This window comes from Aquarana catesbeiana, linkage group LG09 (assembly GCF_042186555.1).
Source record: "Aquarana catesbeiana isolate 2022-GZ linkage group LG09, ASM4218655v1, whole genome shotgun sequence".
NCBI classification, from domain to species: domain Eukaryota; kingdom Metazoa; phylum Chordata; class Amphibia; order Anura; family Ranidae; genus Aquarana; species Aquarana catesbeiana.
Window position 1 is genome coordinate 97774663 of NC_133332.1, and position 60948 is coordinate 97835610.

General features: G+C 46.2%; 1 protein-coding gene and 1 pseudogene across 1 annotated transcript; one reads left to right on the forward strand and one right to left on the reverse strand.

The window, feature by feature from the left end:
• Positions 1–5822: 5822 nt before the first annotated feature.
• On the reverse strand, positions 5823–19921 carry LOC141107221 (3-galactosyl-N-acetylglucosaminide 4-alpha-L-fucosyltransferase FUT3-like; annotated as a pseudogene).
• A 6964-nt stretch (positions 19922–26885) lies between these two features.
• Positions 26886–59405, forward strand: RSPH6A (radial spoke head 6 homolog A). Its single transcript, XM_073599032.1, has 7 exons — positions 26886–27081; positions 44134–44368; positions 47208–47663; positions 51379–51666; positions 51754–51898; positions 54252–54369; positions 59107–59405. The coding sequence occupies exons 1-7, from the start codon at positions 26981–26983 to the stop codon at positions 59339–59341; spliced, it is 1578 nt and encodes a 525-aa protein (XP_073455133.1). The 5' UTR covers positions 26886–26980; the 3' UTR covers positions 59342–59405.
• The last annotated feature ends 1543 nt before the right edge of the window (positions 59406–60948 follow it).

A 60948-nucleotide genomic window follows, 5' to 3' on the forward strand; every position in this document is an offset into this window, starting at 1 on the left:
GCTTATTGAGAAGGAGCGGGTGGTCAACAGTATCAAAGGCTGCAGAGAGGTTAAGTAGTAGGAGTATGGAGTACTGGCTGTTGGTTTTAGCAGTTAGTAAATCGTTAGTGAGTTTTAGTAAGGCAGTTTCTGTGGAGTGCTGCGAGCGAAAGCCAGACTGTAAAGGGTCAAGAAGGTTATTTTCACTGAGGTAGGAGCTAAGACGGTTGTAGACTAAGCGTTCTAGAAGTTTAGAGGTGAATGGGAGCAATGAGATGGGTCTTAAGTTGTTCAGGTTGGTAGGGTCCAGTGAGGGCTTTTTAAGTATGGGAGTGATCTGCACATGTTTTAGAGGGGAGGGGAAGGTGCCACTAGAGAGGGAGAGATTGAAGATGTGAGTGAGGGAGCATAGGATAGAAGAAGAGGGTGACCGTAGTAGTTGTGAGTTGTGAGTAGTTGTATTTTTTATAATACTCATATATGTACTCATTCTCTATTGTTGAATATTAATCATGAAACTATTAGTATACGAGAGGTATATGGTTCTAATACTGTATATGAGTTGGTATGTTTAGGAGTTCTATTAATGAGAATATACATGAATAGCTGTTATGTTTCTAGTCAGAATCATGACTTCACTTTCGAGGTATATAGAACACGAGTTAACTGTGTGGGGTATATTTTCTCAAACACATATCTTTCAAGAGGAGCCAGAATGTCTAGGAAAGTTGACACATAAGTGTCAGTTTTAGATATTTTATAGTTTTCTCTTAAAGTGGATGTAAACCCAATGTCATCCTTTCTAAACTACTGCTATAGGGGTTATCTATAAGGATGCATGTATCTTTACCTGTCAAATGTCTCCCCTCTGTTATGAGAGCCGAAAAACTGCATATTCTGTGGGTGGGTCTGTTGTCTGGAACTCGGTGGGTGGAGTCGTGATGTCAGTAGACTCCCCGCCCACCTCTACACTTCCGTTGTCAATATGCATTTTCTCCTGTGTATTTCTTACACTGAACTTCTGCTATGATCTCTAACATCCAGTGAAAAGACAGGAAAGTAACCACATGACTTCAGCATGCCAAATCATGCTGAGGTGTGGAACAGCCAATCCTTGCAGAGCTGCTGAAGAAAGGAGTGGGGGTGGGAATTAAAAAATAATGCATGCGTCTTAGGCTGGTGCACAAGATATGTAAATCACCTGTCACTCACAGCAAGGGGGAGGATTTGACAAAGTTTTTCTCAGTTTGTCAAGATATATCTCACTGAACAATAAAAGAGGATTGCTCAGAGATGGGTTAACTCTGTGTGGCAAGACTGGGCTCAAATGATAGGAAATCTTATACTCTACAGTATGATAAAAAAAAATAAAAAATTCGGTTTACATCCACTTTAAGTCTAAAGTTAAAGGTTACATGAAGATTTATTTCTGACAAGATAATATCAATAACTTATCCTATACTGCCCCTACTGCAAACTATGTGTAGGGAACTACAATTGCAAGAACGTTCATACATTTTTCTAATCATTTTCAAATCTGCGTTTGTTTTTGACCGCAGTGATGAGAAAATTCGAATGAGCAGGATGAAAGTTTTCTATTTCTACCAGTGTGGTGTGTGTTTTTTCATTCAGTAAAGTCCATTCCTTCCAAAATAGAATTTTAAAAAGAAACAAAATCTTTTGAACGGCATTCGAATGTTCTGAGAATTTTCATTCAAATTTTTTCTAGTGTATGTCCAGTTTTAGTGTAACACTTTTTACCGGTCAGAAAGGCCATAGTACTTATGCAGATATTGATTACATCTTACTTTCTTCCAGAAGGCTAACTATGCTCAGGTGTCATTGGGGTTAGTATTTACTTCCTTGGCTACAATTCTGGATCATATATAATGGGGTGTTACAAATCATGGTGCTTCTCAGGCATGTACTGGCCAACGGGCCGGTTTCAGTGACAGACAGCCTGTCAAAGTAATGGCTGTGGGGCTCATTAATTTGAGCACCGCTGTACTTCCCAGGGCCAGCCCTACTATGGAACCCAGACGGCAATTCAGGGGTGGACTGGGCCAGGATGGGAGATTCAGTGTTTCAGTGCTTCTTATCGTTGCCGGCCCGCCCACCACCTGTAGCACAGAGCCGACAGGCTTTTGGAGCACTTCTTCTGGCTCTGCCACTGTGATAGGTGTCTGAAAGGTCACGCTGGTGGACGGGGACAGAAGTCCTCAGACGGCCGCAGCCGCTCCAGATCATCCTTGGTGTCAGTGTGTGGGCAGCTGGTGAGAGCCGGCTCGGTGCAGCTGCCCTAGAAGAGGGAATCCACACACTGCTCTGTCGAGCATGCCTGAGCCAGCTTGTGACACACACTGCTTCTCCCTCCCCTCTCTCCCTGCCCGTGTGCTGCATCTATGAAGAGGAAAAGGGGGCGGGAAGATTAAACAAGCAGCCGACAGCCACATTAAAGCCACTGACTGTGAGCCCCCCTGGACCATTCAAGTGAGTGAGCTAAGCACTGTCACTGACCAGACCCTGACCCCCCTCTTTCTGCCCCCCCCTCTCTCTCTGTTCCCGCTCTCTCTGCCCCCCTCCCCATCCCCCTTTCTCTGCCCCTGCCCCCCCTCCTCCCTCTCTCTCTTTCTTTCCCCCACTCTCTGCCCCCCTTCCCCCTCTCTCTCTCCCTAGCCCCTCTCTCTCTGCCCTCTCTCTGGCAGCAGACAATGGTGACAAGTGACACGCTGCATCTGAGTAGCAGGTGACGGTGTTAAGTGACATGCAGCATCTGGTCGCAAGTGACGTTGGAAAGTGATACACTGCATCTGGTGGCAGGCAACGGTGGAAAGTGACACGCTGCATCTGGTTTGCAGGCAGCGGTGGCAAATGACATGCTGCATCTGGTGGCAAGTGACAAGCTGCATCTGGTGGCAGGAGACAGTGGCAAATGACACGCTGCATCTGGTGGCAGGTGGTGGGGGCAAGTGACATGCTGCATCTGGTGGCAGGCGGTGGTGGCAAGTGACATGCTGCATCTGGTGACAGGCGACAGTGGCAAATGACATGCTGCATCTAGGTCACAGGTGATGGTGGCATGCTGCATCTGGTGGCAGGAAACATTGGCAAGTGACATGCTGCATCTGATAACAGGCGACAGTGGAAAATGACAGGCTGCATCTGGTCGCAGGCAATGGTGACATGCTGTATCTGGTGGCAAGTGACAAGCTGCATCTGGTGGCAAGTGACAAGCTCAGGGTTCCCACTGATTCTGCATTATGGTGAGTTGAACTATTTCATTATATATTACAATGAAGTAATAGAAATAAAGTGATTCGATCATCCTGACACCATATTAAGCATGGTGTGGAGATTATTTCAGTGCTAACACCAGCCATTCACCCGACAAATCACCGCCACCGTTGAATTCCCCGTCAACCCTGAGTCTACATCCCCCCCCCCGGTCCTTGGCAAAATTGTCCCTGAATGACAGTTTGGGAATGTGGTCACCCTACTGGGGGGGGGGTTGCAATTTTCTGCCCGGCCACTCTAATGCCCCATACAAAGGCCGCACCACTTCCCTCAGATCCATCCAAATGCAATCCGTATCCATATTCATTTCCATATTGTGCAATTGTGTATAGTTTATATACTGTTCTTGTGCGTATTTGCTAAATTAAAGTAGGCCAGTCTGGGTGAAGTCCAGGGCCAAATTTTTGTCCCAGTCCAGCCCTGGTACTTCTGCAATAGTTGTTGGTCCTTTTCACAACCTCTCTAGAGTGTAAATTCATGATTTAATATGCATTGTGGTAAGGCAGCCCTTTTTATTTTGCCAACATGGCACACAACACACAAAAATCACATTGAGGCGCACTGGCAAGGTGTGTTGGAGTTCCATTCCATAAAAATGGCATCACAACGTGGATCATGAGTTACCGCAGGGTATCGCACATATAAGTGTGTTTCCAGTCTTTATGTTCTGGCTGTGTGCTTGTCGAACATAGATCACCCCCCTGCTGCCATTCACCAACTTTTTAAAAAGTTACAAGTATAGCCTGAATAGGTGATGTAAGTATATTCTGAATAAGCAGAGACACGGTGGTGACATTACTGGGGCTAAAATACGTTATGTAATGAAAACAGAAGGGTTTTAGTTAAAAGTTTAATTAGCATTTTAATTAGGGGGGACCAGAGAAGATAAAATATACGCAGACTACACCTCAGCTTCAAACATTATCTCAAATATTTTTTTTAAACTCTTTAAGTTTCAACATACTTCAAAAAGAACAGGAAAAACTGTTATGATCTAAATGCAACAGATATCCAAAGAAATAAATGTCAGATGTTGACAAGCATTTAATAAATGCCAGACTCTCCTGTAAGTTTGATCAGCGATATATGATTTGACATATAATGTGGCATACTGTATTATGACATTATCTTTAGCATGTTGCCAATGACAACCTCTTAAGAGGATGGTTTAACTTTGATTTATTTAATTTAAAAGTAAACCAATTTCAAGCCTTCAGAATTGCTTTTTATTTTAAATGAAATGAAGAAAGTTTAGATCCTCTGTTGGGTTTTATTGTCGTGTTTTTGGGCTAAGCTCACTTTTGGAGTATGTTACACATTACACCTGTATTTAGGGTGTAAAATGTATCATGCTCTAGCACCCACACCCCTTGATCCCCCCACCCTGTGACAGTGTTTCCTCACCCCGCATCCATTATCACATTCAAAACTGGCGCGGCTGTGCGGGGCTTTGCCTGAATAGCTATGTTATTCATTCACATGAAGAAACTACAAGTCCCGTCTTCCACCACAGTAGACATATCATAATTCCCAATGAACTGCAAGGGTGCTGATGAGCCTCCTCTTTGTCCACTCACACTTCCGCCAGCTTTCAAACAGAAAGACTATATGGAGCTATGGGCAAGAAAGCTAGAGGATGTATCTGCAGGAGCCTGGGATTGCACCCACGATCCGTTCATTTTTAATTTTTTTTTTGCAAAAATAATTGTAATTTTTTAATTTTTCCCCAAGCTGAATTTATACTTTAAAAATATTCCTTTGATTTCCTGTACTTTATGACACCCACCACCTGAACAGGAATTTAGGAGATTCCCTCAACTAGGAAAACAAAAGCAATCAAAAGTTCTAGACCCTTCCTGACATCTATGTTATTATAGTTTTCTGTGTACCCATTGGGAATATTTATCACCACTTCCTGCTCTATTTGATATCTGTGTAATAGACAAAAAATGTATAGGAAATCTTTACAATGGAGACAGGCAAGAACACCAAATGTGATATATCTGGGTAACTAATGGATTTCATTAAATGATTTGTAACAGCGCAGAACATGAAAGGTGCAGTTGTTAGTTATAGCAAAACTTTAGTGTTTGCTATAATGCAACATCTTAATTTTCCAAACTAGGTTAAGTTACACAGAAACAAAGGTAACAAACTTAAATAGACTCTGTCATCTGGGAATTAAAAACCTGCAGTAGGTAGAAAACATAGACACATAGGGTGCCTACAAATACCCTTCAGCAGTCTCCCAAACCCTTTTATGATGGCTGAATGCCAGGAAGTTCTGACAAGAAAACCTTCACTGTTTTTTTAAGTGCGAATCTTGTCCAAGCTTTCCTTCCTCTCACACAATCCTATTGACCAGCAAAGTGCCCATGATAGTGGTGTGCCAATAGAAATGTGGGTGTCAAGACTTAGTAGCAAGTTCTGACAGTACCCAGCTGTGTTAGAACTTTGCCTATCCAAATGGTCCACCATTTGGTTGGGCCTGCAGTTTTCCCCCATGACAGAGTCTGTTTAAATACCTTATATATCTTAATTTTCTCTGGTTATTTTTCATACACATTAGTGCCCTCTAAGAACCACTTTTCCAAACTAGGAATGATTTGGTAATCTGGAGCTTGCCTTAATGCCCTACATGCTTTGCAATAGTGATTGTCCCACCCAGTTTCCCTTCTTACTCGATAAAATGACCTCCAGTTGAAATAATTCTTGTATCTTTCATCATCGTTGTCCAACTGAAAAAGGTAATCTGCTAGATCCTTTGCACTTGGAAAATCATCAACATGAATAAAAGCTTCCCCAGGAAGGAATCTCTCATAGTTTTTCCTAGTTGTCCCTAACACAACAGGTACAGCCCAGGAGTCGAAAGCATTTGACCACAGCTTCTCAGTTATATAATCCTTATAAATGGAGTTTTCAAAGGCCAGGTAAAACTTGTACTGAGAGATGGTTGTATAAAAATCATCCCAAGATAACTCCATGTGGTTCTTTCCATAAACGTCAATTGGAATGTACATTTTCAGCTCATCATAATACTCATTACGCCGTACGCCTGGATACCATTTACTGACCACCCAAGCGACCAATTTAGACTTTGCTGGGATAGTAAAACTTTGAGGCTCTCTCAAAGCTTCAATACGGCCATAAGGTCTATAGACATCAGAGTCCTGGCGGAATGTCATGGTCATATTGAACTTATTGTCTAAGAAGTGGAGATTTTTAATGATCAAAGGGGGTTCCATGTTGAACCAAACCCAGCGCTGGTGATGAGGCCTTGGATCCCAAGGCAAATTTTTTTCATACATGATATCTACATGGTGCATGACCACAGCATCGGCTGTGTTGTAGAGGCTTCGGTCCGCGGTTAGTTTGCAGCCAGAGATGCCATAAACACTTAAACAAGTATTTAACGGAAATGTTTCCCCAAAAGGCCAAACCCAAACAAGAATAAGGAGATCTTTCTCTTTATTGTGCACTGAGATTGGGGAGTCATTTGGAAGTTTATCTGCTGTTGTGCGCATAATGTCTTTTTGTTTACATTCAAAGACCATGGAGAATCCTGCTCTTTGCCATGACCAGGTAAAGAAGATCACAAAGAAAAGTACTGGGACTATGATGATCAAGTTCTGATTACAAAATGGTTTCATTGCTGAGTTTATTCTGAAAAGAAATAAGCAAAGGAGATGTTAGATTCAGTAGTGTTGTTTCTGAAAAGCATTCTACTACTATACTGACTTTTTTTGGAAATGTATTTATATATAAAATTGTTGAATATTACATTTGTAATTATATTTTAGCACTTGTCTGTTAAAACATAAATCATGTGGGTTATTTTGCATATATTGTTAGGTGGCCACTAGAGTGTGAGCTTAGTAATATGTGTAAGAAAATCAGAGGATAGTCTATTGTCTTTCTGACTGTGTGCATACTGAGTTGGAAAGGCTATGCTATAACAGCAATTCTACCTACAACATAACTGCTGTACCTTCCTCATTTTTTCAATTATATAACCATTTTTTCCTATGGAATCCCTTAGTTGACAGACCAAATAACTGCTGGAATTACTCCAACCAGAATATAATCCTATAGTCTACCAGAATGTGGTTCACAAAAAGTTCATGAATGAGTGCCGTGGGGTTGCTGGAAAAATAGTTTTCCTTTTTTATTTCTTTATTGATTTATTTTTTATTCATCCCCACTTACACTGAATAAAGAAACCTAATGATATATAAATATAAATAAGAGTAAAACATAAATTAGCAATTAAATCTAGGAAAGCATATACTGCTTTGGACAATTTTAATTGAATATTTTATTTTGAAAGTGTGTTACTTCATAAACCATTATATATATATATTCTTTATTTGTTAATTTATTATTTAATATGTTTAATCCAATGTGGATAAAAAAAAAATAAGCACTTGCTGACCTCTGTAGCTGAAGACACTCTGAAGTAATAAATTCACAATTTTCATAGCAAAATCACTCAAGTCAAGGTACAAGAGGGAGTGGGGTGAGCTAAGCTGTCAAGAAACCAACTAAAACTCAACATCAGAGCTTCTCTTGTGAAGTGTATCAGTGTAACATTGGCAGTAAATTTAACTCTATAGGTAGCTTCTATCGCTTTTAAAAAGATGGTAATGTGGAGATAACGGACAGGCTGGGGGACTAGATTCAGACACGGTGCATTAACATATAATGAGGGGTAATTTAGTAAGACTAAAGCAGACAGAAACTGCAACAGTTGTGCATGGCAGCCACTTAGCTACTAGCTTTAATTTTTAAACCTAACTGAGCAATTCAGAAGCTTGGAAGCTGATCAGTTAATATACACAGCTGCCCCAGATTCTGTTTGCTCCAGTTTTAGTAAATTCACCCAATCTTTAAAGTGTCACTACAGGTAGAACTTTTTTTTTTTCATTTTTGATAGAGTAAGGGAAAGTTGCAATCCCTGTTAGCTTTTTTTTTTTTTTTTCTTTTGCCATCTGTGTCCCATTGCAGAAATTCTTATCCCATAGCCAAAACAGGAAGTGATAGAAAATCCCTCCAAAGCGAGGGAATCCCAGTGTGTCACTAAAGTCACCAGAGCTAGTGTTCCCATTGAAAAATGTCCCCTTTATTCCTGTTCTGATGTCAACCCACAGTTTTGGATTTTCTTTTACTTTCACTTTCAATAATAACAGTAAACTGGAACGGTAGAAAGGGTGAATCTCTCTAATGCGGGCACAGACAGCAATAAAACTTTGCAGGTGTACTAATCTCTCTCCACTCTATCCAAAACTAAAAACTCATTTAACTCCTTGTTAAGACAGACAGTCCTGCACACCTAGTTGACAAATGATAATTAAATCTGTCAGCACAGTAAAGACAGTTTTAATTAGAGCAAACATAACTCTCCTGATCCCTCTTAAACATTAGATAGCTAGGTAGAACTGAATAGGATTTACATAATGTTTAATCTCACAGTTTTCAGAAAAGAGCATTTTAACCACTTTCCACTCAGCCTATTGTCAAAAGATGGCTGGGCGGGACCTTTGTTGTGCTGGGTGGACACAGCCAATGACTGATCAGTGTACTGGCCTGTGACCAGTCAAAGAAGATAACATCACAATTGTAAACAATCAATGGCTTTGATTCATAACATTCATTGTGTACAATTGTGTTGCCAACTGTGATTGGTCACAGTGATCACATGGTACAGACAGGGTCAATCACAGCCCATCTGTACCATTTGATTAGCTGTGGCCAATCACAGCTAACCACAATAGTAAAAATATAATGAATCTATTTCATTCAGTAAAAATGCTTGCTTATGCCAGTGAAATTCATTGGTAAGAAGCAATCATAATGTGTAAAACAAATCCTGATCACTTCCCCAGAGTAGCACAGTGTTACAATGGCAATATTGTATTGTATTGCTCTGGTCAAAGTGTTTAAAAAAAAATCATAAAAAAAGAAAAGAAAATCTAAAAAACTGAAAAAAATATAAACTTTTTATATGATGATGCTGCACTGCACTGATGACAGTATGTGAAAAAACAAATGTATTTCATAATTTTCCAAAAAATTGTGGCAAAAAAAAAATACAACTTCCAAACACTTGCCTTGCCTTTTACTAAATACCTTGGACTGTCTACTTTCCAAAAAAGGGGTCATTTGGGGGTATTTGTACTGTCTTGGCGTTTTTGGGCCAAGAAATGAGATAGGCCGTCAGTACATCAGGATTGATCCATTTTCATATATACAGTCTATACTATAGTTTGTGGATTCTATAACTTTCCTACTGATTAAATAATAAACAGTGATTTGTGATTTGGGTTATTTTCACCAAAGGAATGTAGCAGAATACAGTTTGGCCTAAATTTATGAAGAAAGATTATTTGCAAACTTTTATAACAGAAACAAAGAAAAGCGCATTTTTTTAAATTTCGTTACATTTTTTTTTCAAAAAGTTTGGTCTTTTTTCGCTTTTTTAGCAAAAAATAAAAAACCTACTGGTGATTAAATACCACAAAAAGAAAGATCTGTTTGTGTGAAAAAATTATAAAAATTTCATATGGGTACAGTGTTGCATGACCACGCAAATGGCATTCAAATTGCAACAGCGAGGGGGGCGCATGCGCGGCAGCTCGTCGGATGGACGCTTAATCCGAGAGCTCCGCACCGCTCCAGCCACAAGACACCCTCCGGCGCCGCACACAGCGCAGAACCCCGGCTCATATCTACCCCTATGGCAAGAGCATACACCAGGGAGCCCCAGGATGGTGGGGATTTCGGCCAGGAGAGACTTGTCCATGGCTTTATCCTCCGGCCCGGGACCCGCGGCCTCAGCCAAGATGGCGCCGGCCGCGATTGCATGAGGTGGAGATCAGGAGACAGGGCAGGAAAGGAGGGACTCCTGTTCAGCCATGGAAGACAGCTCTGCAGGGTCGGCGGGCCCCACAGTAAGTGCACACTGTCATGGATATCTTTCTCCCACCTCCACTGAGTCCCTGAAAGGCAGGACCCTGGATGATATGGCCCTCTCCCTCTTGGAAGATTTCATGGCCACCCCAGAGGCAGGCACAGCATTCACACAGGGCCTTCCATCCTCACCACAGGACTTTTCTGCGATGATGACCATGTTTGCTACGATGCTATCCAGAGGTCTAATACAAACTGCCAACCAAATCACTAAAGCCATCCATGCTGACTTACAGCAATTGGGGGCACGAATCAAAACAATAGAAGCCAAAGCAGACCAAACTCTGACTAGGGTGAACCAGAACATGGCCAGAATTCAAGATTTACAAGACCAACTCGAGATTGCAATCTCTAAAATTGACGATCTCGAAAATCGTTCGAGAAGATATAATTTCCGCATTAGAGGAGTCCCTGAATCCCTTAAAGACACTGACCACATTGTGCGATCATTTATCAAGGAACTGATCCCCAACATCCCAGACCACTGCCTTGAAATGGATCGCGCTCACAGAGCTCTACAACCCCCTCACCAAGATGGCCTCCTGAGAGACATCATAGTAAAACCTCATTTTTACAAAGTGAAGGAGGAGGTGATGCAACGTTCACGTGCTGAAGGGGCACTAATGTTCCAAGGCCATCCCATACAAGTCTTTGCGGACCTATCCCCACTTACCATACAAAAAAGAAGATCGCTCAAATCTCTCCTGTTGGTGCTTAACCAGAAAGCGATCACCTACAGATGGTCCTTTCCCTTTCGCCTATCTTTCGCTTTCAACAATAAATCATACGGCTTCTCATCATTCCTGGTGGGGGAAAAGCTTTTGTTCCAGCTGGGTCTCATCTCGCAAGAACCAGAATCTGCGCCTTCAGGCAGAGGGCCCAACTCTTCTTCCAAGAGACCACCACCATCCAGCCCCATCGCCCCTATGTGGCAGAAACACCTGTCTAAGAAATCCAAGGAATCCAGGCCTCCCTAACTGCAGCTTAAGGACAGGGTTCCTTTCGGACTTGTTTTCCATCTTACTTGATCCATCCGGATCCTCTGAGGAACTCATTTTCTCCATGACCTGATGGCTGCGCTAGACGTAGCACCTCTTTGCCCGACTACATAGTCGGGAGGTTTTTCTTTTGGAACGTTTGCTCCTGATTATAAACATTTTGTATTTTTTTTTATTTCTTCTCTTTTTGACTCCTTAAGTTTTAACCATGAAACTGTTCTTGTTCTGGTTGCATTCTGGAAAATTCTTAGTTTAATAGTTTTTTTTTCTTCTGTTGCAACATATATAGACACCTACATAAATGTACGACACAATATTGTGCTCGGCATTCCTTATATAATCAGCTTAAACATATAATAGTAGTCCATAATCTAGGACAGTATTTTCTCCCCCACACAGTATGCTTAAATTATTCTTGATCCCTTCCAGAATGTGGTGGGCCCCCCTCCAACTCCTGGGTCTTCCCAAAATGGCCCCTGTTTTAAGGGTCATGGACGGCTCAGCAGCTCGGGTGGTTTGCTCACTACGAGTACATTGTTAGGGGCCCTGCCCACATACACTAAAATGTTTACGTGCTGGGAGGCGGCCGGAGCGGATGTCATGCGCCTCCACTTGTCTCTGACTGGGAAGAGTATTTATCTCTCTTCTCAGGCGGTGACTGTTTACCCCCCTAGTTTTTAGGGGGGGTTGTTTTTCTTTATTTGTTTTTGTTTAAGACGAAAGAATGTTGGTGTGTGAGAATGGGTTCTCACATGCTACTTGGGTTTGGGTAATTTTATCCCATTGGTTATGTATTGTTAACATGTTTTCTACTTCTTGCTTCTGCTTAGATGGTTCTCATCTTCTTCTTTATCCTTCGCTCTTTCTCCTCTCTTCCCTCGAAGGTCACCTAGAAGTCCATTCACTACCAGATCGAAGATGTTCGGGTGCCTACCACAAGGTAAGTCCCACTCGGTTATGGTACATGCCTCCTCTCTGATCCATGCACGTAAATGATACAAAACCTCCTCTAATACGCATAGTATCACATAATGTTCAAGGCATTAATTCCCCTATAAAAAGAAGAAAACGCTTTGAACTATATCAATCCCAAAAATCCGATATTCTTTTGCTCCAGGAGACCCACTTCCCTAGACCCTATAACCCTTCTTTTCTCCACCAACACTTCCCCCAATTTTTCCTCTCCAATGCGGAGAACAAAACAAAAGGGGTAGCCATTTGTTTTCCCAAACACTTAAATTTCGCTATGTCACATGTATTTAGGGACCCATCAGGCAGATACATTCTGGTTAAGGGCACCATCGATGGAACACTATATTCTTTTGTCTCATACTACTCATAAGATGCAAGACAAATTCTTTGCCTCAATCATGCAGTCCCTTTCTTCTCAACTAGAGGGAATCATCATTCTGGGAGGAAACTCGAATATAGCGTTCGATCTGGCGCTAGAGAAATCAGGAAACGGCCGACCCCGTTCTAGACACCCCCCCAAACATAGTCTAAAAATTGCCAAACTCCTCTTTGACTCAGGACTAGTTGATATTTGGAGGAAACTCAACCCACGCACCAAAGACTATACGCACTTCTCTGCCCCGCACCAGACCTATGCCAGGATAGATCATGTTTTCCTTCAAGCGACACACATTCCCCTAGCGGTAAAATCCTTGATCAAAGAATCACCTATCTCGGACCACTCCATGGTCATTCTCACAATACGCCAAGCCAATAACACCCAAAAGGAATTCAAATGGCGGCTTAATGAATCGTTATTAAGTAATCCAGTGCAATGCACCATGCTAGCAAAGGAACTCAATGATTACTTTCACACAAATGACACAGATGATTTCCCCGGCTACTCTTTGGGCTGCCCACAAAGCAGTAATTCGGGGCAAACTCATTCAACTTTCTTCCCACATTAAAAAAGAACACAGAGCCGAGATTGAGAATCTTACGACAGAATATCAGGAGTCTTATAAGCGTAACAAACGTGAACACACTCAGTCATCTCAACAAAAACAAGAAGCAGATAGGTTGAGGCTCAACCTGGCCCTCACTACGGAGGCTGAGAAGCACCTCCCTTGGACAGGGGCTAGGTTTTATCTTCAAAAAGATAAGATCGGTTCCAAATTAGCCGCCAAGCTCTCTCCCAAACCTCGTCAGTTGGCTTTTCCCAAAATTCGATTACAGTCAGGCACACTCACACAAAATCCTCAAAGCATTATAGAATGTTTCCATGACTTCTATGCTTCCCTTTATAGGAAAAACGAATTAAGTCCAAACTCCTCCCCTGAAGAATTTCTTGACTCCATCTCACTCCCCAAACTTTCAAGGGACCACATTGATTTATTAGAACAACCCATTACCTCCAAGGAAATCTGTGATACCATCAAATATCTTAAACAGGGATCCGCCCCAGGTCCGGATGGATTCTCGGTGGGCTATTACAAGAAATTCTCTAACATCCTGTCCCCTTACCTGGCCAGGTTCTTTAATTTCCTTCAAAAAGGTTCTCCCCTGGATAAATCCCTGAACTTAGCATATGTTTCAGTTATACCCAAACCGGGAAAAGACCCCTCTCTTCCTAGCAACTATCGCCCGATCTCTCTGATCAATAATGATCTCAAATTACTAACAAAAATTTTAGCAAACCATTTGTCCTCATTCGTAGCTCAGTATGTTCACCAAGACCAAGCAGGATTTATCCTGGGGAGACAGGGCCCTGACCAGGTGAGAAGGGCGATTGATGTAGAGTCCCTCTTAAGATCACAGTGGGACAAGGGTTCCCCTCAGGAGGGACTTTTGCTTTCCATTGATCTACAAAAAGCATCTGACACAGTCACATGGCCATATATTTTTGGGGTTCTGAAGAGATGGGGTTTCGGCCCTATCTTCCTAGGTACTCTACAATCCCTCTACTCTACTCCAAGCTCCCAGGGGAAATTGCAGAGCAGATATTCGGACACATTCCCAATAGAAAAAGGCACAAGGCAAGGATGCCCTTTATCGCCCCTGATTTTCGCAATTGTCATACGTACCATCCAGATATCAGAGGAGTCACTTGCGGTCCGCAAGAACATAAATGTGCTTTATTCGCAGATGATCTACTTCTCTTCATCACATCACTCCTTATTTCCACCCCTAATATTATTAAGCTCCTAGAGCAGTTTGGGAATGCCTCGGGTCTCCGTGTCAATGTCTCCAAATCTGCTGCCCTAAACATCTCAGTACCCCCAGACCTCCTTAAATGCCTACAGATACATTTTCCTTTCACTTGGTGTTCCTCACATATTCCTTACCTAGGCATCAACCTAACTTCTTCATACGAAACATTATTCGTTGCCAGCTATTCCCTGATGTTCAAAAAACTGGCAGACATTTCCATGTGGTCAAAACATGATCTATCCTGGCTGAGTGAACTCCATAAAAAATGACCCTGCTTCCTCGTCTCCTGTACCTCTTCCGTTTGCTTCCTATCCCACTGAAAAAAGCGCAACTCATGCGATTCCAATCCTCCATCCTGAAATTCGTCTGGGGTTCCAAAGGTAGAAGGTGCTCCAAGGAAACACTTTATAGACTAAAAACCCAAGGTGGACTTGCTCTTCCTAACGTTTGGTGGTATTACCAGGCAGCGCAAATCGCCCAAATCTCCATAGCATACTCCAGGGGCCCAAAACCAGATTGGATACGGATGGAAAGGCAAGCAACCTCACGACACACAATAGATTTCTTGCTCTGGGCTCCTCCCCGCCTTAGACCGGCAATATTAGCCCCAACACTCTCTCACTCGATGTCCTTGTGGGACGCTTCCCTAACATCACACATTCGCCCTCTCACCCACCTATTTAACAACCCAGAATTTCCCCCAGGCCAAAACATACTTGCTTTCAAATGGTGGCTTGCTAAAGGCCTATACCGAATTGGATACTTTGTAAATGCCAATGGGCCCCTCACTATCGGAATTTGCAAAAATAAATTAGAAATGCCTGACTCGGAAAGATATAAATTGTTACAAATTATCCTCTTCCTTCGTACCAAATGGCCTGATACCTCTCAACCCCTTACTCTAACTGCCTATGAGATATGGTGTTCCGACATAAAGGATATGGGCGGTATCTCCATTATCTACACCTTGCTTGCCAGTAGTATCAACAAACCTCCCTACGCCCTAAGGTGGGAACAAGACCTGGCAATTGAGTGGGACTTGAATGACTGGTATCGAGGCTTTCACAGATCATTCAAGGGCATCCTGAACATCTCTCTTATGGAAGCTAGTATTAAAATTATCACGCGTTGGTACAGAGTGCCTACCACCCTGGCCAAAATATTTCCAGATTCATCCCCATTATGTTTCAGAGGATGTGGTCATGAGGGATCATTGTTCCATGTTTGGTGGACGTGCCCACGACTCCGGAGCTTCTGGAACAGTTTTTTTCACATAGCACGGACAATCACGGGAATGGATATCCCACAGACTCCAGAAATAGCACTTCTCAACGCCCAAGTAGATAACATTCCCAGACACAAACAATCCTTGATCTTTTATATGCTCTTGGGTGCCAAAATTACTATTGCCAGGCATTGGAAAAGACACTCTGTGCCAATAATTGCGATGAAACGTAAGATATCCTGGATCATGGCCCAGGAGAAGATTGTTAGCAAATTGCTTGACAAAACCCACAAATTTGATTTTATTTGGGAGACCTGGGCTACATACGTAGGGGTTCCAATACTTCCAGTTTAGCGGATATCCCTGAATAATCCAACATACTCTAGGTGACCTTCCTTCCCTTTCCTGCTACTGTCACTATTTCTCTTTTTGTTGCTCACTTTTCTTTTTCTTCTAATTCCTTTCCCTCTCACTTCTCTTCCCTCTTCTTCATAACTTGGCGATGGAGTACCACCACTGTTACGCTAGATACAGGGGCAAGTTGGCCGAGTTTAGGTATTGTCTCTCTTTCTTCCATCAAATTTAACTGCACTTTTGAATGCATAGGCTGAGGCTCGAATGTGTGGACCCTGGAGTCTTCCATCCAATCACATTCCGAACTAAGTAATTAATTCATGACTTCGTTTTGCGCCATGACTGTCATTATGAAACTGAAAAGGGCAGACCAGGGTAGACAAGATTTACCAATTCCTGTGACCAATATATAATCCAGAGGCTTCATCCGGGTAGGTCATCTCCACAGAGAGTTCCCCATGGGGTGGAGAAACGTCCTGTCCTGGATACTTAACAGTCTATTAAAACTCTAATTCCTCCTTGGCTCAATTACACAGGTATGTTTGCCCGCTGATATCAGTCAGTGAGTTCTGATGGTCTTGTCTCTCTGGTCTCCCTTGGACCCTGAATTTTACATTCATGGGGCTGCTTCATCTAATACCTCTACTATACTATGTTTAGTTCAAACACCTCTATATGTATTTACTGAATACCTGTATCAACTCGAATTTTCATCCGACAGAGTATATCAAACATTTTATGTAACCTGAAATATTGTTATATATAATTAAACCAATAAAAATATTAAATAATAAAAAAATTGTGAGCGGGTTAAAAATGTGAAAATCAATAAATAACTATGAAAAAAAAACAAAAAAAAAAACAAATTGCAACAGCGCTGAAAGCTGAAAATTAGCCTGAGCAGGAAGGGGGTGAAAGTACCCGGTATTAAAGTGGTTAAAAGGTAATTTTAAAATATTTTTCATATTATAATATGAAAATGGGCACATGTAACAAATGGGGTTACAGTGGAGTTTTCTCAAATTGGCTACAAAAGTGGAACTTCACCTAAAAAAAAAAAAAAAAAAAAAAAAAGGTAATTAAATACTTGTTTTAAAGCATATTTACAGCTTGTTAAGAATAAGTAAATACTTGAATGTTCATAGCCTGGCCATAGGTTCACTTAAAGGGGAACTGCAGTCTGCTCAAATAATTTGTAATAAAAACATATTTGCCATTCTGAAGCTTCCCTCCAACCACTTTGCATATTATTTTATATATACTGTGATTCTGTACTTGCCAAATATGCTACAGAAATCTCCCTCCACTGGGTTTGGCTGCAATCATTTTAATTGTGGGCAGCTGAAGCTGCTGCCTGTTCACTTCCTGGATTTACACAGACACACAGAGGCACACCTCCAGCTCTGCAGCTCTGATTGGCCCTCTTATGACTCATCCCCCTCCCTTCCAGGCAAACTCTCACGAAAGTGAGAGAGAGAGCTGTGCATGATCTCAAACGCCTAGGCATTTTTCCAGACAAGAAACAGGAAGTGGGCTGTATAAGGTATCAACTGGCAGAAAGAAAATGTTTTACTATACAAAGTTAAAACAACAAGGGCAGAAGATTTAATAGATGGAAAGTTGAAAAAATAACTGAAGTTCCGCTTTAAACCTTCTACACACCATTCGTTTTTTCCGTTCAACTCGCTGGCAAGAAACTGGCAGCTCCGGTTGGAGCCCCTGAACTAAAAATCCGATGTTAGTACAGCAATCCCCCCTACTGAGTTGTGTTCTGACAGAGAGACGGCTACCCCCCCCCCCCCCCCCCCCTTTAGAACACTCTAGTCAGCGCTCTCAGTCATTGGCTGAGAGCGCTGATCAGGAGTCGGTTGGCTGCTGGTTTCCAGCATGCACGTCCAACAGCAACCATTCAGCCGGCTTCTGTCAGCTGGACTGAATTTCAGACAGTATTTATTGAACTGGCCTATCTCGCCAGACATTCGGACCGTGTGTACTAGGCTCACATTAACAGACCAATAGAGAGGTGGAGGGTTGGAGGGCTCATCTTATTAGTTGTAGTCAGTATTTGTATAATAGGGCATCCTAACATTTGAGGTTCCTAAGTAGTAGAAGATACTAAAGGTATGTGATGGCACCTTTGGCTGAGCATAACTAAATAATTTTCAGCAACATCTGATACAATATTTTTAATTCTTGTTGCTGAAACCTAGTCATGAATTATAACATAGACGTCTTTGAAGCATACAGTATGTTCCTTCATATTTGGATTAAAAACCACACAGCTTTAGGAAGCAGATATAAAAAAAAACACTTTTTGCTACATTTTAAGGGCTTTTAAAGGGTAACTCCACTTTCGTGGGGAAAAAAAAAATAATATAGCATATATAATTGCGACACAAGTCATATTGTAACTGAATGTTATTAAAATTTACCTTTCCTTTTCAATCTGCAGCCGCTGTAATTTTCTGAAAATGCAATGTAATATGGCTACCTAGAGGTGTTCTGTACACAGAATGTATACTGAACAGACCCAGATACATAATTTCCTGCTTGTGTGATTGGCTCAGTGAGTTTCCCAGAAGTCTGCACTAAGATACAAGTCTTTGTTCTCCAGGAACAAAAATGTCATTTTTGGTGAGATAGTCCCAATAGGAAATTATGGCTAAAGGGATGCAGACCCAGCAGCTTTGCTCATTAAAGCTCTGCAGGTGCCACAGATGATTGATAATGATGAAACCACTGCCATTAGATTCATTTTTCCACATGGGCACAGAGAAACGCACAGGGATTTCTTCAGGATAACAAAAGGTAGGAATCTGCAACAAAGGTGGTTAAAATCCTTGCAATGTACATACCTGTAGATCACCCAGAGGGGAATGTTTTTTTTCACAAAAAAAAGTGGAGTTATGCTTTAATATTTTTTGTAGCCAGGTTTTCTTCTTCAGTAAGTAAACTGATAAATTGTCAAACAGAGAAATCAAATTGTGCTCAAAACAAAAAGTCTACAGATAATATAAAACTTTGAAAACTTGAGCACATTTTATAAATCAGAGAAATCCTATGAGAAAATAAATGTCACTGTAACAACGTACTAATAAAAGTAGATAAGTACTAGGCAAAGCTTATGTCATCAGCATTTTTTAACAAGTGCAAGGTTGAAAAAGAAAACAGAATAAAATAGAAAATATGATATAATACAATTATAATATATGTGTGTGTGTGTGTGTGTGTGTGTGTATGTGTGTATATTATTAATAAATGAATAAAATGTAAAAAAAACCCTGTGAAACTTCCACCTTAAAGGATAGCAATTGGGGCAAAGCTTATGTTGTTGAAATTTTACAAATAGGTGCAAGGGTGAAAATTAAAACAGAATAAAATAGAAAATATACCATAATATATTATATCAATAACCATATTAATAGTATAATTTAATAATAAATGGGTCCCTGTGAAACTTCCATCATAAAGGATAGTAAATGGGTAAAGGACAGTAGCTGTATTTGTGTGCTTGTTGAAAAAAATGTTCATAATACTTGTTAATTTGCATTTTTTGTTATTTTAAAATATATTAAGTTTAATACAAATTAAAAAGAAAATTTAAAAAAAAATCCTGGTAAATATAATAAGACTGCAACCCTGGGAGATTTTTTTTTAAATGCAGGGTTGTGGGATAAAGTGAGATTTGCTACAAATGTTGAATCATGCAGAAAAAAATGAAAGACCAGAAACCCCTACTGCAACACATTGGATGTTTGAGCAAACGTCATGTTACCTGATGTCACTAGGCTTTAGAATATCATATTATTGCTTACTTCTTTTGGAAGAACCTTCTCATGACAGCGGTAGAGGAAGAAGACATGCAACGACCATCAAAAAGCTTTGTGTAGGAAGCATCCTCTAAACATGATTATGTACCGTACCTTCTCCCTGTCAACTTCATTATATACAAATGTCCTTCTACAGTTTTGATGACTTGCGGATGACTTGGGAGAAGCTTCTGTTTGTGTAGTATTGGCATTGTAAAGCCTTAATATCCCTGTCATCAAAGACTTCAAAGTGACACAAACATTCATCAGGAATCCACAGCCAAACAAAGCCACAAGCTTCCCTCCCATGCCTAAGGTCAATTAATGGTATATAATATAGCTCTTTATGTGTTCTGAAGATTTAAGTGTTTTTTTTTTTCTTATTCTAAAAGTACTACATGAAATTCCACCATTAACGAGGTTGTAAACCTCTGAAAATATCCCCCCCCCCAAAAAAAAAAACTTGCAAGACAAAGGTATAATGAGCTAGTATGCATCGCATACTAGCTCGTTATGAAATACTTACCTTAAAACAAATCTGTTGCAGTGGTCCCCACACACACCACTGTCACGGCCGACACCTTTCCCGGAGCTTCTTCCAGGTTCACAGGCTCTGGCGCTGTGATTGGCCAAAGCCGCAATGACATCACTCCCGCGCATGCGTGCGGGAGCCGCCGTTTACGACACGGGCTCAGAATGAGATGGCACACGTGAGCCGTTCCTTCAGAGCGCATGCGCCAGTGATGTCTCTGGTTGCATGCACTGGAAATATCTCCTAAACTGTACAGGTTTAAGAGATATTTTCAATACCTATAGGTAAGTTTACTTCCTCTTTAACCACTTAAGGACCAAGCCTCTTTCTGAGATTTGTTGGTTACAAGTTAAAAACTGTTTTTTTTTTGCTAGAAAACTACTTAGAAACCCCAAACATTATACATTTTTTTTCCAACACCCTAGAGAATAAAATGGCGGTCGTTGCAATACTTTCTGTCACACCGTATTTGCGCAGCGGTCTTACAAGTGCACTTTTTTTGGAAAAAATACACTTTTTTGAATTAAAAAATAAGACAACAGTAAAGTTATCCCAATTTTGTTTTATATTGTGAAAGATAAATTGATACCCAACATGTCATGCTTCAAAATTGCGCCCGCTCGTGGAATGGTGACAAACTTTTACCCTTAAAAATCTCCATAGGTGACGTTTAAAAAATTCTACAGGTTGCATGTTTTGAGTTACAGAGGGGGTCTGGGGCTAGAATTATTGCTCCCGCTCTGCCGATCGCGGTGATACCTCACATGTGTGCTCGTCGGGACAGGGCATGTTTAAAAAAAATTTTTTTTTTTTATTTATTTTACCTTTTATTTTTTATTTTTACACAGTTTAAAAAAAAAATTGTCACTTTTATTCCTATTACAAGGGATGTAAACATCCCTTGTAATAGAAAAAAGCATGACAGGACCTCTTCAATATAAGATCTGGGGTCAAAAAAGACCTCAAATCTTATATTTACACTAAAATGCAATAAAAAAAAAAAAATTGTCATTTAAAAAAAATTTTTTTAAAAAATGACCCTTTAAGAGCTGTGGGCAGAAGTGAAGTTATGACGTCGCTTCTGCCCTGCAGTGTCATGGAGACGGGTGGGGGCTATCTTCCCCTCACTCGTCTCCATGCACAGCAAGTGACAAGACGCCATCGCCTCCGCCGCTGCCGACCACTCCATTGAGTGGTGGAGTGCACCGGATCGCGGCAGGGGGGGGCCTCTCCCGCCACCGATAAAAGTGATCTAGCAGCAAATCTGCCACAGAGACCACTTTTATCTTGTAGCGGACCGCCCGCTGAAAGGGAGGATACCGGAGTTATGGCAGCTAGCTGCTGCCATATCAACGATATCCTCCTTCAAACAGCTGACATAAACCTGCGGCGGGCGGTCCGTAAGTGGTTAAAGCATATGTCAAGGAAAAAAAAAAACGCTTCGTACATCTCTAGAATACATGCACATCTCCCGATGTTTTATGCCCTGAAACACAATGCAAGTACAAAAAAATGCCAGAAACATAGTATGTTCCTGCCTTCTTCTTTGGCATGAAACACATAGGGGTTGATTTACTTAAACTGGTGCAGATCTGCAAAGAAACCAAATATTTTTCCTCTTTCTTTCTCTCTCCCCATCCTTCTTTCTCTTCTTCTCCCTCTCATCTCATGTTTTGCTTATTTCTTCTATATTTCCTGTATTTGCTTCCTTAGCGGTCCCAGATGTGGTTTTACGCTTCTTCTTGGTTATCTAAATGAGAAAAAAGCTCAGGTGTGAAAATAAGGATCTGACTGGTTGTTACTGTTAAGTTTTTATTTACAGTGGTGCATATACTAAGTGTTGTATTGTCTTGAACTGTGGTTTTAAGTTGGCCATCCATTACGGACTGCCCCAAGTCTTATTCTTTGCAACCCTGTAATTTGTTGTGTAAGTTCTTTAAAGAAAGAATTTAAAAAAGTGACTGACTACCATGCACAGCTGCACCAGATTTTGCACTCTCCAGTTTTAGTAAATTAACCCCAGTGTATTTTCAGTTCCAAATTTCTATGCACACATTTTCAGCCCTGCCTACTACACTGATGGATCACAAATAGCACAGACCATTTCTTATCTCTTCTACCCCTCTTCTCTATAACCCCTCCTTTTGCAGAGGCAGCGAGCACAGAATGTTATCAACTCACAAGATTTCTGGCAAAATCAACAGATATTTTTTGCACTTACTGAACGGATATAACAAAATACATTCAATGGTATATTTAACAGACCACGTGGAAGCTAATAAATTAAGTCTATTGTCAGGGTTTACATACCAAGTAAAAAATATATAATACAGTGCTGCCAGGATTGTAGTACACTGAAGTTCTTCAAAATTCCAAACAAAAAAAGCTTCCAATTTGTCATGAGGAAATTATTTTAACATGATGAGCGCTATATAAATTTTATTTAACCACTTGCTGCCCGCCCATCATCAAATGACGAAGGGACAGTGCTGCTCTCGTTCTGGGTGGACGTCATATGATGGTGCCCCGGAATGGCCGCCGTCGCATGCCCGCGGAGGGCTAGCAGCGATCGTGGCCGCGCTGCGGGCGGTCCAATCGCAGCTGGTCACATGTGAATACGGAAGTGCTGTGAATCGGCTCTCCTCGCCTCACACTGACAGAGTGTGTGGCGAGGAGTGCCGATCAGTGGCATATCCTCGCAGGGGAGACCTGGGCAGGTAATCAGAGCACTGATCATCAGTGCCCTGCTTACAGGAAAGCTTCATCAGTGCCACAAATCAGTGCCCATAAGTGCCACCAATCAGTGCCCATCAGTGCCTGCTCATCAGTGCTGCCCATCAATGCCCATCAGTGCTGCCTATCCATGACACCTATCAGTGCCTACCAGTGCTGCCCATCAGTGCCAATCATTGCCGCCTATCAGTGCCCACCGGTGCCACCTATCAGTGCCCACCAGTGCTTATCAGTGCTGCATATCAGTGCCACCTATCAGTGCCCATCAGTGCAGCAAATTAGTGCCTCTTAATCAGTGCCCATAAGTGCCGCCTCATCAGTGCCGCCTCATCAGTGCCACCTCATCAGTGCCCATCAGTGCAGCCTTATCAGCGCACATCAGTGAAGGAGAAAAAAATGACTTATTTACAAAAATTTATTTAATTTTCAGTCTTTTTTCTTTTTTTTTTTTTATAAAAAAAAAATCCCAGCAGTGATCAAATACCACCAAAAGAAAGCTCTATTTGTGTGAAGAAAAAGATCAAAAATAATCATTTGGGTACAGTGTTGCATGACCGCGCAATTGTCATTCAAAGAGCGACAGCTCCTGGCAGTGTTTTATTTTTCTGACTATAAACACCCCTGCCTCTAAACTCCTCTAAGGCCCCTTTCACATGGATGGATCGATCAGGTCTGTCTGAAAAACTGACATCCAAAAACTGATCGGCCTGGATTGGACCATCCATTGCTTTCTATGGTGCGGCGGATGTCAACAGACATGTGTCCATTGGCATCTGGCGACATCTGATGTGATCCTGTGCACTAAAAACAGGTGAATGGGGATCCGTTCCCCATCCGCCTGGAAGATGGAATGACAGTCAGATGGAAACAGACAGTCCGTTTCCATCCAACAGCCCATTGAGGAAAGTAGAGCGGACACGGACCTGTTATCCGCCTGCTCAGCGGGGATCAGCGGAAAGATCCCCTGCCGACACCAGTGTGAAAGGGGCCTAAAAGCCACAAAGGCTAACATGCAGGCTTGGAGGCTTATCCTTTTTATTCCTTATAATATTCTTTTTCTGTAACTCTTATGATTCACTCACAAGTTGAGGTGAGCTGTGTTAAGGCAGTCAATTCATTTTGAATAGGGGTGCCAATGCATTGGTAAACATACCTGCACCATTTTCTTCAATGCAGTGCGGCACATTGTACAAGTGGATGTTGGTGTGCTAAAATGCCATAAAAGTGCATTTTTGTGGTGAGCTAGTACCTGCATTTCAGCTCCGTTTACATAGTTACATAGTAGGTGAAGTTGAAAAAAGACAGAAGTCCATCAAGATCAACCTATGTGTGTGATTTTATGTCATTATCACATTGTATATCCCTGTATGTTGTGGTCGTTCAGGTGCTTATCTAATAGTTTTTTTAAACTATCGATGCTCCCCGCTGAGACCACCGCCTGTGGAAGGGAATTCCACATCCTTGCCACTCTTATGCCCTGTACACACGATTGCACATTCTGACAACAAACTCCATCAGATTTTTTCCGACGGATGTTGGCTCAAACTTGTCTTGCATACACATGGTCACACAAAGTTGGTCGGAAATTCTGAACGCCAAGAACGCGGTGACATACAACACGTACGACAAGCCGAGAAAAATGAAGTTCAATAGCCAGTGCGGCTCTTCTGCTTGATTCTGAGCATGCGTGGTACTTTGTGCGTTGGAATTGTGTACACACGATCGGAATTTTGTTGCCGGAAAATTTTAGATCCAGCTCTCAAACTTTGTGTTTCGGAAATTCCGATGAAAAAAAGTCCGATGGAGCCCACACACAGTCGGAATTTCCGACAACAAGCTCAGATCGCACATTTTCCGTCGGAAAGTCCGACCGTGTGTACACGGCATTACAGTAAAGAACCCTCTACGCAGTTTAAGGTTAAACCTCTTTTCTTCTAATTTTAGTGTCTTATTAAATTCCCTTACGCTGAAAAGTTTTATCCCTATTGTGGGGTCACCAGTACGGTATTTGTATATTGAAATCATATCCCCTCTCAATCGTCTCTTCTATAGAGAGAATAAGTTCAGTGCTTGCAACCTTTCCTCGTAACTAATATCCTCCAGACCCTTTATTAGCTTTGTTGCCCTTCTCTGGACTCTCCCCAGTTCCAGCACTTCCTTCCTGAGGACTGGTGCCCAGAACTGGAGGGCATACTCCAGGTGCGGCCGGACCAGAGTCTTCTAGAGCGGGAGAATTATCGTTTTAGCTCTGGAGTTGATCCCCTTTTTAATGCAAGCCAATATTCTGTTTGCTTTGCTTGCAGCAGCTTGGCATTGCAAATTCAGTGTCTTTGTATTCCCCTTATGTTTCCTGTTAGTGTGATTTATACTGAAACTAATTGACCTGTGATCGCTGTTTCCTAAATTGCCCCGTATTTCCACATCCGTGATCAGGTTTGTATTGTTGGTAATCAGTAGATCTAGTAATGCTTTGTTTCTAGTTGGTGCATTTACAAGACATTTTGAAACTGGCGCGCCTTAGCTGAATGTGCGGTTCCTTCATCCCAGTCTATGTCTGGATAATTAAAGTTCCCCATTATGATGACACTTCCCATCCTTGCCATTAATCCAAATTGTGATAGGAGGTCCGTCTCTCCCTCCTCCCTCTGGTTAGGGAGCCTATAGCATACTCCCAGTATTACTTTCCCCTTAGTTTCCTCCCTTTGTATCTCTTCCCATAAGGATTCCACCTCCTCCCTTGCTCCCTTAGAGCACTTTCACACTGGGGCATTGGGGGCCTTGGCGGTAAAGCGGTGCTATTTTTAGTGGCGATTTACCTTTGTTTTAGCACTGCTTTTCGGCCGCTAACAGGGCGCTTTTAACCACGCTAGCGGCCGAATAAAGGGTTAAAAGCACCCACACCCGCGGCGCTTTGGCAGCGCTGCCCATTGATTTCAATGGATAGGGGTGTTTTAGGAGCAGTGTATACACCGCTCCTAAAGCACTGCAAAGGTGCTGCTTGCAGGACTTTTTATAAGCTACTTTCACACTTTACAGGCGCTATAGTGCTAAAAATAGCGCCTGTAAAGAGCCTCTCCTCTCACTCCAGTGTGAATGCCTGAGGGCTTTCAAACAGGAGCGGTGTTCTGGCAGGACAGTAAAAAAAGTCCTGCAAGCTGTAACTTTGAGGCGTGTAGGAGCGGTGTTTACACTGCTCCTACTGCGCCCCTGCCCATTGATATCAATGGGCAGCGCCGCCGAAGAACCGGCAAAGTGCCGCTGCAGCAGTGCTTTGCGGGCGCATTTAACCCTTTTTGGCCATTAGCGGGGGTTAAAAGCGCCCTGTTAGCAGCCGAAAAGTGCCGCCAAAGCCTATGTCAGAGATAGGCTTGGACATGAAGGGGTTAACTGCTTATCAGGGCACATTATATTATATTATTTGCAGTGGAGTGACTGGGCACTTAAAAAAAAGTGCTGAAGCCATTAGATTGGCATGACAGCCAGGGAACTGGTACTTTGAAAAGGAAAGATCAGCAATCTGCCCTCAGCTTCCTCACTACAGGTTGCAGATACTCGAAGACACCAGCGCCACCTGCTGTCAGCTTATAATACTGCAGGTGATACTGAGAAACAAGTTGATGAAGCAGCGCCACCTGACGACAGCAGTGGATACTGCCGCTGTTACGTTAGATTCGTTGTAATGTAACGATAATCTGGCACCCCCCGTGTGGATATAATCGATACACCGGAAGGCTCCGCCTGTTTATCTTATCAACCTAGTTTACGCTAAACGGGGTGAAAAAATGTAGAACTCCCAGCATGCACCGTGTGTGGGGATGTAGACACGTGACGTAGAGCGTCGCTCGGTCTCCTAGCAATGGGGGAACGGCGTGGTTGCCTAGCAGCGGGGGACGCAGAGGGGAAGTGTGCTCAGACAGTGCGGTGAGAAATGTCGGAGAGTGTGGCTGAGATGACTCCGGATCCCCGGGAGCTGCAGATCCACAACGCCAAAGCTTACCTACAGCAAGCCGGCCCGAATGGGGTCAGCCTGTGAGTATGGAGGGGGGATAAAGAATCAGTCACAGCATTGCACTGTGTGTGTGATCATTATTAGAATCATAAACACCCGATCCAAAGACAATCCCGGTGTAATACAGGCTGAATCTGAAGATTATATAATATTTAGGCCCCATTCTCAACTGGGCATTCCAGGAACAAACACGGACATGCGTGTGTGGAAAACACGGGAAAAACGCATGTTGGTCATTAATTGTTAATGGCAGCCCAGATGTAGCGAGCAAATACAAAGCTCAACACCGGAAAGGGTCCCGGAGCTTGCTTCAGCATGTTCACAGCATGTAGGGCACCCCATTCATAGGAGTGCGCTGCCATATGCTGTCACGCAAAACACAGCAAGAAAAGCGTGAAAAATGCGACACGGCGATGTGTATGGGGAATTACAGGGAATATACACTATATTACCAAAAGTATTGGGACGTTTGCCTTTAGACCCCTTTCACACTGAGCCACAGCTGAGTTAGCGCCAGGGGCATTGATAGGTGGCAAAAAGACCAGGGGCTTCAGCCGAAGTCCAAGGCCGGCACGGGGGCTTCCTCTAGTGGCGCTGGGTTTTTTTGGTTGGGCGGAGGGGTTGTGTGGTTGTGTGGCGGGGGGTACGCTGACTTGCTGGTTGCTGCCTGGCTTACCAGTGTCCATCAATGCTGACCACTAAACTGACCTACCTACCTGACATACACTGACCTACCTGACACACACACTGACCTACCTGACATACACACACTGACCTACATACACTGACCTACCTGACATACACACACTGACCTACCTACCTGACATACACTGACCTACATACACTGACCTACCTCACATTCACTGACCTACATTCACTGACCTACCTGACATACACTGACCTACCTGACCCACATACACTGGCCTACCTGACATGCACTGACATACACTGACCTACATGCACTGACCTACCTGACATACACTGACCTACATACACTGACCTACCTGACATTATTATTATTATTATTATTATTATACAATATTTATATAGCGCCAACAGTTTACATAGCGCTTTACAACTTGAGGGTAGACAGTACAAATACAATACAATTTGATACAGTAGGAATCAGAGGGCCCTGCTCACTTAGAGCTTACAATCTAAGAGGGAAGGTTAAGAGATACAAGAGGTAATAGCTGTGGGTGATGTGCTGATTGAGAAGATAAATGTACAGTTGTTAGGTGGGGGCCAGATAGGCTTCTCTGAAGAGATGAGTTTTCAGGGATCGTCTGAAAGTGGATAAGGTAGGAGAAAATCGGACGGATTGGGGAAGAGCATTCCAGAGGATGGGGGAGGCTCTGGAGAAGTCCTGAAGGCGAGCATGGGATGAGGTGACAAGGGAGTTTGAGAGCAGGAGGTCTTGGGAGGAGCGAAGAGAACGATTAGGTTGGTATTTTGTGACTAGGTTAGAGATGTAGCTAGGGGCCAGGTTGTGGATGGCTTTGTAAGTTATAGTTAGTATCTTGAATTTAATTCGGTGACTGAGTGGCAGCCAATGGAGGGATTGGCAGAGGGGTGTGGCAGACGCTGAGCGGTTTGTGTGGTGGATGAGCCTGGCCGCAGCGTTCATGATGGACTGAAGTGGGGATAGCCTATTTAGAGGTAAACCAATGAGGAGGGAGTTGCAGTAGTCAAGGCGGGAGATGACCAGGGAGTGGATTAGAAGCTTTGTGGTGTCATTGGTTAGGAAGGGGCGTATCTTGGAGATGTTGCGAAGACAGAGGCGGCAAGCTTTGGATAGTGATAGAATGTGGGGTCGAAAGGTTAGTTCAGAGTCCAGGATTACACCTAGGACCTTGGCGTGGGGAGATGGGTTGATAGTTGAGCCGTTGATCTTGACAGGGAGATCAGGGGAAGTGGCACCTGAGGGAGGAAATATCATGAGCTCGGTTTTGGATAGGTTGAGTTTGAGAAAGTGATGTGACATCCAGGCTGATATGTCTGCTAATAAGTTGGTAATGCGTGAGGAGACAGATGGAGAGAGCTGGGGGGTGGAGAGATAGATTTGGGTGTCATCAGCGTAGAGATGATATTTAAAGCCGTGGGAGGCAATCAATTGACCCAGGGAGGTGGTGTAGATTGAGAAAAGGAGAGGTCCGAGAACAGAACCTTGGGGGACCCCGACGGAAAAAGGAAGAGGAGAAGAGGAAGTAGAGTTGTAAGTGACACTGAAGGAGCGGTGGGATAGGTAGGATGAGAACCAGCGAAGAGTACAGTCACGGAGACCAAAGGAGTGGAGTTTTTTGAGGAGGAGGGGGTGGTCCACTGTGTCAAAGGCAGCAGAGAGGTCCAGGAGAAGTAGTACAGAATAGTGTCCATTGGCTTTAGCCATTAGTAGGTCATTTGAGAGTTTAAGGAGAGCAGTTTCCGTGGAGTGTTGAGGTCGAAAACCGGACTGAAGGGGATCAAGAAGTTTATTCATGGTCAGATGGTCGCTTAATCGGTTGTAGACCAGTCTTTCAAGAAGTTTGGAGGAGAAGGAGAGTAAGGAGATGGGACGTAAGTTGTTGAGATTGGTGGGATCCAGTGAGGGCTTTTTTAGTATGGGGGTGACTAGCGCATGTTTTAGAGAGTTTGGGAAGATGCCACAAGAGAGGGAGAGGTTGAAAATGTGAGTTAGAGAGCGTAGAATCGAGTCAGAGGGTGAGCGTAGCATTTGCGAGGGAACAGGATCCAGGGGGCAAGTGGTTAGATGAGTGCTAGATAAAAGTTTAGCAACCTCAGTAGTAGTAGCAGGGTTGAATGAGGGAAGTAATGATTGTATCTGTGGACATGGAGTGTTGCATGGGGGAGGTTTTTGCGCATTGGCGATCTCCTCATGAATTGTATCAATCTTAGTTTTGAAGTGATTGGCAATCTCCTGGGCAGTGAGTGAGTTGGTGGGTGGAGGCAGTGGAGGACAGAGTAGAGTGTTGAAGGTAGAGAAGAGTTGACGTGGACTGGATGAGAAGGTGTTGATGAGTGTGATAAAGTAGGTCTGTTTGGCAGTGTGAAGGCAGGAGTAGTATTTTAGGAGGGCAGATTTATATTGTGTGAAGTCTTCCTGGGTCTTAGTCTTATGCCACAGGCGCTCAAGAGCGCGGCTACGTTTTCTGAGACTTCTGGTGTCATCTGTTTGCCAGGGTTGTAGCAGTCGGGGCCTAATTCTGCGTGTAGTGAGGGGGGCCAGCTTGTCTAGGGAGGAAGACAGTGAGCTGTTGTAAACGAAAGTAGCTAGGTTGGGACAGGACAGGGGGGAGATTTTGTCATAGAGGTGATCAGTAGCAGAGTAGAGAAGAGAAGGGTTGAGGTGGCGAAGGTTTCTGCGTGTAACTGTTAGGCGGTTGGAGGGAGAAGAGGTGGAAGACAAGGAGAGAGCAAAACTAATAAGGTGGTGATCAGAGAGTGGGAGTGGATTGTTGGAAAGGTTGCACGGAGTGCACAGATAGGAGAAGGCAAGGTCAAGGGTGTTGCCATTGGAGTGGGTAGGAGCCTGTATCCATTGCTTCAGGTCAAGCGATGAGGTTAGACTGAGAAGTTTAGAAGTAATAGTAGTGTTAGTGTTGACAGGGATGTTGAAGTCCCCAAGAATAATTGTGGGGATTTCAGAAGAGAGAAAGTAGGGTAGCCAGGCAGAGAAGTCATCAAGAAAGGCTGATACCGGTCCAGGGGGCCGGTAGATGACAGCAATTCTTAGAGAAATGGGAGAGAAAAGACGAATGCAGTGTGCCTCAAAAGAGGAGAGTATCAGAGAGGGAGGTGGGTGAAGAACCTGATAGGTGCTGCATGGAGCTAGAAGGATTCCCACTCCACCTCCCTTCCGTCCACTTGGTCTGGGGGAGTGAGTCCAGAGAAGGCCCCCATGGGAGAGGGAAGCAGGAGAAATAGTATCCGATTCATGAAGCCAGGTTTCAGTAATGGCAAGTAGGTTAAAGGAATTTGTGATGAAGAGGTCGTGGAGGGCGGTGAGTTTGTTGCAGACAGAACGTGCATTCCACAGGGCACAGGAAAAGGGGGGGCTGGTATTGGAAAGAGGAATAGAGACCAAGTTCTGTGGGTTGCGGCTCCTGCCAGAGGGTGTAGGGGGATGGGAGCAATGGGCAATGACAGATGATGGTGGCCCAGGGTTTGGGGATATGTCACCAGAGATTAGGAGAAGCAGGAGGGTGAGGGAGGTAATGTGGGACTGTGATTTATGTGAAGGGGCATGTTTCAGAGTACTGGAGGTTTTATCAGTGTATGGATGTAGAATGAGCGAGAGTTGGACATTCACTGACCTACATACACTGACCTACCTGACCCACATACACTGACCTACCTCACATGCACTGACCTACATGCACTGACCTACCTGACATGCACTGACCTACCTGACATGCACTGACCTACATACACTGACCTACCTGACATTCACTGACCTACCTGACATACACTGACCTACCTGACATACACTGACGTACACTGACCCACCTGACATACACTGACCTACCCGACCCACACTGACCTACCTAATACAAACTGACCTACCTGACCCACACTGACCTACCTGACCCACACTGACCTACCTGACATACACTGACCTACATAAACTGACCAACACCCACTGACCTACCTGACCCACACTGACCTACATAAACTGACCCACAGACACTGACCTACCTGACCCACACACACTGACCTACCTGACTCACACTGACCTACCTGACCCACACTGACCTACATACACTGACCTACCTGATATACACACACTGACCTGGTACCTGACATACACACACTGACTGACCTACCTGACCAGAAGGAGACAGACTTCATGTGTCCAGGTCCTGCAGCAGCAGCTCAGCCATGGTGCTGGTGTGTGAGGCAGCCAGAGGAGAGGAGGAGAGCCACCCGCCCGAGCGCCGATCGATGTCGCACGGCGGCCAAATTGTAATTCCCGCCTTCTTCCTCTTCCAGTCACAGCGCACTGGGAGACGACTGATAGGTGGAGTGGAGGCGCTGGGGTTGCTGCTCAGGGTGGCAGTGTCTTCTCTCCCTCTTGGGCTCTTCCCGGCTGCCCAGGTATCCCCATCCCTGCTGCTTTGCACTCCATGGCGCCACCGGAGGGACGCTCCAGTCCAGAAGTCCCATGAGCACTAGCCCCATGAGCAGGGCTGGCCCAAGACATTGTGCTGATTGGGACCAGCAGGAATAAAATGCTGCCCCCCACCCCTCCACAAAAAAACCCAAAAAAAACAGCACGCCCACCAAAAGGCCCATACATCCATTATTTTATATCATGTCAATTAAAACTAAAATTAAATTTATCAGGAAGTCAGATATTCATGCAACAGTGGTGGTGGGGTTCAGTCAGAGCCAGGGGTGGTGGTGGTGGGGTTCAGACAAAGGCAGATGTGGTGGTAGTGGGTTTAGACACAGACAGGGGTGGCAGAGGGTTAGACACAGGCAGGGCTGGTGAGGGGGGTTAGACACAGGCAGGGGTGGTGAGGGGGGTTAGACACAGGCAGGGCTGGTGAGGGGGGTTAGACACAGGCAGGGCTGGTGAGGGGGGTTAGACACAGGCAGGGCTGGTGAGGGGGGTTAGACACAGGCAGGGCTGGTGAGGGGGGTTAGACACAGGCAGGGCTGGTGAGGGGGGTTAGACACAGGCAGGGCTGGTGAGGGGGGTCAGACACAGGCAGGGGTGGTGAGGGGGGTCAGACACAGGCAGGGGTGGTGAGGGGGGTTAGACACAGGCAGGGCTGGTGAGGGGGGTTAGACACAGGCAGGGCTGGTGAGGGGGGTTAGACACAGGCAGGGCTGGTGAGGGGGGTTAGACACAGGCAGGGATGGTGAGGGGGGTTAGACACAGGCAGGGCTGGTGAGGGGGGTTAGACACAGGCAGGGGTGGTGAGGGGGGTTAGACACAGGCAGGGGTGGTGAGGGGGGTTAGACACAGGCAGGGGTGGTGAGGGGGGTTAGACACAGGAAGGGCTGGTGAGGGGGGTTAGACACAGGCAGGGCTGGTGAGGGGGGTTAGACACAGGCAGGGCTGGTGAGGGGGGTTAGACACAGGCAGGGCTGGTGAGGGGGGTTAGACACAGGCAGGGCTGGTGAGGGGGGTTAGACACAGGCAGGGCTGGTGAGGGGGGTCAGACACAGGCAGGGGTGGTGAGGGGGGTCAGACACAGGCAGGGGTGGTGAGGGGGGTTAGACACAGGCAGGGGTGGTGAGGGGGGGTTAAACACAGGCATGGGTGGTGAGGGGGGGTTCAGACAAAGGCAGATGTGGTGGTGGTGGGTTTAGACACAGGCAGGGGTGGCAGAGGGTTAGACACAGGCAGGGGTGGTGAGGGGGGTTAGACACAGGCAGGGGTGGTGAGGGGGGTTAGACACAGGCAGGGGTGGTGAGGGGGGGGTTAGACACAGGCAGGGGTGGTGAGGGGGGTTAGACTCAGGCAGGGGTGGTGAGGGGGGGTTAGACACAGGCAGGGCTGGTGAGGGGGGGTTAGATACAGGCAGGGCTGGTGAGGGGGGTTAGACACAGGCAGGGCTGGTGAGGGGGGTTAGACACAGGCAGGGGTGGTGAGGGGGGTTAGACACAGGCAGGGGTGGTGAGGGGGGGTTAAACACAGGCATGGGTGGTGAGGGGGGGGTTCAGACAAAGGCAGATGTGGTGGTGGTGGGTTTAGACACAGGCAGGGGTGGCAGAGGGTTAGACACAGGCAGGGGTGGTGAGGAGGGTTAGACACAGGCAGGGGTGGTGAGGGGGGTTAGACACAGGCAGGGCTGGTGAGGGGGGTTAGACACAGGCAGGGGTGGTGAGGGGGGTTAGACACAGGCAGGGGTGTTGAGGGGGATTAGACACAGGCAGGGGTGGTGAGGGGGGTTAGGCACAGGCAGGGGCGGTGAGGGGGGTTAGACACAGGCAGGGGCGGTGAGGGGGGTTAGACACAGGCATGGGTGGTGAGGGGGGTTAGACACAGGCATTAGTGGTGAGGGGGGTTAGACACAGGCAGGGGTGGTGAGGGGGGTTAGACACAGGCAGGGGTGGTGAGGGGGGTTAGACACAGGCAGGGGTGGTGAGGGGGGGGTTAGACACAGGCAGGGGTGGTGAGGGGGGGGTTAGACACAGGCAGGGGTGGTGAGGGGGGGTTAGACACAGGCAGGGGTGGTGAGGGGGGTTAGACTCAGGCAGGGGTGGTGAGGGGGGTTAGACACAGACAGGGCTGGTGAGGGGGGTTAGACACAGGCAGGGCTGGTGAGGGGGGTTAGACACAGGCAGGGCTGGTGAGGGGGGTTAGACACAGGCAGGGCTGGTGAGGGGGGTTAGACACAGGCAGGGGTGGTGAGGGGGGTTAGACACAGGCAGGGGTGGTGAGGGGGGGGTTAGACACAGGCAGGGGTGGTGAGGGGGGGGTTAGACACAGGCAGGGGTGGTGAGGGGGGGTTAGACACAGGCAGGGGTGGTGAGGGGGGTTAGACTCAGGCAGGGGTGGTGAGGGGGGTTAGACTCAGGCAGGGGTGGTGAGGGGGGTTAGACACAGGCAGGGCTGGTGAGGGGGGTTAGACACAGGCAGGGCTGGTGAGGGGGGTTAGACACAGGCAGGGCTGGTGAGGGGGGTTAGACACAGGCAGGGGTGGTGAGGGGGGTTAGACACAGGCAGGGGTGGTGAGGGGGGTTAGACACAGGCAGGGGCGGTGAGGGAGGTTAGACACAGGCAGGGGCGGTGAGGGGGGTTAGACACAGGCATGGGTGGTGAGGGGGGTTAGACACAGGCAGGGGTGGTGAGGGGATTTAGACACAGGCAGGAGTGGTGAGGGGGGTTAGACACAGGCAGGGCTGGTGAGGGGGGTTAGACACAGGCAGGGGTGGTGAGGGGGGTTAGACACAGGCAGGGGTGTTGAGGGGGATTAGACACAGGCAGGGGTGGTGAGGGGGGTTAGACTCAGGCAGGGGTGGTGAGGGGGGTTAGACTCAGGCAGGGGTGGTGAGGGGGGTTAGACACAGGCATGGGTGGTGCGGGGGGTTAGACACAGGCATTGGTGGTGAGGGGGGTTAGACACAGGCAGGGGTGGTGAGGGGGGTTAGACTCAGGCAGGGGTGGTGAGGGGGGTTAGACTCAGGCAGGGGTGGTGAGGGGGGTTAGACACAGGCATGGGTGGTGCGGGGGGTTAGACACAGGCATTGGTGGTGAGGGGGGTTAGACACAGGCAGGGGCGGTGAGGGGGGTTAGACACAGGCATGGGTGGTGCGGGGGGTTAGACACAGGCATTGGTGGTGAGGGGGGTTAGACACAGGCAGGGGTGGTGAGGGGGGTTAGACACAGGAAGGGCTGGTGAGGGGGGTTAGACACAGGCAGGGCTGGTGAGGGGGGTTAGACACAGGCAGGGCTGGTGAGGGGGGTTAGACACAGGCAGGGCTGGTGAGGGGGGTTAGACACAGGCAGGGCTGGTGAGGGGGGTTAGACACAGGCAGGGCTGGTGAGGGGGGTTAGACACAGGCAGGGGTGGTGAGGGGGGTTAGACACAGGCAGGGGTGGTGAGGGGGGTTAGACACAGGCAGGGGTGGTGAGGGGGGTTAGACACAGGAAGGGCTGGTGAGGGGGGTTAGACACAGGCAGGGCTGGTGAGGGGGGTTAGACACAGGCAGGGCTGGTGAGGGGGGTTAGACACAGGCAGGGCTGGTGAGGGGGGTTAGACACAGGCAGGGCTGGTGAGGGGGGTTAGACACAGGCAGGGCTGGTGAGGGGGGTTAGACACAGGCAGGGCTGGTGAGGGGGGGTTAGACTCAGGCAGGGGTGGTGAGGGGGGTCAGACACAGGCAGGGCTGGTGAGGGGGGTCAGACACAGGCAGGGGTGGTGAGGGGGGTTAGACACAGGCAGGGGTGGTGAGGGGGGGTTAAACACAGGCATGGGTGGTGAGGGGGGGTTCAGACAAAGGCAGATGTGGTGGTGGTGGGTTTAGACACAGGCAGGGGTGGCAGAGGGTTAGACACAGGCAGGGGTGGTGAGGGGGGTTAGACACAGGCAGGGGTGGTGAGGGGGGTTAGACACAGGCAGGGGTGGTGAGGGGGGGGGTTAGACACAGGCAGGGGTGGTGAGGGGGGTTAGACTCAGGCAGGGGTGGTGAGGGGGGGTTAGACACAGGCAGGGCTGGTGAGGGGGGGTTAGACACAGGCAGGGCTGGTGAGGGGGGGTTAGACACAGGCAGGGCTGGTGAGGGGGGTTAGACACAGGCAGGGCTGGTGAGGGGGGTTAGACACAGGCAGGGGTGGTGAGGGGGGTTAGACACAGGCAGGGGTGGTGAGGGGGGGTTAAACACAGGCATGGGTGGTGAGGGGGGGGTTCAGACAAAGGCAGATGTGGTGGTGGTGGGTTTAGACACAGGCAGGGGTGGCAGAGGGTTAGACACAGGCAGGGGTGGTGAGGGGGGTTAGACACAGGCAGGGGTGGTGAGGGGGGTTAGACACAGGCAGGGCTGGTGAGGGGGGTTAGACACAGGCAGGGGTGGTGAGGGGGGTTAGACACAGGCAGGGGTGTTGAGGGGGATTAGACACAGGCAGGGGTGGTGAGGGGGGTTAGGCACAGGCAGGGGCGGTGAGGGGGGTTAGACACAGGCAGGGGCGGTGAGGGGGGTTAGACACAGGCATGGGTGGTGAGGGGGGTTAGACACAGGCATTAGTGGTGAGGGGGGTTAGACACAGGCAGGGGTGGTGAGGGGGGTTAGACACAGGCAGGGGTGGTGAGGGGGGTTAGACACAGGCAGGGGTGGTGAGGGGGGGGGTTAGACACAGGCAGGGGTGGTGAGGGGGGGGTTAGACACAGGCAGGGGTGGTGAGAGGGGGTTAGACACAGGCAGGGGTGGTGAGGGGGGTTAGACTCAGGCAGGGGTGGTGAGGGGGGTTAGACTCAGGCAGGGGTGGTGAGGGGGGTTAGACACAGGCAGGGCTGGTGAGGGGGGTTAGACACAGGCAGGGCTGGTGAGGGGGGTTAGACACAGGCAGGGCTGGTGAGGGGGGTTAGACACAGGCAGGGCTGGTGAGGGGGGTTAGACACAGGCAGGGGTGGTGAGGGGGGGGTTAGACACAGGCAGGGGTGGTGAGGGGGGGGTTAGACACAGGCAGGGGTGGTGAGGGGGGGTTAGACACAGGCAGGGGTGGTGAGGGGGGTTAGACTCAGGCAGGGGTGGTGAGGGGGGTTAGACTCAGGCAGGGGTGGTGAGGGGGGTTAGACACAGGCAGGGCTGGTGAGGGGGGTTAGACACAGGCAGGGGTGGTGAGGGGGGTTAGACACAGGCAGGGGTGTTGAGGGGGATTAGACACAGGCAGGGGTGGTGAGGGGGGTTAGACACAGGCAGGGGCGGTGAGGGGGGTTAGACACAGGCAGGGGCGGTGAGGGGGGTTAGACACAGGCAGGGGCGGTGAGGGGGGTTAGACACAGGCAGGGGCGGTGAGGGGGGTTAGACACAGGCAGGGGCGGTGAGGGGGGTTAGACACAGGCATGGGTGGTGCGGGGGGTTAGACACAGGCATTGGTGGTGAGGGGGGTTAGACACAGGCAGGGGTGGTGAGGGGGGTTAGACACAGGAAGGGCTGGTGAGGGGGGTTAGACACAGGCAGGGCTGGTGAGGGGGGTTAGACACAGGCAGGGCTGGTGAGGGGGGTTAGACACAGGCAGGGCTGGTGAGGGGGGTTAGACACAGGCAGGGCTGGTGAGGGGGGTTAGACACAGGCAGGGCTGGTGAGGGGGGTCAGACACAGGCAGGGGTGGTGAGGGGGGTTAGACACAGGCAGGGGTGGTGAGGGGGGTTAGACACAGGCAGGGGTGGTGAGGGGGGGTTAAACACAGGCATGGGTGGTGAGGGGGGGGTTCAGACAAAGGCAGATGTGGTGGTGGTGGGTTTAGACACAGGCAGGGGTGGCAGAGGGTTAGACACGGGCAGGGGTGGTGAGGGGGGTTAGACACAGGCAGGGGTGGTGAGGGGGGTTAGACACAGGCAGGGGTGGTGAGGGGGGTTAGACACAGGCAGGGGTGGTGAGGGGGGGGTTAGACACAGGCAGGGGTGGTGAGGGGGGGGTTAGACACAGGCAGGGGTGGTGAGGGGGGGTTAGACTCAGGCAGGGGTGGTGAGGGGGGTTAGACACAGGCAGGGCTGGTGAGGGGGGTTAGACACAGGCAGGGCTGGTGAGGGGGGTTAGACACAGGCAGGGGAGGTGAGGGGGGTTAGACACAGGCAGGGGTGGTGAGGGGGGTTAGACACAGGCAGGGGTGGTGAGGGGGTTAGACACAGGCAGGGACGGTGAGGGGGGTTAGACACAGGCAGGGACGGTGAGGGGGGTTAGACACAGGCAGGGACGGTGAGGGGGGTTAGACACAGGCAGGGGCGGTGAGGGGGGTTAGACACAGGCAGGGGCGGTGAGGGGGGTTAGACACAGGCATGGGTGGTGAGGGGGGTTAGACACAGGCATTAGTGGTGAGGGGGGTTAGACACAGGCAGGGGTGGTGAGGGGGGTTAGACACAGGCAGGGCTGGTGAGGGGGGTTAGACACAGGAAGGGCTGGTGAGGGGGGTTAGACACAGGCAGGGCTGGTGAGGGGGGTTAGACACAGGCAGGGCTGGTGAGGGGGGTTAGACACAGGAAGGGCTGGTGAGGGGGGTTAGGCACAGGAAGGGCTGGTGAGGGGGGTTAGGCACAGGAAGGGCTGGTGAGGGGGGTTAGACACAGGAAGGGCTGGTGAGGGGGGTTAGACACAGGAAGGGCTGGTGAGGGGGGTTAGACACAGGCAGGGCTGGTGAGGGGGGTCAGACACAGGCAGGGGTGGTGAGGGGGGTTAGACACAGGCAGGCGTGGTGAGGGGGGGTTAGACACAGGCATGGGTGGTGAAGGGGGGTTAGACACAGGCAGGGGTGGTTAGGGGGGTTAGACACAGGCAGGGGTGGTGAGGGGGGGTTAGACACAGGCAGGGGTGGTTAGGGGGGTTAGACACAGGCAGGGGTGGTGAGGGGGGGTTAGACACAGGCAGGGGTGGTTAGGGGGGTTAGACACAGGCAGGGGTGGTGAGGGGGGGTTAGACACAGGCAGGGGTGGTTAGGGGGGTTAGACACAGGCAGGGGTGGTGAGGGGGGGTTAGACACAGGCAGGGGTGGTTAGGGGGGTTAGACACAGGCAGGAGTGGTGAGGGGGGTTAGACACAGGCAGGGGTAGAGGAGGAGGGTTAGACAGACACAGGCAGGGGAGGCGGGGCGGGTTAGACACAGGCAGGAGTGGTGGAGATGAGATCAATGGCGCTGACACTTACTTTCTCTCAGTGTCAGCCGCGCCTCCAGCGATCCCTCTTTCATCATGGGGTCTCAGTGCACAGCAGGAAGCTCCTCCCCTTCACACTGTTAGCCGTCAGCTGACTTTCTCTTGTTGTCCCGACATGTCAGCAGCAATAGGGGGGAGCCGCGGAAAGGATGGGCGGCGGTCCGCTGTGCGGGTATAGCAGCGAGTGCTCTGCCATCACCTCTAAATCGGCGGGAGTTCCGCCACCGTCTTCTTAAGCATCAATGTGCCGCCTGGGTCCCATGGTAGGGCCGGCCCTGCCCATGAGCACTAGCCCCATGAAAACTAGCGCGGAGGAGGAGGAAGTGCAATCCTCCTCCGCTTTGAATGCTGGGCAGTGTGGGCACAGTGGGCAGTGACGTCACTGGTTGCTAGCCGCTAGGCAGCTATAGCAACCAGTGACCAAGAGTAGAGTCAGGCGGGGGCGGAGCTGGAGCCGGAGCCAGCGCTACCACGACTCAGTCCGCCCTGTCCCCTGCATTCTAGGACCGGGACAAGAGACTCGGGGCTATTAGCCCCAGGCTCGGGTCTGTAGCCCCAATAGCCACCCCCTGATGACACCTCTGGTTAGCGCTAAAGCACCGGTCGTTTAAGTGTAGCTTTTCGGCTGCTAGTGGGGCTAGTGGGGTTAAAAACACCTGTGTTGCGACGCTTATGAAGCGCTTTTCAGGGCAGGGCATTTTGGGAGTGCTGTATACAATGCTCCCAAACTGCCCCAAAGATGCTGCTTGCAGGACTTTTTCTAACGTCCCGCTCCAGTGTGAAAAGTTACACTTAAATGAATGGGAGGCGGCTTTCAGGTGTTATTTAGAGGCTATTTCTAGCGCTAAAACGCCTGAAAACCTCCTAAGTGTGAAAGGGGTGTTACACGCACATAAACTTTAATGGCATCCCACCAGTCTTGCCTCACAAATGCGCTTCAGGAAGAATAGTCAAACATTCCCATAGACACACACCTAAACCTTGTGGACAGCCTTCCCAGAAGAGTTGAAGCTGTTATAGCTGCAAAGGGTGGACCAACTCAATATTGAACCCTATGGACTATTGCCGCGTACACACGATCGGAATTTCAGCCCGCAAAAGACCGATGAGAGTTTTTCGTTGGAAAATGCGACCGTGTGTATGCTCTATCGGACTTTTGCTGGCGGAATTCCAGCCAGCAAAAGAATCAGAGCATGTTCTTAATGTTTTGTTCGGGAAAAGTTCCTATCCGAAAATGCGATCGCCTGTGGTAATTCCGACGCACAAAATTCCTACGCATGCTCGGAAACAATTTGATGCATGCTCAGAAGCATTGAACTTAATTTTCTCGGCTCGTCGTAGTGTTGTACTTTCTTAACGGTCGTAAGTTCAGCGAACTTTTGCATGACCGTGTGTGTGTGTGTGTATGCAAGGCAAACTTGAGCGGAATCCCGTTGGAAAAGCCGTCATATCTTTTTCTGACGAGAAGTCTGATCGTGTGTACGCGACATTTGACTGGGATGACATTAAAGTTGATGTGTGTAAAGGCAGGTGTCCCAATACTTTTGGTAATATGGTGTATATATACATTATTTACACACAAGGCCAGATGTATCAAGGGAACTTCAGGTTCAGTGAACCCCTCATACACAGGGATGCAAATCACCAAATTTACAAATTAATGTTTGACAAATTGTACATACATAACAACTAAGGCTTTGTTTACACCAGTGTAATGCAGGAACATGCACAAAATCGCATGCTTTCCAAATTTCGAGTTCTAAACTCCAAAGTTCAAGTTCCGAATTCGGATTTCCACATTTTAAATTCTGAATTTCAAATTCAAAGTTCCAAATTTCGAGTTGTGAACTCAGAGATCCGAGTTCCAAAATCAAAGTTCCAAATTCCAAGTGTCGAATTCCGAGTTCCAAATAATTATTTTTGAATTCCGAGTTCAGAATTCCAAGTTACAAATTCCGCGCCCCGAATTCCAAGTTACAAATTTCATACTCATAATGAAAAACTGAATTCCAAATTACTGAGTTGGTTATAAAGGAAAGGAGAAAGTATGTTACTAAAGCATTTGACGAACGTAGAGAAGCAGTGACGGCCTGTGGAATTTTTTTTTTAGGGGGGCAGTAAACAGTATACCAACCTCTCCCCACCCCCACTCAGTCGGTTGGTCGGTAGCACTTACACAATCACCGGTGGCTTCCTCGCTCAGCGCAAGCGGCGGGCTCACGTTTTTCCTGCTTATCATGGCGGAGGCGGCTTCTGTTTCCTCCCTCCTCCTCGGCAGGCAACCGGGAGTCTTCTCTTATCGGCCAATCGGAAAATGGGTCACAATTGGAAAATGGGTCACACCGGCCAGATTGAGGATCAGTGTTTCAACAGCGAATATTTATTCGCTGTTGAAACACACCTGGGTGGGATCAGAGCGAATTCTCTGCGACCCAAGCCCACCCTATTTTGAAGCTTATTAGAGCCTCTGGCGCTAATAAGGTGCTTCAAAATAAACACCCTGGCCACTGTAATTCATGTGCCCGGTGCTCTGAAAGGGGCCAGACGCATGAATAGGGGGTGGCCGTGGATAGATTCATGCTATGCATGAATTCTATCCATTGCATATATGGAGTGGCGTGGAGAGAGGGGGCAGAGCCCCTAATGGATGGGCCGCCACTGCAGAGAAGAATTTATTCTACTTTTAGGTTCCGGAATTGGATGGTTACAAAGTCTGATGCAGTTAGGCCCCTTTCACACTGGGGCGGTGGGGGCGTCGGCGGTACAACAGCGCTATTTTTAGCGCTGCTGTACCGTCGTTCTTGCAGCTCTATTCGGCCGCTAGCGGTGCGGTTTTAACCCCCGCTGGCGGCCGAAAAAGGGTTAAATTCACTCGTACAGCGCGGCTATAGCCTCGGTATTGCTGCAGTATAGCCGCGCTGTCCCATTGATTTCAATGGGCAGGAGCGGTTTAGGAGCGGTGAATACACCGCTCCTTCACCGCTCCAAAGAAGCGGTTTGCAGGACTTTTTTCACCGTCCTGCCAGCGCACCGCTTCAGTGTGAAAGCCCTCGGGCTTTCACACTGAACAGCGGAGGCTGTTTAGGGGCGGTTTGCAGGTGGTATTTTTAGCGCAATACCGGTTGCAAACCGCTTCAGTGTGAAAGGGGCCTTAGGGAAGGGAGGAGACTCCTACTGCCGAGCGGCACTGTTTTTTGTTATACCCAAGCAAATTCCGAGTCCCCCGAACTCCAAATTCCGAGTCCCCCGAACTCCAAATTCCGAGTCCCCCGAACTCCAAATTCCGAGTCCCCCGAACTCCAAATTCCGAGTCCCCCGAACTCCAAATTCCGAGTCCCCCGAACTCCAAATTCCGAAATCTGAATTCCAAATTCTGAGATGGTGATAAAGGAAAGGAGAAAGCATGTTATTAAATCATTTGACCAATGCTTTTAGGTTCCGGAATTGGATGGTTACGATGGTTTGATGCAGTTAGGGAGAGGAGGAGACTCCTACTGCCAAGTGGTGCAGTTTTTTGTTATACCCAAGTAAGGCCTTGTTGACACCATGTGCAGAGACGTGATTTTTTTGCACCTGTTTCTGCAAGGGCACAAAGAAAACCATTGTTTTCTTTGTGTCCTTGCATAGAGCTATTTTAGAAAAGCACACATCTCTGCACATGGTGTGAATAAGCCCAATAAATTCTACGCAAGCCAAATCTGCGTTTTTGCATCAGTTTTATGCCCATATGGTGTGAATGAGCCCTAAATCCAGCTATTGATAAACTTTGGCAAACATGTTAAAGCAGATTTCAAGCACTTGTAACCCTTTGCAAGTCAAATGTGTGAAAGGAAGTTTGTGTTACAACCAGTCAGATGTGTCTTTTTGTTGCTCAGCCAAAACTCAGAGTATGACAGCTGGACAATGATTGCTAAAAACGTGTGAAAGGATGCGCTAGCTAGTAAGTTGAGGAAACTGCTGAATCTGAGACACCCTGAATACCGGGAGATAAGATAAAGTGAAAGAAAATAAAATGCGTGGTCTCAAAAAATATTAAATGAACTAAAACATGAATGTGAGTGCTATTAAACGTGCACAGCTGTCTCTTATGCTTTGACCAAGTGATGTGACCCACCATCAGTCAAGTGTTAACACAATGTATAATAACATGGGTGAAAAAATATTGTAATTAAAATTGTGAATAAAGAAAGTCCCAAATAGAACTCAATAAGGGTTGATTATCAATCAAACCGTCCCAAATGATATTGAGTGCCAAACGGATGCTGTTCCAAAACCTTCAAAGTGCTGCATGCATCACCAACGTGTACAATAATAAATGCCCGCTTACCAGACCTTAAAGGTCAATGGGCATTTACACTGCTCTCAGCTGAAAGACATCGATCTCTATCACCATCTATATGGAATTCTGGATGGTCAAAGGCTCCTGGGTCACAGATAGAAGTGGAAAGGAAAAGGAGGACCGATAGTGCATTATCTTTTTTATTTATTAAAAAGGAATTGCATTTACAGACTGATAACTTGTATCAAGCACAGAATCTCGTGGTAGGCACGGCTGCCTGCAGTACGGACTGTGCGCGCTGATGACCCGGCTGACCCCGACCAATTGTCCAGCTGGACAATGATTGTTTGGTGTGGACAATGCAGGAACTGTTCTGTCATCCAGTTAATGTACATAAGGCCCAGTGATGGTTGGTGAAGGAAGCCATTGTATTGTATTCTATTAACATGTTTGTCTTTTCCTAATGATCACAGATATGATCACATCTCTGCTCTCCTGTCCCGGATCCTAGCAGAGCGCCCACCTAATCCATTGGAGATCCTGGAACAGCTGAGCACAGAACTGCACTGGTCCAGGCTGAACAAAGGACTTGACACACTACGCACCCAGAAAGATGACCCACACACTTACATTAAGGCAGAATCCCACCGTACGCTCTTCACCCATGGAGGTGGAGAAGGAGAGGAGGCTGAGGGAGATGGAGAGATGGTGAGCAAATAAGATTCAAACCAAGTCAACATAATCACTTTAAGTTTAACAGTCGCCAATAAAGTTCACAAACATGAATGTAGACATTCCTGTACTATGGTTAGATATTGATGAAGTATGTAAGGCTTCATGCACATGATTGTACAAGGGCTGTACGGTATGCAGCGCCTGCATAATGACATAACCAGTTCCCGTTGCATATTGCCACCCATTGAGATTCATTAGAAGAGATGGCTGTACACAGTTGTGTGCTGCAGGTTGCATTAAACACACAAACATGTACACTTACATATGCTTCAAATGCAGATAGGGTGTGATTGCCTTTCAGTGGCATTTGACAGGCAGCTTGGAGGTGATATGTCGCCTCCTGGTTGCCTGTTTTATCTCCTAAGAGGTTGCAACACTGCAACCATGTGCATTGTATGCTGTTGTCTGCATCTGGCTACAGAGGGAATGATTCCATAGAGACTCCTAGATAGCCTCTTTAATAAACCTGCTTATGGTGATTTGTCTCTAGAGGCAGAAATGCCTGTATGACACTTCACATGGGCGCCTTTTGTTCCAATCAACAGGGGATCTGTCTGCTGATCAGAGCAGAGCGGATGACAGGTCCCTGTCTGTTTTTACAAAGCGGACACGGACAGAGCCTGCTCTGATCTGCCGTTGTCTGGGAGTAAACGGACTCTGCTGTCCGTTTATACCTGGCTGCCTCTGATGTGGTCAACCCAAATGGAAGAGGTTGCATTTTTTTTTAGCGGGCTAGATCAGACTCGGAGTTAGGCAGGTGTAAACAGACACAAGTCTATTTGTACTTGTCCGTCCATAGTAATGCATGGACTTTCCAGTCAGGTCCAACTGAAAAACTGACAGGAAGACCTGATTGGCTCGCCCATGTGAAAGGGCCTTAAAGTGGTGTTCCGGCCGAAATTATACTTTTTAAATAAAAATACCCCTATAATACACAAGCTTAATGTATTCTAGTAAAGTTAGTCTGTAAACTAAGGTCTGTTTTGTTAGTTTATAGCAGTAGTTTGTTATTTTATAAACTTACAGCAGGCCGTGGCCATCTTAAGTCTGGGCATCTGAAGCCAGACTGCATTTCTTCCTGGATCTCATCCTTGCAGATCTCGCACATGCTCAGTGCAGCACAAGCAGTGTAATAGGTTTCAGGTCAGGTTTCCATAGCAACGGCAGTTTCAGAGGAAGTTGCCGCCCCTTCCCAGAAGGCATTGCAAACAGGAAATGATGCGATGGGCCGCGGCCAGGGAGGAGGAAGTGAAAAATGAATACAGCAGATATACAGTAAGTGCTGAGAAAAAAAATTTTAAAATATCCAATTCGTTTACAGTGCACAGTTTAGTGAGGGATGCTGAAGAGTTGTAAAAGTGGGTGGAACTCCACTTTAAGGGGTGAGGAAACTAGAATTACCCTTTAACCACTTAAAGACCAGCTTCGTTTTGGAATCTAGGTGTTTACATGTTTTGAAACAGTTTTTTTTTTTTTGCTAGAAAATTACTTAGAACCCCCAAACATTATATATTGTTTTTTCCCCTAACACCCTAGAGAATAAAATGGCGGTCATTGCAATACTTTTTTTCACACCGTATTTGCGCAGCGGTCTTACAAACAAGCTTTTTCTGTAAAAAATTAACTTTTTTTTTAAAAAAAAATAAGACAACAGTAAAGTTAGCCCAATTTTTTTATATTGTGAAAGATAATGTTATGCCGAGTAAATTGATACCCAACATGTCACGCTTCAAAATTGCGCTTGCTTTTGGAATGGCGTCAAACATTTACCCTCAAAAATCTCCATAGGCGACATTAAAGAAATTCTACAGGTTGCATGTTTTGCATTACAGAGGAGCTCTGGGGCTAGAATTATTGCTCTTGCTCTAACGATCGCGGCGATACCTCATATGTGTGGTTTGACCACCGTTTTCATATGCGGGCGCTACTCATGTAAAAAAAAAAAAATAAATTATTTTACTTGATTTTATTTATTTTTACACTGTTTAAAAAAAAAAATTGTGTCACTTTTATTCCTATTACAAGGAATGTAAACATCCCTTGTAATAGAAAAAAGCATGACAGGACCTCTTAAATATGAGATCGGGGGGGGGGGGGGGGGTCAAAAAGACATCAGATCTCATATTTACACTAAAATGCAATTAAAAAAAAAAAAAAAGTCATTTAAAAAAATGACATTGAAAAAATGTGCCTTTAAGACGTATGGGCGGAAGTGACGTTTTGACGTCGCTTCCGCCCTGCAGTGTCATGGAGACGGGTGTGCGCCATCTTCCCCTCGTGATCGCCTCCACCGCTGCCGACAGCTCCGGTAAGCGGCGGAGGGCACCGGATTGCGGCGGGAGGGGGGCCCCTCTCCCACCACCGATAAACGTGATTTCGCTGCAAATCCACCGCCGGCGAATCCACCATCCATAGTAAAACCATAGGTGACATTACTATCCAGGCATTGCAGCCATTGTCGCTGCTCTCTCCTCTCTCCTGAAGCCGTCGTCTGGGGAGATCACATAACCGGAGCGGAGCGCCCTTAGATTAGGTTAGGGCCTTTACAGGCTAGATAGTATAGGGTTTAGAATGGGGCTGGGAGCAGGTTTAAGCTTTGATTAGACCAGGCTTCTACTTTAAGCATGTCATGGATAGACACAGATGTATCCTTAGATAAAAGTTTAATGTAAGATGGTCCATTTGGTCATTTGCCAGTAATATTCTAGGATTTGGCTATTCAATTTACTACTGAGGAGATTTATGGTTGAGATGACACAACAACAAATACCATCACCAAAATATAGATCCCATATTTTTTTTTCTTTGACAGATGGACTCTCCTCTCCCCAATCTCCTGGATCTTGCTCACCTGCTTCAGCAAGGAGGTGTGAGTCTAGGGCGAGACGAGACGGTGCGTATAGCGCTTGCCTTGAAACGGCTCACTGACACACGCCCCCTCCAGCGCTGCCGATTCTGGGGCAAGATCCTTGGTGTTCATGGCAGCTACTTGGTGGCGGAGGTGCAGTTCCGAGAAGGTGAAGATGATGAAGCTGAGGAAGGGGCAGAAGAAGAAGAAAAAGCGGCTGAGGAAGAAGAAGATGAGGAGGAAAAAGAAGAAGCAGAAGATTTGCCCCCAAAATCCACATACCGGCCCCCTCCTGTGCTGCCTCGTGAGGAAAATGGCACAGGAGCAAATAAATATGTTTACTTTGTGTGTACAGAACCTGGTGCAGAATGGGTCCGCCTTCCTCCTGTAACCCCTGCACAGATTACAGCAGCAAGAAAGGTATCCATCTCAATGTGTGCCTCCCAAACTGTAATTATCCCTGTGCTGCAATGTCTAGAGAAGACAAGCGCTGCTCAGCTATGACATTTTTCATTACTTCTTATCTTATTAACCCCATCTTGTGTATGAATGTTACTGTGGCAAATATTTAAAGAGAAGTATGGCCAAACCTTTTTTGACTATAATTCCCTTTTGGCTGACAGGAGTGCATTTATTAATGTATTCCTGTGCCCTAGAGGCAGATGCTAGCAGGCTCTTGCTGCCGAGTAGAACCACACAATGTACGTGAAGGATCCTGAAAATATTTTTGGGATCCATCCAGCTGCCTTATTGACAGTTGGCTCCACCTTTCATCATGCAGTTGAGTGCCAGAGCCAGGCATGCCCACTCTCTCCCCAGTCTATTGCTCCTGTGGGCGCTGGAGAGCGGTGACTGATAGTCACTGATCTCCAGTGTGAGCAGACTGAATTCAGACTGAATGATCAGTGACCATGTAATCACTCAGTTCTCTGTCTTAGGCTTGGCAAAGGACTGCTGCAATGTCACACGTAGTAATAAGCTTAGGATTGTTTGGATCCTAGTCTGAACCCACCAGAGCAAGCCAGCCAGGAAGTTATCACCTGTACTGGAGCAATCATCTGTAGCTGGGGGATTTCCCTTACTGCAGCCACAACTATACAAGGGGCATTAATATGTGTGGCTGTATAGTAGGGAATGCATTGGCCGCTTATAATTAGCCCAGTATAATGACAGCCTCCTGGGGGCTTCCTCGCTCAGGTAGGTTCAGGCAAGGAGCCAAACATGCCTGAGTTCACCCTTAGTCACACAGAGGCTGCAGCATGGAGGTGAATATGTATGTTTGATTTTTTATTAACCTCAAATTTCTCTTTTAAAGTCCAACACCAGTCTAAGAATTTTATGTTGTTTTTGAGGGGTTAGAGTCCCTGTCAGCCTTTTTTTTAATTTTGCCATTCGTGTCTATTTTTTTTCAGGACAGGAAGGTATGGGAAACCTATTCAACAGGAACATGGGCAGAACCCAAAACAAACTTTTTTAGTAGAATGGGGAAGTGTTTATTGTACAGGTGTCAAGATGTGAGAAAAATCTCCCTAATGGAGTCTTGGCATAAATACCAACCTAAGATAAATTTTGAAGATTCCCCACTCTGTCCAAAACTAAAATAAACAATTTTGGCTGGAGTCAGACTTTTAAGTATTGGAAGTTTGGAGTTCTTAACAACAATATTCTAAGGAGTTTGAAGATAATTTAGACCGGTCTGCAAAGAACTAGTGGCATGACTTACCTCATGCTTTATCAGAGCTGTATATTTCATACACATTCGTCTAGGGCAGTGTGATCTCTGAACGTCATTGTGTACCCACCACTTTTTATCTGACAAATGTGTGATTTGAACAAAAAAATTGAATCCATAAACAATAAAATAGCCATAACTTCCTTTCTGATCGATTAAGAGCAAGGGCCGGGTCAAACTGGTGCAATGCCAAACATTGCATGTGATTCACACCGCATTGCTGTGCAAATCACATGTGATGTGTGTGCAATGCGAATTCAGCCATACAAACAGTATGGCTGAATTTGCATTGCATTCGGACCAAACTCGTGCAGGACCCTTTTTTTTTTTTGTCCGCACCTGAATCAGATTGCATGGGTGTTCACACCCATGCGATTTGATTCCTGTCCAAATGCACAGTTCGCACTGAGATGTGTGGACCGATCTGGGGGGTGTCATTAACTTTGTATTGACACTTGCAGTGGTTCACAGAGGGCAGTGTGAACTGCCTGCGAGTCAGGTGCGATGTGGGAACCCGCACTGGATTCGCAGGGTCTCCCTAAGGCCCCTTTCACACTGGGGCGGTAGGGGGCGTCGGCGGTAAAACAGTGCTATTATTATCGCTGTTTTACCGCGGTATTCGGCCGCTAGCGGTGCGGTTTTAACCCCCCGCTGGCGGCCGGAAAAGGGTTAAAACCACTCGTATAGCGCGGCTATAGCCGCGCTGTCCCATTGATTTCAATGGGCAGGAGCGGTTTAGGAGCGGTGAATACACCGCTCCTTCACCACTCCAAAGATGCGGCTGACAGGAGATTTTTTCTTCTCCTGCCAGCGCACCGCTTCAGTGTGAAAGCCCTCGGGCTTTCACACTAAACAAACAGCGGAGGCTGTTTTGGGGCGGTTTGCAGGCGGTATTTTTAGCGCAATAACGCCGGAAAACCACCCCAGTGTGAAAGGGGCCTAAGTCTGGGTTCACACTAATGGGATTGCAGACATCGCATGTGATTCATACCGCATTCCTGTGCATGTTACATGCAATGTCTGTGCGGTACGCATTCAGCCATACAATTTGTATGGCTGAAGCCGCATCACATTCACACCAAAATGGTATAGGACCCTTTTTTTGGTCCCCACTGGAATTATTATTATACAGGTTTTATATAGTGCCAACAGTTTGCGCAGCGCTTAACAAAATAAAGGCAGACATTACCAATGAATTGAATCACATCGGTGTTCAGACCCATGTGGTCCGATTCCATCAAATTCCACAGTTTGCTTTGCGTTCTACGAACTGATTCGGGGGTGTCATTAACTTTATATTGACGCCCGCAGAGGTTCACAAAGTGCAGTTTGAACTGCCTGCGATTCTGATGCGGTGCGAGAGTTGAACAAACTGAGTTGATTGGCCAGGGAGGAAAATAATCGTTTTGCATAGATTGGTAGCACTGAGATGCTTTGTTCATGAATACAATTGTATTTCATTTGATCACTTCATAAGATTACATAGTGGAAACAGAGATGCTAGCAATAACTTACAATCATTAGTATTAGTATATTAAGTTAGAATCTTTAACTATTGATTGAAATCCCCTTCCCCATGTGCGGCATATGGGTCATATGGGTTGTCGACTAAAGATCGATTATTCCTATTAGAAGAGATCATTTGTCAAAGCCGTATAGCTGTCATTACTGTTCCAGGAAAATAGTTGTATTAGTCACTCCTACTACTTTATGAGCCTTATCTCCTAATGCCCTGTACACACGGTCGGACATTGATCGGACATTCCAACAACAAAATCCTAGGATTTTTTCAGACGGATGTTAGCTCAAACTTGTCTTGCATACACACGATCACACAAAGTTGTCGGAAAATCTGATCATTCTGAACGCGGTGATGGAAAACACGTACGTCGGAACTATAAACGGGGCAGTAGCCAATAGCTTTCATCTCTTTATTTATTCTGAGCATGCGTGGCACTTTGTGTGTCGGATTGGTGTACACACGATCGGAAATTCCGACAACGGATTTTGTTGTCGGAAAATTTTATATCCTGCTCTCAAACTTTGTGTGTCGGAAAATCCGATGGAAAATGTGTGATGGAGCCTACACACGGTCGGAATTTCCGACAACAAGGTCCTATCACACATTTTCTGTCGGAAAATCCGACTGTGTGTACAGGGCATAATGCTACCATTATAACGTCCAAATAGGATGGGGGAGGAGCATGCTCATTATTAACATTCACGTTTCAAAAACACATTAAAACTTCCAATACTGGCAAACACTAGAGCAACCCCTGCCCATCTTTCTTTTACTGTGATATACCAATTAAGTTTTCAACTAACATTGGTAGTGTAGATTAGGTTCCATTTTTCAACTTAATTTTCAGTCAACTGATATCAATTTAATCTTTGTATCAACAGATCCGACGTCTCTTCACAGGAAACCTTGAAGCTCCAGTTGTCACCTACCCCCCATTCCCAGGAACCGAGGCTAACCTCCTGCGTGCTCAGATTGCCCGTATCTCAGCGGGAACCCTTGTCAGCCCTCTTGGTTTTTATCAGTTTGGGGAAGAGGAAGGAGAAGAAGAGGAAGAAGGGGCTGTAAGGGACACATACGAAGAGAATTCCGAATTTGAGGGCATTCCAGTGAATGAACTGGTGGAGAGCTTGTCTAACTGGGTTCACCACGTCCAACACATATTACCACAGGTGAAAAGAGTCACTTTTCAGATGCAGGTACTGGTCCTAGTTTCAGGTTATATGCCCTCACAAACATGCCTGGTTTCCTTGTACTAGGGACGATGTGTCTGGTATAACACCGCTGTAAAGTCAGAAGAGGAGATGGAAGAAGAAGAGGGGGAGGAGGAAGAGAAAGAGGATGAAGAAGAACCAGAGCCTGAAGTGGGCCCTCCTCTGCTCACACCTCTCTCTGAGGATGCTGGTACCCATCTTTTATGTCCTTTGAAAGCACCTGTAGACTTGGCGAAAATATTATGATGCAAAGTTGGCATATAGATAAAGTAGATGATGTGTGTTTTTAATATTTTCATTTTGGAGATTTCAAAGTCGAACTCCAGGAAAAAAAATAAAAAAATGCACCCTTGCGCTGCACAGGTAAATGCTCATTATGCCTAAGGGATACCGTGCAAGCAGCTTTACTTACCTTAAACCCTGCTTTGAGCGGCTCCAGTGTTCCCCTACTCTGGCCAAAGCTCTGGTCTGTGGGCGGAGACTCAGTGCCATTACATGCAATAAAGGGACGTTGTATTGTAAGCTGGGGAGGGTGTAATATGACCAGAGCTGGTCAAAGCTTATAGAGCAGCTGCAGGAGACCACTCACAGCACTGGAGGGAGCCTGTTGGAGCAAGGAATAACATAAGTATTTCTCCCCAATCCTCTGCCCCTAGGCTAAACAAGTATTTTACCTTTATAGAGCACGGGAGTCCACTGGAAAGGTTATTTTTTTAATTTTCCAGGCATTGGGCTTTAAAGTGGTTGTAAACCTCAGACATGAAATATGAACAAAACATATTCTTCTATAGTGTGTACTTGTCTCAATTAAAAGGACCGTCATTTCTGTCTGCTGCTTCATTCCACCACTATCACCATCAGTCACATCTGACAAGTTTTCCTGACACCAAGAGCAAAATGGTGACAGGGGAGGGACCTCCAGATAATTGACAGCCTTAGCTCTGTTCCTGTGTGCAGTGTGAAGCGGGGGGTGTGCCCCTTCCCTCCAATCAGCTCCCAGAGCTCTCCTCACTGAGCTCTGCAGAGTGTGACGCTTCAATACTGTAGCTGCTGACTTTTAATATTAGGACATTTATCTGTCCATATATTCAGCGGTATCTTCATCTGAGCCAATTTTTCAATCAGCTCTCGGGTGCCGCCGCCATCTTGGGTAAGGTAAACCAGCAGTGAAGCCTTGAGGCTTCACAGCCGGTTCCCTACTGTGCATGCGTGAAGCGCGCTGCTCTTTGTGAATGGCCCGGCGACGGGGGAAGGAGGAGGGGGCTGAACTTCTGGATGAGTTTGTCGCGGGTTCCTGGTTTTGACAGGTAACCCACCCCCCAAAAGGTGCCAAATGTGGCAGCGGAGGGAGGGACGAGGCAAATAAGTGGAGCTTCAATTTTTGGGTAGAGCTCTGCTTTGAGCTCACTGCCACTTTTTTCTGAACTCTCAGACAAGCTTTAAAATTCAGCACTTTGAACAGATGCAGAAAAGAGATGGCTGCAGATAGGTACAACTTATGTAGGAGGATTTGTTTCATCTGTGCATCGCCTGAGACCAGTCATTGCACAATGGGTATATGTAACGGTTTACAACCAGTTTAAGGTATTTTAGGTGGGTGAAGTTTAACCACAAGCCCTGTTTTAGTGGTTACACTCCTTTTTATATGGATTCTGCAAGCAGGTTAGGTTAAAAAGAGTTTGGTTTAGTGATGTTTTGAAAGTCTGAGTATGCAGGCAGCCTCTTTACGAGTTTAGCAAAGCTTTGCCATTCTCCTATTGAATGTGATTGTACACAACCAGTTGTGCAAAGCAGAACAACAATCTAGAGCAGGGGTAGGCAACCTTTTGAGCACAGTGCCGAAAAATGTTTTCAAAGAAATTGAGCGTGCCGATTTTATAACAAAAAAATGCTGTAAACTACTTTAGTAGTGTCAAATTAACATCCTGCACTCTCACGCCTCAGATCAGCCCCAATTCCTGCAATTCCACACCTCAGATCACTGTCACCCCTGCAAATCTGTTTCACCACTCTACCTCCCCTGCTCATCTGTCCCACCACTGTACTACCCTGCCCCCCTGCTCATCTACCCCACCACTGTACTACCCTGCACATCTGCCCCACCACCGTAACCCCTTTCTCATCTGCCCCACCAATGTACCCCCTGCACAACTGCCCCACCACTGTAACCCCCTGCTCATCTGCCCCACCACTGTAACCCCCTGCTCATCTGTCCCACCACTGTAACCCCCTGCTCATCTGTCCCACCACTGTACCACCCTGCTCTTCTGTCCCACCAATGCAACCCCCTGATCATCTGCCCCACCAATGTTGCCCCACTACTGTACTACCCTGCACATCTGCTCTACCGCCGTACCCCATGTTCTTCTGTCTCATCGCTGAACTATCTTCTCATCTGCCCCACCACTGTAACCCCCTTTCTCATCTGATATTAGTTTGCAGGTTTATACACAGATTTTCTATGGCAGTTAGAATAGTTCTACTCCCACTAAATCATATTGTCATGGTAGGACTTTATGGTAAAAAATGTTTTTATTTTTCAGAAATAAACCAGACGCCACCATGGACAGCCTCACTCTCGTCATCTCTCATCCCTCAATATGCTCTGGCAGTTCTTCGATCCAATCTGTGGCCGGGAGCCTACACCATCTCCAGCTCCAAGTATGTTCTCCCATCTTGCAACCTTTCTAAAATTCCCAGCATTGCCTGTAAAGTCTGTCTTGTTGATTTACAGACGAAGCTTACAATATATGTTCTCCTGTTATCCATTGTATTAGGCATACAGGGCTGGCAGGAAGGCACCAGTGTGTGAAGTATAGATACCCTTAGGGACAACATCCCCTTAACACTTGTTTTCAGAGAGAAAAGCAGTTTTGGTAAAATGTTTGCTGAACTGTCGCACCTTAGTGGTCAGGTTTTGGATAGCTGCACAGCAGTTTCTTCCAACATCAATGTGTAACCAATTCAACAACCCATTCAAATGTCTAAATATGCCCTGGTGCCTGATTAAGTAAGTAAACAGTGCCAATCAAAATAGAAATGAAGGCATTTGAGTGTGTTGAAATCCCAGATCCAGGATTTAATTTAGAGCCTAACTCCAGAAGTTACACAAAATCTATCCTTGCGGTGGGGGTGGGAAGGGGTGGTGGCATCAAGGGTTAAATATAAATCAATTGAAAAAAAATGTGTAAATTGCTATGCTAAAATATGATAATGTACAAGGTGACTCAATTAAAATGAAAAATAACATATAAGATATAAAACAAACATGTGCATATATAAGTGAAAATAAGTCCAGATTAGGTCTTCCAAAACATCGCAGTGCAGAAAGGAAGTGTTCAATCAACTTTGATAATCACCACGTGAGCCATAGCCTCCCTGACGGTATTCCCGAGTGTGACTCGGGGTTAAATTTCAGTCCCGTTAGCGGTAACCCTGAGCCACACTCGGGATTACATTGCAGGATCCTGGTGCGGAGTTACTTACCTTGTCCCCAAGATCCTGCGATGTCCCCCGCTGTGTCTGCGGGCTCTGTCTCCTCCGAAGCCTCTCCGTGCCAGGCTCCGTTCCCTGTGAGCGTCGCGACGCACGGGGGCGGAGCCTGGCGGCAAATTCAAAATAATGTACAAACCATAACACATACAGTACTGTAATCTTACAGATTACAGTACTGTATGAAATTATTTCACATCCCTTTTGTCCCCAGTGCTTTGGCCCATGCCCTGCATGCAGTTTTATGTTATATATACTGTTCTTAGTGCCTGGAAACTGGAGATTGTCCATAGCAACCAAAAAGTGTCCCTTTACGTCAAAAGTGGCTTTAGACCAGCTAGAAAACAGCGATAGTAAATTAGAACATTTGCAGAATTGAGCGATAGTGAATCGTGGGGAAATTTATTTTATTATTATTATATTATATATTTTTTTTAATTATTTATATTTATTTATTATATTATAATTTATGTTTTTGTGTTTCAAACTTCATCATACCCGGGATATCTACTAGACTCTTGTTTGGACAGATTTAAGTGTGTTATTGTTAAGAATTACAGGCCTACAATATAAAACGCCAAATTTTCATGCAAAATAATTGTACCGCTTTCAGCACCTAAAATCCGAAATAATCATACCGCCAGGGAGGTTAACTAACTACAAGCAATGGACTCTTACCAAACCATGAGGACTCCATTACAGAGTCAGATCAGCAAAAATATGAAAATCCCATCAAGCAGAGATCTGATTTATATTGTTTGGCTGGAGTTCAGCAGTATATCTCATGAATCCAATCAATGGTAACATCAATAGCAACCATAAATGCACGAAATTCCACGTAAAATCAAAATAGAAAAATCCACAGTGTAAAATGGTCTAAAAGGTTTTATTGCACTTCAAAGTATGAATACTACTAACATGAATAAAAACAATACACACTTTGTATGCATAACAATCCCAAGATGCATGATAGAGGTTCCAAACAATGCTTCACAAAAATTACCAGTCCAAGTAGGCGTGGCTATGTCACGTGCGTTAGCTCCTCCCAAAGCGTTTTGTCATATGTGACATCATCAGGGGCCTAAACGGTCATTTTAGCATGGCAATTTACACAATTATCAAGGGTTAAATGCTTGTTAGGTCTAGGGGTAGCTATAGAGACTGCATTACTTACCTTAACCCCCGTTCAGGTTGGCTGCACCACTGTTCTCCTCTACCTCTGGCGCTCAGGGTTGCAGGTGGCTCAACAGCATTATGATGAACAATCGGGGCTATTAACTGACATTGTACATGGAGGAGGTAGGAGAGTGACCCAGGCTGGGAGCACTTAAGAGAGGAGGCTTCATGGGACCGCTCGCACTGCTGGAGAGGCACTGCTTGAGCATGGAATAAGGTGAGTATTACAACTTTTCCTTTCTCCTTATTAACCCCAGACTGAATAGGTACTTGCAGGAAGATCCTACTGCAAGGATACATTTTCTCTAATTTCTGGTGTTGGGCTTAATAGATACCCCACCTGTAAAAACCCACCTGTAAAAACAGGGGAAAAAACAGCTCTTGTAATACTCATCTCTCAAATGCATTTCCCTGAGACTCACTGCACTGTGGTCCAGCACCATTCCTCTTACAAACAGTATGACACCTAAAATCTTTGAACCCACTTCCTTTTGGAGTGTATCCTAATGTCACCCCAGGCTCACAGCACAACTATGCTGATTTCCTCAGAATATTCTCTGCATCACTGAGGACCGTCCAGCCCCAGCAATAATGTGAAAAAGAAAAGGACTCCTCTGATACTGGAACCTTCAACTAAAAATACCTCCAGTGGAAAGTCAGTCAAACAAAAACTCCCAAATAAAAATTGGGATTTTTTCATTTTAACAGGCAAAAGGTGATAGGAAAGGAAATCTAAAGGACGAACAGCTACAATAATAAAGACTGCATTGTGCTTACACTGTTTTACTGCTCAGATCACAGAAAAAAAGTGGTGTTACACTTTTTTTTGTAATATTTCAATTTTCATTAAAAATTGGAATCAAATTGCTTAAAGCAGAACTCCAGGAAAAAAAATGTTTTTATATGCAAATACAGGTGCTGTCATTGTTATGCAGTATTTTTTTCTCTGTCAGCTTACCTTCTCCTCATGTGTTCAGACTAAGACGCCAACCACTCACACCTGGCTGGTTTTATAACCTCTCCTCTAAGCATGGCCCCACCCCAGGCCCTATTAGGGAACCCTATATTAACCTGTGCACTGCAAGCCAGCAGTGCTGATCAACCATTGTGTGTTAGCTTTCGTGTGTACTTGCTGTGTTTCCTATGTCTGAGTCCAGTTACCGACTTTGGCCTGTTCTCGACCTTCCCTGTCTGCTTGTGACCCTGACCTTTGGCGTGTTATGTTTATCCTTGTCTGCTAGTCGCCCTGACATTTGGCTATCCCTTACTTTCCTTGTTGTTCCAGCCTGCTGCCTCCTTCCTCTTCTCCTGTAGTCTACTGTGAGCGTGAGCTGTGAGACCCTAGGGGCCACGACCTGGAGCCAGACTGCAGCACAGTCCATCCTCACCACTAGAGGCTCTTTTGAACCCCTGCTGGCTCTTAGACTCCGTGCCCCGGGGAATCTATGCTCTAGCTCCCAGTGGGATCTGTGTTAGTGATCCAGTAGACCTGCTTCCTGAACCTCCCAGGGTTCAATCCGCAGCAGTCAGTCCTAGGGTCCACTATCTAGTGGTGCACTTCCGACTCCTACAGAGTGCATCTGTCACCTGGTCTCAGGTGACCTGACAGGTGCTTCCGTACCTTTCAAGAAATTAGTTGATGTTCTTGTACATAGTCCTTTTTCTAGTGAGAAATCCAGCATTCTTTATTACATGAAAAGCCCTCCATCCCCCTCATATCCTGTTCACAAGACCAGAGGCTGATACTGTATGCCCTTTTTTCCCCCAGCCACCAGTCTTGTACACTCCCCCCTGTAGTCCATTATAAAGCAAGTGCGTCGCTGCAGTGGGCAGACCCGGGAGACTCAGACTGATCCGCCCACTGTCCTGCATAGTTAGTGTTGGGCCGGGAGACTTCTGGTCTGTCCCGCCTCCTATGACCTCACTGAGAGACCAGTTTATGAAAATATCATGACATCCATTCCCAATACTGTGGGGATAATATATAGTGTCACATCCCCAAAATGTGAAAGTAGAAGAAGAGTGTGCAGCTGTGTGTGTGGGCAGTCTTCTATGAGTAGAACAATGATCTGACTCTAAATCCTTGGACATGATGGGATTTGTAGTCTCAGTGAGCAATGACAAACAGCAATGGGAAGTGAGGTCACAGCGTCTGAGATCCCTCATAGGAGAGCCTAAGGATTGAAGAAGAAGCTGGGTAAGAAATTACGTCATCGGTTTTTATACAAAATGTTCACTTTTAAGAAGTATCACATTAGCGGTTTTGCTGAAGTAGCCACATAATGTATGGTTTTGTACAGATTTTAACACTATCCTGGAGTTCTTCTTTAATTGTTACCTAGTTAGGTTGAATAAAGTCACTAGTCCAACTAGTTCAACCAATAAAAAAAAAAAAACAAAACACACAAATAGAAAACCTCCATACCCACAGTTGATCCAAGAGAAGGCAACCCCCCACCCCCCCACAACCACAATAAAGCCTGGTCCAATTTGCCCCAATTGGGGGAGGAGAAAAAAATCCTTTATGATCTCCCAAGAGACAATTAGATATTCCCTGAAACTACCACTACCCCTGGCATTATTATATCTAAAAATTAGTATCCAGTTATATTTTGTGCATTTAGGAATGCATCCAGCTCTTTTTTTTAAAAACAATCTACTGAGCCGGCCAACTCTTACTGTGAAGAAGCGTTTCCGTATTAGTTAATGTTAGTAATTTGTGCTTCTCAGGAAATTTGAAAACATCTACATCGGTTGGGGGGTGAAATACAGCCCTGAAGGATACAGCCCCCCTGCACCTCCTCCACCCCAGGCAGAGTACCCCAGTGGACCTGAGATTACAGAAGCAGTGGACCCCACTGTAGAGGAGGAACAAGCTCTAAAGGCTGCACAGGAAGAGGCTGCAGCTGCTGCTGAAGAGGCAGAGGAGGAAGAAGAAGAAGAGGAGGATGAAGATGATGAATAAAATTGGTTTATGCTCTTTTCAGTTAAACAGTACAGTATATTTAATAAAACGTTGTTTTACTTTTCATGTTTGGTGGAATATTTACCTCTAGGTATGTGATGTTGTTTTATTGTATTCTGTGTAAATTAAATGAAGCAATGAAGTTCTTCAAGTCATTCTGTCAGCAGCTCCACTTCCCCGGCAGAGCTTCTGCTCTGTTCTTGCATCCAAAAATTACAAGGATGGAAGGCTGCTAAGTCAAAGTATGAAGGGTGAGAAGAGTGAGCTAAGCTGCTGAGAGAAAGATTTGAAGGACTTTGTTGCTTCTGCTGATAAAGTCCAACTCCAGGGAAATTAAAAATTCTCCCACGCTGCAAAGAGTAAATACATATTTAGGTCTATGAAAAAGCAGTTTTACTTACCTAATTCCCCTGTGTTCCAGAGATGGACTGTTCCTCAATGCCTTTCACCCACAGCAGACTTATGCTGACTTGACATGCTATGTGACTGCTGGGGCATAGCGAAGAAGAGGCTGCAGAAACCAGTTTAGGCTTGGTTCATACCAATGCGTTTTTAAATGCTTTTTGCAGAAATGCACTACAATTCATTTAACATGGGACATGTTCACATCCATCCATCAATAGACTTCAAAGGAGAAGATGCAGAAAAGCATGTAGTGTGTTTTTGCCGTGATTTGCGTTTTTGCATTTTTTAATCAACCCAACAACAAATTGGCCAAAAAAAAAGAAAAATGGAAAAATGCAAAACACATTAAAAAAGTGCGGAAAAATACGTAAAAACCGCATGTGCAAAAAACGTAAATGCACCACAAAAAGCACTGCAGAAACGGATAAAAAGCAAACTGTATAGGTGTGAGGTGTGGCTCAGGGACTTTTTTAAGCGCAAAACTGTGCTTTTTTTGCATTTTTGGTTCAGTAGACTTCAATGGAGAAGCTGTAGAAAAGCATGTAGTGCATTTTACTGCGATTTTGCCACAATTTGTGTTTTTAAATCTGCCTAACAACAAACTTTCAAAAAAATCATAAAAAATGCACACCACAAATCATGGTGGAAAGCACTGCAGAAACGCTCATAAGCAACATGCATAGATGTGAATCGAGCCTTATGCAGTGTACACACGGGCGGACTTTCCGACCGGACTGGTCCGACGGACTTTTGACAGACTTCCAACTGACTTTTTTTAGGAACGAACTTGCCTACACACGACCGGACTACGGACGGACTTGCCTACACACGACCGGACTTTCCAGCAGACCTAGTTCCCGACGGAGTTACGGCGGACTTTCCAAATGAACAGACTTGCCCACACACGAACAAGTCCGTTCATTTTGAACGTGACTCGGGTACGACGAGACTAGAAAAGGAAGTCAAACTCGCCGCTTTTATTGGCGAGATTGACACCTTCGCGACCCCCGTCGCGGGGCATACCAGGCCCTTAAGTCTGGTATGGATTTTAAGGGGACCCCCCTACGGCAAAAAAATGGCGTGGGGTCCCCCCAAAATCCATACCAGACACCTATCCGAGCACACAGCCCAGCTGGTCAGGAAAGAGGGTGGGGACGAGCGAGCGCCCCCCCCCCCCCCCCCGAACCGTATGCCCTCAACAT

Bases quoted from the DNA above. Each gene is read 5' to 3' on its own strand.
- RSPH6A (XM_073599032.1), top strand. From the start codon at position 26,981: ATGTCGGAGAGTGTGGCTGAGATGACTCCGGATCCCCGGGAGCTGCAG. The intron at 27,082-44,133 runs GTGAGTATGGAG...TAATGATCACAG, and splicing joins GGCCCGAATGGGGTCAGCCT to ATATGATCACATCTCTGCTC. The intron at 47,664-51,378 runs GTATCCATCTCA...TTGTATCAACAG, and splicing joins AGATTACAGCAGCAAGAAAG to ATCCGACGTCTCTTCACAGG.